Source organism: Propithecus coquereli, unplaced genomic scaffold, assembly GCF_000956105.1.
Source record: "Propithecus coquereli isolate 6110/MARCELLA unplaced genomic scaffold, Pcoq_1.0 Scaffold10, whole genome shotgun sequence".
Classification (NCBI taxonomy): Eukaryota; Metazoa; Chordata; class Mammalia; order Primates; family Indriidae; genus Propithecus; species Propithecus coquereli.
Genome location: NW_012133858.1, coordinates 19,199,318 through 19,267,174, shown reverse-complemented (window position 1 = coordinate 19,267,174; position 67,857 = coordinate 19,199,318). Strand labels below are relative to the sequence as shown.

The 67,857-nt window shown below is 49.0% G+C and overlaps 4 protein-coding genes across 11 annotated transcripts in view; 2 read left to right on the top strand and 2 right to left on the bottom strand.

Moving 5' to 3' along the window:
* Positions 1-8,176, bottom strand: part of CLCN2 (chloride channel, voltage-sensitive 2) — a 15,302-nt gene extending 7,126 nt beyond the window's left edge. Inside the window, exons 1-15 of one of the 2 annotated variants that reach the window (XM_012640916.1) lie at positions 7,795-8,176; positions 5,329-5,485; positions 5,051-5,182; positions 4,552-4,680; positions 4,331-4,464; positions 4,160-4,237; positions 4,003-4,081; positions 3,761-3,886; positions 3,583-3,667; positions 3,404-3,505; positions 1,771-1,855; positions 1,450-1,605; positions 946-1,015; positions 591-701; positions 159-372 (exon numbers count right to left, since the gene is read on the bottom strand). In XM_012640916.1, coding sequence (XP_012496370.1) covers positions 159-372; positions 591-701; positions 946-1,015; positions 1,450-1,605; positions 1,771-1,855; positions 3,404-3,505; positions 3,583-3,667; positions 3,761-3,886; positions 4,003-4,081; positions 4,160-4,237; positions 4,331-4,464; positions 4,552-4,680; positions 5,051-5,182; positions 5,329-5,485; positions 7,795-7,869 — 1,733 coding nt within the window. In that variant the 5' untranslated portion in view covers positions 7,870-8,176. The remainder of the gene's footprint in view (positions 1-158; positions 373-590; positions 702-945; positions 1,016-1,449; positions 1,606-1,770; positions 1,856-3,403; positions 3,506-3,582; positions 3,668-3,760; positions 3,887-4,002; positions 4,082-4,159; positions 4,238-4,330; positions 4,465-4,551; positions 4,681-5,050; positions 5,183-5,328; positions 5,486-7,794) is intronic. The other variant, XM_012640925.1, reaches the window with a different exon arrangement.
* Positions 8,177-9,657: 1,481 nt separating this feature from the next.
* Positions 9,658-14,789, top strand: POLR2H (polymerase (RNA) II (DNA directed) polypeptide H). 2 transcript variants are annotated; one of them, XM_012641489.1, is made up of 6 exons: positions 9,946-9,959; positions 10,275-10,286; positions 10,902-10,985; positions 11,069-11,162; positions 13,017-13,100; positions 14,369-14,789. In XM_012641489.1, exons 3-6 carry the CDS (start codon positions 10,937-10,939, stop codon positions 14,484-14,486), a joined length of 345 nt encoding a protein of 114 aa, XP_012496943.1. In that variant the 5' UTR covers positions 9,946-9,959; positions 10,275-10,286; positions 10,902-10,936; the 3' UTR covers positions 14,487-14,789. The 2 variants fall into 2 exon arrangements, with proteins under 2 accessions (XP_012496935.1, XP_012496943.1); XM_012641481.1 differs by lacking the exon at positions 10,275-10,286 and having other exon boundaries at positions 9,658-9,959.
* Positions 14,790-17,888: 3,099 nt separating this feature from the next.
* Positions 17,889-25,224, bottom strand: THPO (thrombopoietin). 5 transcript variants are annotated; one of them, XM_012641459.1, is made up of 8 exons: positions 25,040-25,224; positions 23,518-23,819; positions 22,020-22,182; positions 21,658-21,785; positions 20,958-21,044; positions 19,341-19,508; positions 19,044-19,124; positions 17,889-18,927 (listed from the first exon to the last, which is right to left on the bottom strand). In XM_012641459.1, the coding sequence occupies exons 3-8, from the start codon at positions 22,030-22,032 to the stop codon at positions 18,544-18,546; spliced, it is 861 nt and encodes a 286-aa protein (XP_012496913.1). In that variant the 5' UTR covers positions 22,033-22,182; positions 23,518-23,819; positions 25,040-25,224; the 3' UTR covers positions 17,889-18,543. The 5 variants fall into 5 exon arrangements, with proteins under 5 accessions (XP_012496913.1, XP_012496896.1, XP_012496905.1 ...); XM_012641442.1 differs by having other exon boundaries at positions 17,889-19,112; XM_012641451.1 differs by having other exon boundaries at positions 17,889-19,107.
* Positions 25,225-25,527: 303 nt separating this feature from the next.
* CHRD (chordin) lies at positions 25,528-34,755 on the top strand. Of its 2 annotated transcripts, none has more exons than XM_012641422.1 (23): positions 25,528-25,888; positions 26,128-26,231; positions 26,702-26,831; positions 26,940-27,068; positions 27,167-27,266; positions 27,389-27,476; positions 27,836-27,977; positions 28,093-28,233; positions 28,315-28,397; positions 28,475-28,622; positions 28,794-28,900; positions 28,998-29,117; positions 29,726-29,882; positions 30,448-30,668; positions 31,116-31,229; positions 31,568-31,816; positions 31,905-31,998; positions 32,117-32,173; positions 32,443-32,546; positions 33,003-33,105; positions 33,479-33,633; positions 33,803-33,908; positions 34,297-34,755. In XM_012641422.1, exons 1-23 carry the CDS (start codon positions 25,741-25,743, stop codon positions 34,347-34,349), a joined length of 2,853 nt encoding a protein of 950 aa, XP_012496876.1. In that variant the 5' UTR covers positions 25,528-25,740; the 3' UTR covers positions 34,350-34,755. The 2 variants fall into 2 exon arrangements, with proteins under 2 accessions (XP_012496876.1, XP_012496867.1); XM_012641413.1 differs by having other exon boundaries at positions 34,294-34,755.
* The last annotated feature ends 33,102 nt before the right edge of the window (positions 34,756-67,857 follow it).

Sequence of the window (67,857 nt, the reverse complement as noted above, 5' to 3'; positions counted from 1 at the left end):
AGAGTCCAGGAGTGCTCCCTGCCTTTCTTTTCAAACAGTTGGGGCCAGCTACAGTGCCTCCAGGGTGTGGACAAGAGTGGCTCTGACCAGAAGGGAGCAAGATCTTAAGATGCCTTCTGCCCCTCACCCACACCCCCCTGGCACCCGGCCCTCCGTACTGGTGGCGGCCCCAGCCCAGCTCAGGCAGATAGGGCAGTTTCTTGATTCTGATGATGCTGTCATAGAGTGAGGGCTGCAGGCTTTGGGCGACGGCGTTGGCCAGGATGACGGCGATCATGACAGGCAGGATGTGGGCGATCTGGCCTGTGAGCTCGAACACGATCACGGCCGTGGACACTGTGTGTGTCACTGCTCCTGCCAGTGCAGCCGCCCCTGGGGACAGCTACCCTCAGTCTCCTCAGGGTGCTCAGGCCCCAGAAGAGGGGGGTCTGAGCTGTGGGGGGTCCCTCAGGGCTGCCCAGCAGTCCTGAGGACTCGGTCTCTGCATCTGAGGGAAACCCAGTTTTTGCCAGCAGGGGGCACTAGAGTCTCAGACCCTATGGCCAGAGCCAGGGGTCTTTACAAGGCAGATGCAGACCTGGGGCACTCACCAACCACTGCGTAGCCCCCAGGCACAATCCGGTAGGTGCTGCTGTCCGTGTGAATCCCATCTGGGAACCAGGCGGCCATGCTTTCACCCACCAGACGCCCAAATGCCGCTCCTTCAGGGAGGGGGTGGGAAGAGAAAGAGGTAGTGGAGGGGGAGGGTGGGGGCACTAGGAAGAGAGAGGGTCAGAGGGTGGGGGAGGGGCCAGCGGGTCATTCAATGCAAGGGACAGGCCCTCGGGGGTTGGGTTCAGGCTGGGGCTGGACCAAAACCCTCTCCTGGGCAGAGAGGATGGACCAGGCGGGTGGCCAGAGGGTGGGGAAGATACAGGATGGGAGAGCAGGCAGCTCAGAACTCACCAATGACAAAGACAGGCATGAAGGCCCCGCAGGGCACTGGGATGGTGGTGGCCAGTGCAGACATCCAGAACTGCAGGAAGGAGGTGGTTCAAACAGGCAGAGGCATCACTGGTCCCAGGCAGCCCCCGCTCTGCCCAGAGGAGGCTACCTTGCTCATCAGGCAGGCACAGAATCCCCACAGGTGAAGGGAAGGGGACAGAATTGGGAACCAGATGGCTTGGGTTCAAGTCAAGTTCTGCCATCTAGCAATGTGCCTTTGTACCAATTACTTTACCTCTTTGTGTTTCCATTTCTCATCTTTATTTATTTATTTTTTTCTCTCTTTTTCCATCAGAAAGCACATTTGAAACTCCTCATCTTTAAAACAGGAATAATCATAGTACCTTTCTCGTGGTGGTGTTGTGAGGCTTAGAGAAGTTAGTACTATATGGCAAGTGCTCAGAACAGGGCCCGGCACCTAGTAAGTCCATGTAAACATAGTGATCAATATGCAAGGAGCCCCACCTTCATGAGAATGAAGATAACCAGGGTGAGGAAGACGTTGGCGCGTGGTGGGCTCCAGGCCTGTGAGGTGCTGGGAGGTTCTAGCTCCTCCACCAAGCCCTGGCGAACCCACGTCCGGTTGTCAAACAGGGTGACCAATGTCTCTTTCTGTGAGAGCTAAGGAGAGCAGGGTGCTTCAGGCTAGGCAACAGGCAGAGTGAAGGGAGGGGGTCCACAGGAATCCACGGAGAACAAGGGACCCTGTAGTCATGCTGGGGCTGCTGACTTTTGAAGGAATGCGTCCCAAGGGAAGGCACAAGTTTCTCCTCTGCTTACAGTTACCTGTCCAGCCATGAACTGTCCAAAGCCAGGGGGGAAGGTCAGAGTGGAGATGAGCAGGGTCACCAGAGCCGGGAAGAGCAGGCGTCTAGAGATGTAGGTTTGATAGCATCAGACATGGGTGGTGGTGGGCTGGGTGCCCTCACATACCTCAGGGCTGAGGTCAGAGCAGAGCCTCTTCCATGAAAGCACACAGTCCTGAGAGAAGGTCCCCTTTGCCACGGATGATACGTACGATAGCCCCGAGGGTGGTGCTAGACCAGGGTTATTATAAGAACTGGGGGTCTGACCCAATGGCCTTTCTGTTGGCCCCTGACTCTGTAAGTGGGTAGCAGCAGCAGAGAGTCCATCCCCTCAGCCCTGTCTTGGACATTACTGAGCTGTAACTCCACCCTCTGCCCTCAGAGGCCCCAGCTAAATGGTGTATTGTGTGAGGGTAGAGAGAAGTTTCTGCCTCTCTCTGTTTCTCTGTGGTGACTTAGAGTGAAGGTCAGTGTTGGGGGAAGCTGTGGTCACTCAGGAAGTTGACCAGAGGTGCTGCAGGGAGCAGGTTCAGTTGGCTGCCCTCTCTCTGAAGGACGTCAGTCCTGATGAAAGTCCCACCTCAGGCCTCCCCATTCCCAGTCCTTAGACTTATACTGAGAGAGCTGTACTCTGGAGATAAAAAAAAATCTTTTTTTTTTTTTTTTTTTGGGACAGAGTCTCACTCTGTTGCCCAGGCTAAAGTGCACTAGCATCATCATAGCTCAATGTAGCCTCCAATTCCTAGGCTCAAGCAATCCTCTTGCCTCAGCCTCCCAAGTAGCTGAGACTACAGGCATGTACCACCACCAATTAAAAAATTTTGTGGAGAGACAGAGTCTTGCTATTGCCCAGTCTGGTCTCAAACTCCCGGGCTCAAGTGATCCTCTCACTTCAGCCTCCCAAAGTGTTAGGATTACAGGCATGAGCCACTGTGCCTGGCCTAAAAAAATCTTATTCAAGGCCAGGCGCGGTGGCTCACACCTGTAATCCTAGCACTCTGGGAGGCTGAGGCGGGCGGATCGTTTGAGCTCAGGAGTTCAAGACCAGCCTGAGCAAGAGCGAGACCCCGTCTCTACTAAAAATAGAAAGAAATTAATCGGACAACTAAAAAATAGAAAAAATTAGCCGGGCATGGTGGCGCATGCCTGTAGTCCCAGCTACTCAGGAGGCTGAGGCAGGAGGATCGCTTGAGCCCAGGAGTTTGAGGTTGCTGTGAGCTAGGATTACTTCACGGCACTCTAGCCCAGGCAACGAGACTCTGTCTCAAAAAAAAAAAAAAAATCTCATTCATCCCCCCAGGACACAGGGAAACTGAGGCTCAAACAAACACTCTCCAGGGAGCATTACTATCTGGGCCATGCCAGAGGACCTGAGGAAGCCTCAGTCTTTGATCCCAAATACCCTCTGCCACTGACTAAAACTTCAAAAGTGCCAATTTTGAAGTAATATAAACATCAAAATGTTCAGTCAGCCTGGAAAACACCATTGGCTGCTTTTCCAGCGGAGTGTCTGTTTTTGACTGGGCCGGTACCTCTTCTGTCACTGTCTCCTGGCCCACTGTGGCCCTCATACAACCCAGAGCAGCCTGCAGAGGAGCCTAGAGTCAACTCACTTCCTCATGAGGAAGCGATTGATGGTTTTCTGCTTCCGCATCACCTGGACAATCTTCCGGTTCAGGTAGACAAAGAGGGCTCCCCCAAAGCCGCTAGCAATGCTGGAGAAGGAAGAGGCGGCAGGGTGAAGGGAGTCTTCTTGTGGAAACCTCCCTCCTCTCCCACACCCCCACCTCACCCAATAACAGCAAAGGCTGGCAGTTCCTGCAGGTCAAAGGGGAAGTCGAGCCGGAATCGGGTTTTGAAGAGCGCAGTAATGGTCTCTGAAGGGAAGAGTAGCAGAGAGAGGCAGGTCTAGCCTCATGGGCCCCTGACTGAAGCATCTTAGGCTCCCCTCATACCTTCGGTGACCCCACCTTCATCACGGTTCCAGACTGCCAGGACCCGGAAGATGAAAGCACTGAAAGTGGCAGCGAAGAATCCCCGCCAATAGTTCCGCACAGCGAAGAAGGTGGAGGTGACCTCGATGCTGAAGAGCACGCCTGTGAGGGGGCCGGGGAGAACGCCACCTGAGGCCTAAGGACCCAGATGAGTGGGGCAAAGGAGGAGAGGCCGAGGGCAGGGCTGGGGGCTGGACTGACTGAGGAGCCCTGCCTACCTCCGATAGGTGCCGCAAAGCAGCAGCCCACTCCCACGGCACAGGCAGCAGCCAGCATCTCTGTGTTCCGGGATTCATTCTGGCAAGAGTGGTGGCAAGGGGGTGTCAGCCGTGAGCTCAGCAGCCCATACCTCCCCCTCCCTAGGGTGCCCCTTACCTCATAGATACCCCCAAAGAGGGAGAGGAACTTGCTGAGAAGGGCGGCGCACATGCTTGCAATGTGCACAAAAGGGCCCTGGGGGTGGAGGCAGGTGGTGAGTGGGGAAGGGACCTGTCCTGACCTTGGCCTGGCCTCTTCCTCCTCCTTCATTCCCCAACCTGAAGTTACCTCTTTGCCAAGTGGCATCCCGCTGCCCAGGGCACAGGTGAGTCCGATGACCTTAGCTACAAAGGTCTTGAGGGTGAGGTATTCTTTCAGCACCACTCCCCGCAAGATGGTCTTCATCTCAGGGATGCCAGACCCTGGAGAGGGTACAGTCCCAGGAGAGTCATTTGATGTGTCCATTTCAGGAAGCCCACCCCCTGCCCTCCCCTTTTCTCCTATTGTACCAACAGCCTGAGGGGCCAGGATCTGTGTGAATCCGGCTGAGAAAGTGATGAGGACGACAGGGTAGGTGACCCAGGCCAGGTACTGGAGCAAGATGCTGGTGTTCAAGCCCTGGGACATCCACTGCTGAGCTGTGGGAAGAGGACATGCTGATGGACCCCTGATACACACACCAACTCCCTGCCTGGCCACTGGGACATACTGATGTGACAGCTTGTCCCAGGGAAGACCTGACAGAGCCTGGGCACAGAAGGAAGGGAAGGGGCCCTAGAGGGCATTCATTGGGACAAAGACCACTTTAGGTAAAAGGGTCAGTGGAGAGGGGAGGCAAGAAATTGTGGCCTATGGGAGTGGCAGCAATTATGCCTGATATGGACAGTCGGACTTGCAGGGGAACGTGGTTAGTGGCCAAGTAGCCATGATGACTGGACAAGTGTGGCATGGAGGAAGCAGGTTGGTTCTCCCCAGCCCTCCCCCTGCCAGCTCTGCTCTTGCCCTCACCCTGCAAACAGGCAGCAATGGCATAGTCCATGGCCCAGCTGACCAATGCCATGAGGAGCCCCAGCAGGACCAGGAAGATCCAGTCTTCACCAACCCTGGACACGAGGAACTTGTGGCAGTGTACAGAACAGACTGGGTGCAGGGAAGGGAAGAATGGGGAGGTTGGCACCAAAGTGCTCCTACCCGTTACCAGCCACCCCTCTCTCCCATCGGCAGCTCTAAATGGCCTCTGTGCCCCTCAGCGCAGCACAGGTCCCCTGCCCCAACCCAGTTCTCACTGCGGCATCGGGCACAACGGCTCTGTCCATATTCCAAGAGCTCTGGGGGAGCCCGAGGGGAAGGGGGACCCCTCCAGGGCTCAGGTCCTCCAAGGCGAATCCGAGCAGCTTCCTCTTTGGCAAAGGCCCCAAGGTCCTGAGTATACCGGCCATACATCTGGAACAACAGGGAAGATGGGGACATTAGTGGTTGTGGGCTGAGTGGGGGTACACGGAGGGCTCCTGGGGCCTCGACTCCCCTTCTCCCAGAGGACCACATTGTATACCCCCTCTTGGAGCCACAGTTCCCACTCTTGCTTGGGGTGTGGGAATAATGCACATTGTAGACTGTGGAGGCTGTCCTGGCCAGAATGATGGAACAGCCAAGGTACAGGGACACAGCTCTGGGGGTGGCAGAATAATCGGTCCTCTTCTCACAGGCCTGGGGCGTAGGCACTGAGGAGGAGTGGCAGGGAAGGCCCAGAGAAGGAAAAGATGAAAAAACCTAAGCCACAGTCTGGAAGTGGGAGGAGGGAGGGTCAGAGAATAAAGGATGGTCAAGGGCATGTGGGCAACAATAAGAGCCTCCTGGAGCTGGGGGCAGCTGAGTTGGGCCTAGCAGCAGGCGCTGCCCCAATCCTTATCACGTTCCTGCTGGGCCTCTGGCCTGTGACCAACTCAGCTGCACCCCTCCCACCCACCCTAATCCCCTTGTCCCCATTTTCCACTGCCACCCCCACTAGCCTGCCAGCCCAGCTGGGAGCGGAAAGCCTCTTCTGTTGGGTGAAGAGTGCTTAGTGGCCTAGTGGCCTCAGCCCCACTCTGGAGCTGCCGTGAGCCCAGTGGCGGGCTGGGGGACAGCAGAGGCTGCGGATGGCTGGACTGTGACTGTGGATGCTGGGGTGATGGGAAGGGAAAGTCGCCTGCCCCAGCCATGGCTAGACCTGCCAAGCTGGGCGTGTGTTGGGGGGCGGGGAGGAGTAGATTCCGGCTGCCACCCGCAGAGCTTCGGGACACAAAGGGCTCCTGTTGGGGCTGGGTTGGGGGGGAGGGAGGGAAGGATACAGACAGAGAGAGGGTGAGAGATAGAGAGTGAGGAAAGGGAGAAGCACAGAGAAGAGACGAAACCAGACAGAGGAGAAAGGGGAAAAGAGGTGAGGGGAAGGGATAGAGGAGGGAAAGAAAGACATGAGAGGGAAAGAAGTAGGGAGGAAGAAAAGAAAAGAGAGTAGAGTATAAAGAGGTAGACACAGCATAGGAGGGGGAGGTGAGAGCTGTGAGAGAAAGACAAAGGGATAGAAAGGAGCGGGGAGAGGCTGGAGCAGAGAGTGTCTGGGACAGAGCTTGACCCTGAGAGCTCATTCCAGGGACAGAGGCAGAAGGGAAGGAGATGGAGAGGTGGCTGGTGCAACAGAGGCACCATTTCACAGGCCAGGTGTCAGGCTTCCTCAACCAATGTCCCTATCCCTGGCCTGTGCAGACCGACAGACATCTCCCACCCTATCCCAAGGGCTTGCCCCTTTACCCTTGCTCCACCCCTACCCTGCCACCTCTCCCTGTCATCCTGTTTCACCCAGTCACTTTCTTGTAACTGGGCACCTCCCTGGCTCAGTTACAGCCCAGGCCCTCTCCTCTTGGAGAGGTTCCCTCCCTGCCACCTTCCTGGGCAAATTCCAGCTCAAGCTGGTAAAAAGGAGCCATGAACCCATTCCTTTCCCTAGGGCTTGGGTCCTTCACTTCGGTGACACAGAAGAGTCAAATGACTTCTCAAACACTAAGTAACAGTGTGGGCCATGAATCAGCTCAGAGCCCAGGACCCCTGCTTCTAATGAGGTCAAGGGACACCCCTGGAGTAGGTGAGAGCTGGATGGACAAAGGTCCCAATCCCCACACCCATTCCTGCTTGACCCATTCTCCCTAAAGCTCCTGCCACCCAGGATGGCAGGCCACTTTTTTTCAGAGAATCAACTGAGGAGTTCCTGCCAACAGTGGGTGTTGAGCCCCCAGAGATGGGGGCTGGGGCTGGGTTTGGATCTGATCATCTTTCTACACTCTTGATTCTATGCGTAGCACAGTGCCACGCACATGGCAGGGACACAGGGAATGTCTTGGATGGTGGACATAGGAGTGTGGAGAAAGTTCAATGGTGTCAGTGGTGCTGGGGAGGGGTAGTGGGGTGCTGAGACGGGCCTAGGTGGTGAGGGGGAGGAGCAAAGAAAACGTGTGTTATGGGGAGTGAAGGGAAGGACACCTGGGACAAGCACCTGGTGTCCTTGTCCTCTGCAGGACCCCAGCCTAAGCCAGAAACCAGCATGCAGCTTTCCATCCCTTCCGCCCTGCAGCCTCTCAGACTCCCGAGCCTCAGTTTCCCCAGATTAAAAGGCTGGGGCAGGGTGAGGTTAAGCCCCTGGTCCTCGCACTTCCTAGGTAACCTGGAGCAGCGGTCTCGGAGCACACTCCCTCAGAGCTCCGCTCGGCTTCACTTACCAGCGTCTGCTCGTACTGCAGCGCCCGAGGTTCCATCCCTTCCTCCGCCGCCGCCGTGGCCGCCGCGGCCGCCATCTCCGCGCACTGCCCTCTCGCCTCCCTCTGCGGCTCCGGCTCTGTCCTGGACACAGCTCCCGGCCCGCAGAGTCCGAGCCGGCAGCCGTCCGGTCCCCGCAGCCCCGGCGGCCGAGTGCAGAGTGCGGCGGGCCCCGGGCGGGCGCCGCTGGCGCAGCCTCTGGCTCGCGTCCCCTCCTAGGCGGGCGGGCCGAGGGCGGTGCCCTCTGTGCTGCTCCGCCCGCCGGCCTAGCCGGAGGGGCCGCCCAAGCCGGGCTGGGGTCTGCGCTGGGGCTCCAGAAGAGGCGGCAGGGGGCGCTTGGAAAGCGCGAGCCCGCGTCCCCATCCCGGGGAGGCCCGGGACTGAGAGGGGGGCCCCGGGCCAGGGCGGGGGCGGGTCCGCTGGCACGTGGAGGGGACGGGTCGGGTTCTCCGCTCCCGGCGCCGGGACGGGAGGGGCTAGAGACGCTTGGGCTTAGTCTGGCTTGGGGCTGGGGGCTGCAGAGCCTTCTAAATCGGACTCTTCTGGCCCAACCTGTCCGGAGCAGCCCCCTTTCTGCTCCTCCGAAGGGACGACCGGTTCAGACGGGCCTGGGAAGGCCCCTCCGCCCCGTCTGGGATGAGAAGCAAAACTGGGAGGATTCGGAGGGGGATTCTGGGCCGTCTCCCTCATCCCATCCCTTTCTCCTTCCTTTCCTCACGGCTCCCCCAGAGAGGTGCACCTGGAACAGCCAGGCTTGCGGGGGCGTGCGGAGGTGGCGGTGGGGAGGGGACGCGGAAGGGTGAGGCCTGAATGAAGGGAGCTCTAGGTGCAGGAGGCGGGCGTGGGGGAGCAGAGGTCGCTTCTCCCTGGCTGGGCCCAAGGAGAAACCCGAGTAGCTGCTGACGTCTCGCTGCCTTGGGGGAATGGCATGCCGGTGCTCTGCGTTCTCTATCAGGGTCCAGGGAAGGATAGAACAGAGGGTGGAGTGAGCGCAGAGTGGATGGGCAGTGTTAGAGATAGTGTCAGAGTGAGGGCCGTGCCCAGGAAACGGACAGTGTGAGGGAGGGGCAGTACTAGGATAAAGTGGCATTTGGGAGGTAGAGGCGTTGCTCAGGGGGCGGGGGCAGTGCCCAAGAAGGGGTGCAGTGTGAGAGAGCAGCCAGCACGCAGGAGGAAGGGAGAAGAGCTGGTATCCAAGGGAGAGCACAGTGCCAGGAGCAAGGGGCACGTAGGAGATGAGTGCCCAGAAGGAGAGGGCAGTGGTGGGGGAAAGGGGCAGTAGCTGGAGGGGCAATGCTCAGGGGAGGGGTTAGTGCCAGGCTGAAGGGGCGGTGTGGGGAAAGAGGGCAGTGGTGGGAGGGTGCAGTACCAAGGAAGGGGACAATGCAGGTTTTCCTCTTCCCTATGGTGACATCATGGCAAATTCCCAAACTGGATGGACCCAGCTCGGGTGACGTCCAGAAGGGCAGAGCTGGTCCGGGCCGGCCCTAGGGGCCTAGGTGCCGGCTGGAGGGGCTGGGCACAACTCCCTACCGGGCCAGCGCGTTGGAGGCGGGGCTCTGCTCCACCCGCCCTCGGCGTGGACTGTGCCCTAGGTGGGCACGCGGACTGGCAGGGTAGGGCTAGGGCCGGGCTCGTCTGGGCCAAGGATCAAGGTCTCCGCTTGGGTTAGGCCCCCACGCATTCCAGTGTTCTGGGCCGGACTCTGAAGAGGGCGCAGTAGAGCCCTAACACAGAGCTAGAATCCGCGCCACCGCCGCCGAAGGTTGGACCTATTGTTTCCCCGCCCTAGGCGGAGTCACCTGGGCCTGAGACCCGCCCTCAAAGCCGAAACCTCTCCGAAGCAATCTTTCGGGGCGGAAGTTAAGAAGCCCCGAGGGGGAGGTGGCGGAAGTGGCTGCGTTGCTACTGGCTCATGCGCATGCGCTATTCTTTCTGGTTTCCTCTCTTCAGGCGCTGCCTTTTTTCTTCTCTCCTTTTCTCCACGTGAGGGGGTACGCATACCCGCAGTGGTCGTCGTGCGCTCAGCGCTTCTGCTCTCTTGGCTCCCTCACGATGGCGGGCATCCTGTTTGAGGATATTTTCGATGTGAAAGACATTGACCCGGAGGGCAAGAAATTTGACCGAGGTAAGTAAGGTACGTAGGGACGGTTTGTGGGGGAGAGACTAACCTCCTCGAGGTGGGCCCCATGTCCACGCAACTCACGTGCTCTGCCCCTACTGGCAGGTCCTGATGTAGGGACCTCCCTCAGGAAACAATTTATGGTCGAGAAAACTGAGACTGCGAGCTTTCCCTGGCCTCAAGTTTGCCGTTCCCAATGCCTGGGTGGCCTTTTGTCTATTCGTGGTGCTGACCTGAGAATCTTTATAATCGCCACCTATTCTGTGCTAGGTGCTGTACTGTGCCCCTCACACACACTTTGTCTTGTTTATTCCTCTCAAGAGTTCTCCTGAGGTAGGTGATGCCTTCACCATTTTGCTCGAAGAGGTTAAGTGACCCATCCAAGGCTGCAAAATGAGTAATTGAGTTCAGAGCCTATATTCCTGCATTGCCCTCAGAATCTTTAGCTCTTTGGGAAGTATTCTCTGAGTTAACTGCTTGGTATACACTTCTTTATTTTGTCATTGATCAGTAATTGTTTCTCCTTGGTGTCTCTTTCTTTTCCTGGAGACTGAGATGTTTTTCAGGATAGCCACTGGTTCTTGTGCATCCTGGTAATCCATTCAGCACAGTGCCTAGGACAGAAAGGAATCCTTTGGTTGAATGAATAATTTGCCCAGAGTCGAGTTCTAAATTATCCCGGCATGCCTAGAACCTGGATATTATTTGCTACCAGAAGACCTTTGATTCTCTTCTGGGGATTCTGGTCACTTGCCATAGTTTTTCTCCCGTTTTCCTGCATATCTGGTTCTGATTGAGCCTGTGCTTCTGTGAGAGCCAATGAGAGGCCAGTCGATGTAGACTGGGTTAGATTGAGTTTTCTGTTGCATATAATCCCCAAACTGGGATCTGTAGGATCTGCCCTGAGCCTGGCAATTACCTCTACTACTCTTTTCCTACTTCTCCCAGTGTCTCGACTGCATTGTGAGAGTGAATCCTTCAAGATGGATCTCATCTTAGATGTAAACATCCAGATTTACCCTGTAGACTTGGGTAAGTATTGAACACAGACAATAGCAAGAGGCTTTTTGCTGCTTTAGTTATTCTTCACCCTCAGATATTGTTGTTATTTTCAGGTGATAAGTTCCGGTTGGTCATAGCTAGTACCTTGTATGAAGATGGTACCCTGGATGATGGTGAATACAACCCCACTGATGACAGGCCTTCCAGGTGAGGTAGTGCAGAAGGGAATACTGGAAATATGCCTTGAGGACTAAGTAGATAAGTGATATATTAGGTCATTGAGTATGAAGTATCCGATTTCCTTAAGTGCTAAGTTTGACAGTTGATATTTCTGACATTTTCACTTTGACAATTCTTGTTTTATTTTTATTGTGAAGGTACATCCTCAGTCTCTCAAATGCATGGTTTTTTGCTTATGATTATCTTCCAGATTTTTTTAGAACAATTTTTGTGAAACCATGGATAAGTCAGAAATTCGTGTTATTTTTGAAGATGAGTTCCATCGTGGAACAAATGCTATAAAGACAGCTCAAAATATCAGCAAAGTGTTTGGGAAGGATGTGGCTAATGAATGCATAGTCTGTCGATGGTTCCAGAAGTTTCCTTCTGATGATTTATCTTGAAAATGAGCCACATGGGTGATGTGAGACCAAGGTGGATCATGATGAGCTGAAAGCTGTAGTGAAAGCGAATCCATCTCAACCTACACATGAATTATCAGCAAGGTTTGATGTTACTATTCCAACAATATTGGACCATTTGAAACAAATCAGCAAGGTAAAGGAGCTGGATAGATGGGTACCACATGGATTAAATGAATGTCAGAAGAGAAATCGTCTCAAAACTTGCTTTTCTTTGCTGTCACAACATAAAGGCAAACCATTTCTACACTGTATTGTTATACGTGATGAAAAATGGATTCTTTTTGACAATCAGAAGCATTCAGCACAATGATTGGATAAGGATGAAGTGCTGAAACACAATCCAAAACCTAATCATCAAAAAAAAAAGCTAATGGTGTCTCTTTGTTGGTCCAGCGTTGGTATTATCCATTACAGCTTCATGGAACCTGGTCAGTCGATTACAGGGGATGTCTGCTGCAACCAAGTGGTTGAAATGATGAGGATGCTTGTGATTAAGCAGCCAAGATTGGTCAATAGAGACAGGCCAGTCCTCTTGCAAGACCACGTGTCACAAAAAACAACACTGCTCAAACTATAGAAGCTGGACTTGGAAACTCTGCCATCCACTATATTCACTAGACCTTGCACCAGGCTTTGGACCACTTCTTGCAAGGAAAAATATTCAACAATATTCTCAAAAAGCTGTGGAAAATGCCTTTTGTGATTTCATCGCCACTCACTTTCCAGGCTTTTTCACTGCTGGCACAAACAGCTACCGTCAGGATGGCAAAACTGTGTCTGTAGTTTAGGCACATACTTTGACTACTTGTACTACTTCTTGTTTGAGATAAAATAAGCTAAACTTTTGATTCGAAATTGGACATTTCATATTTAATGACCTAATAGAAAGGTTCTTATTTAATTTCTGGAATAAATGATGATCAGCTCCTGAGACAAGTGTGAGTAGGATGGGGGAAAAAAAATAAATGGTGATCAGCAGAGTCTGAGTAACCTTAAGGAAAAATTTTTGCACTTAAGAATTCAAACAACCAGTTATTTATTGATAGCAGTGATTACACGCTGTGAATTGTAGCTTTTTGAAGGCTGAGGAAATGACTACTGAGTGACCTAGGCTTTGTGGGCCTTGTGTCTTGGGAGGGAGCTTGGTGTGATGGAAAGGCTTTAGAGCTTCACTGAGTTCAATTCTCAGCTCTGTCACTTATTTTTTAAGTAACCTTAATCTCTTTCTGCTGATTTCCTCATCAGTAAAATAGAAATGGTCATGCCTAGCTCACAGGGCTGCTGTGAGGACTAAATGACATGTTTCTAGTGTCTGTTGTTATTATGCTGGCATTTAGTTACCAGTTACCATTTTAAAATAGGGTCTCTTATATTGTTAATTACTATTAAGAATAACTTTGCCACTGTTGTTCCACAGGGCTGACCAATTTGAGTATGTAATGTATGGGAAAGTATACAGGATTGAGGGAGATGAAACTTCTACTGAAGCAGCAACACGCCTGTAAGTTCCACAGTCTTCTGAGAATCCTTTTTCTCCTCCCTGTTCTGAGAATTTGGGTCATGCTCCTGCTTCCTGTGTTGGGACCCTTTCTTCAAGCACCTAAGACCTTGATGGGACCTAGAAAGAAACTTCTGGGGGCCGGGTGCAGTGGCTTATGCTTGTAATCCCAGCACTTTGGGAAGCTGAGGCAGGAGGATCGCTTGAGCCCAGGAGTTTGAAACTAGCCTGAGCAACATAGCAAGACTCTGTCTCTACAAAAAAAATATAAAAAATCAGCCACATATGGTGGTACACACCTGTAGTCCCATCTACTTGGAAGGCTGAGGCAAGAGAATCACTTGAATCCAGGAGTTCATCTAAGAAATCAGCCCAAGATTCTTAAAATGGAATGATATATAGAAATGATCACATCACTGCACTCCATCCAGCCTGGGTGAGAGAGTAAGACCCTGCCTCAAACAAACAAAAACTTCTGTGAATAGTTTCCAGTCTGAAATGTAGGCTGCTCACTCTGCCCTTTGTCAGGACGTTAAGGCCCAGTGGTCCAAATGAGAAACTAGTAATCTTGCTGTGTAAAGTACAAAGTAGGGTTGCTTTCCCAGGAACTAAATGCAGCGTTAAGTGATTAAACCGTGAGGCTTTTTTGTATGTGTTTGTGTGTGTGTGTATGTGTCTTGCCACACTGTAATCCAATCCCTCATTCTTTGGTTTCTCTGCCCAAGTATTTTTTCTTTTCCTTGAAATCTTATTAAAACAGTATGTGTTCTTTGTAAGAAATCTGAAAAGCAGAGAAGTAATGTGAAGAAAGAAGAAAGTCACCTGTAATTCCATACCCAGAGGGAACCTTTTATATAGACCGTTGTGAATATTCTAGTTTTTTTAATGTTTACTTTTTCCTGTGAGACTATGTTGTTTATTACAATGTTTTCTTCTGCTCTTTTTGCTTAACATTATGTAAAACATGTTTCTCCATGTCAGTTTAAAGCTTTCCTAAGCATTTTAATAGCTGTGTAACATTTCAGTAAATGAATATATCTTAATTCATTTGTCTATTCCCCTAATTTGGGGCATGTAGGTGTTTTCCACCTTTGCTAATATAAAGAACACTGCCTTGTGCATATCTGTGCATTCATCTTTGTCTGAAATTTGGTTCCTTATGACAAAACACTAGAAGGGTGCCTCTTTTCTTTCTTAGGCTGGGATGGAGAGCTGCTGAGTAGCAGCTGCTCCAGAGCTCAGACTCACAGGACTGGGGCCTTCTGTTTCAGCTCTGCCTACGTGTCCTATGGGGGCCTGCTCATGAGGCTGCAGGGTGATGCCAACAACCTGCATGGATTTGAGGTGGATTCCAGAGTCTATCTGTTGATGAAGAAACTGGCCTTCTGAACTACGAGGGAAGCCAGCCTTGATGCTTAGTCACTCAGATCATGGACATTGGTCAACCTGTGTAACAGATGCTGTTGTTCACCCGTTAAGGAGAGGCTGGCCACCTTTCTCCTGTGGGTGCATCTTTAGCTGGTCTGGACTCAATGGGAAACTGACTTGCCTGTGAAAGACCCAGCGGGAGAGCTTAAAATGAATCAGAAGTCGTTTTGTGTATATGATTTTTTAAATTAAACTTTACTTTTTTCAGACTGTATCCCCTTTTTTAAAAAAATCCATTTACTTTAAATTCACTTTTTTCCAGTTTGTCTATGATATATTATTTCTGGCCCTCAGGCAGGTGATCACATGTCAACATAGGATCTGTTCCAGCCTTTCGGTATCTGGGTTCAGGGTTATCTCAGTCTCCTGGCTGACCGTTCCCAACATTTATCCTCTAATGCTGTTTTCTATCTGGGAGAGAGAGTGTCATGCTTTTGGCTGCTGAGGGTACCCCAGGCCCGGAAGATACCACCCATTTGGCATAGAATTTTGAATTGGCAAAGAGTCCTGCTCGTGTCCTCCAATACTTTCAGTCTCTTAGGAAGTCAGTTCACGGTGACTTGAATGAGTCACTTGCATAGTCTGGAAATACTCATCATTTTTATGGAAGCTCCGGGTAGAAGCTTTTAGACACAGGCATGGAGCATGACTATGAAGAGAGCAGGAGGAAAGGACTTCGTAGTTATGGAAGCAGGTGGAGGGGCTGGCTCTCTACGTTCCATGGTGGCCTGGGAGGGAGGGTAAGTGGTGATGGTTCTTCCCAGAGACGCTGAACAGGGAGCTGCTGCACAGACCAGTGAAGCGGACAGGGCAGCAATACCAATAAGGTTGGTGGTCCAGTGCCAGAGCCAGGACAATGCAGCAGCCTGACTACAGTCACTAACTTACAAGACAAAGAGTCAAGGAAATGGTGATGAATACAAGGACTCCAGCATGTGAGCTGGCTCTTCAGCCTGGCATTAAAGGCCTCTGAGCAAGTATATGGAACTGTGCTTCCTCCTGGGAAATTCAGGATAACAATCCAGAAAGATTCTCTGAGTGTGTATTAAGTAGTTGTCTCTTTTGATCTCCTGGTTTTGCCATGGGAGCTGGTCCCCCTGCTGGGATGCCTGGGGTATTTCCTTCCTCATCATTTTCAGGTCTTTAACATGAGGTGTTAGAAGTAGTATTTGGGGAAATGGGTTGACAGTGAGTGGCCTCAGCAGGGAAGAGGAAAAGGTGTTTCTTTTACCTTACTATGGGTGGGGTGGGGTGGGAGTGGGGGAATAGGAGAGACTGGAGGTTGGGATGAATTTTTATGAAATCCTAGAACCTTTCCATGGGGTCAGGTTTTCTGGGGGGTTAGAGAAGGATGGATTTAAATTAGAGTGGGAGAACCTAATTACCAGTAACAGTGCAGACTATCATAACAGACTGTCTTGACTGCTCTGGGATGGCAGAAGAGAGAAGTAGTATACAGTTGAATAGGGATAAGAGTGTTCTGGTTGTAAAAGGCTTTGTGTGTGTGTGTGTGTGTGTGTGTGTGTGTGTGTGTGTGTGAGAAGGAAGAAGAGATGGAATCAGCCAGACAGAATGGTTTGGGAATGGGTTAGATTCTTAACAGGGGCAATTAGTTCACACTGGAGAAGCCCATGAGTTTATTTGTATTTGCCCTTAACTGGAGTAAGTTCCAGATGCCTGGAGCTTTTGGCTACATTTGCAGTTTTGCCTTTCATGTCTCTCATCTGATTGTGCCAAGAACCCATAATTTTCTGGTCCCTTTGGCATATCTTGTCCTAGGTGCTGGCTCTTTCATGTGCCATAAAGTTTCATTTGATCATTAAATATAACCTACTTCAGTATTTCAGCAAATTACAATTTCTGCTTACCATTCATTCCCTTGACCACATTCTGGAATTTGTAGCGAATGAACTAATTCTCTCCCGTGCAGAAACTGACACCATCTGAGATCTGAACATTTTTGAGCTTTGTGCATTTGTTGATTCCTTCTCCATAGTAACTGTTCTGTCCATGAAAGAAGAGAGGGGCACCAGGATATGTCTCAATTGGTCACCTCCACCAAGAACTGGTTTTCTACTCAGAACTCTTTAATTGTTGATGTATTTACTCCCTAAGGACTTGGAATTCTTTCCCGGTAAATAACTGAATTATTTACTGGACAGTGCACCACACTGGGGAGAGTATGGGCCCTAGAGTAAGTCACACTAGGGTATTTGTTCTTTTCCTGCCTACAGGCTTTGTAACCATTGGGAACTCACCTGACATCTCAGAGCCTCAGTTTCGTCATCTGTAAAATAGGGATGGTAATACCTACCTTACAGAGTTATGTGAATGTTAAAAAAAGGTAACATAGGGCGGGCAAGGTGGCTCACGTCTGTAATCCTAGCACTCTGGGAAGCCAAGGCGGGAGGATTGCTTGAGCTCAGGAGTTTGAGACCAGCTTGAGCAAGAGCAAGACCAAACTGTCTCTACTAAAAATAGAAAAATTAGCTGGGCGTGGTGGCATGTCCCTGTACTCCCAGCTACTCGGGAGGCTGAGGCAAGGATCACTTGAGCCCAGGAGTTTGAGGTTGCAGTGAGCTACGATGATGCCTCTGCACTCTACCTAGGGTGACAGAGTGAGACTCTGTCTCAGAAAAAAAAAAAGGTAATGTACATAAGCTTCCTGACACATTTTGCTTTCATTCTGCTATTTTGGAATGCCTTTGGTTATCCCGGGGTATTTGTGGCAATGTTTAGAACTCTAGGTTCCTGGCTCCTCTACTTACATGGTAGCCTTTCCTTTGGGGGGGGGGGAGATGAAAAATCTTCCACTCATTTTCTTACAGGAACCTTTGGAGGTAGTAGGTTGACTTTTGCAATGGAATTTTTGTTTTTGTACAACATTAACCTCTTCCTGAGCACCAAGGCAGCACTTATTTGAAAAGCCCCATAAGCCTGATTTATTTTCTAGAGATCTCCTAGCAGAGTTTATGATGGTCACACAGGGCTGCTTTTTAGTTGCACTTTTGGGAATTGGGGAATGAGCCTTCAACTTGGTGCTTGGACTTGTGCTTGTCCTCCTGCTGTGCGAGCTCAAGGAGCCTGACTCTTGCCACTTCCTGCACTTCCCCCTGACCTCCACAGGAGGGAGGCAGGAGTCTACGCCTGGCGAAGCCTCCTGCCGAGATGCTTAAGCTCTGGCTGTTTGCTCAGCTGTCACATCCAGGTCTCTTCTACTGAACTATCCGCACAGTCTTACCTAGAGTGTGAGGCTCCCCAGGGCTTCCTGTTAGCTTTTTTTGCGAGGAGGGGTGGTGTCGGGGGGCGGGGGGGGGGATCTATTGTACCCTGTGAAGAATATCTCTCCCTTGCTTTTTAGTCAGCTTTTGGGTGCTCTCATTTATTTATACAGGCTCAGTTTTGTATATTGCATAGGGACAACCTTTCTGGGAGACAACTTATTCATTTCTCAAGAGTAGGTATCTCTTAAGAATAGGGGATAAGACGGAGTCCCACTGAGAATGGTAGTAAAGGACATGGGGCATTGGAAGGCCTTAAAGTTGAAGCAAAGGAAACTACCCTTTCTTTTCTGACATAAGGTTAGTCTCAACCTCTGTTCAAAGGCCGGGCCAATCCAGGTCTTTGCAGAATTATTATATGAAAAAGCACATATAGAATTAGTTGCAAATTTGTACAGAAAATAGACCAAAGATAACTAGCTGCTTTGATGAATATTATTGATAGCTTAAAAAAATAGCTTCTAAAGTTTTGCAATGTATGATGAAAAATGATCCCTTTTTCTGTCCTTTCTGTGTATCACCCTTTATCAGGGCTTTGGGTTTCAGGTGAAATCAGGTAATCCGGTATAGTTGCATTGTCTCCCAGGGACTGTCTCCAGGGAAGGGAGCGGTACATGAGACACAGTGCTGATGTTGGCAGTGCCTGAGTACCTTACCCTTCCTGAGACAGATTCTGGGAGTGAGGGTGGGCTGCGACTAGAAGAGGGCTGGTAGTGTCGGGTGTGGTAGCAGAAGGGTCAGGAAGCAGGGTGTGGAGCTGGACTGCAGGCGTAGGTGAGGCAGGTGAAGGAGAGAAGAGTGTGTATTGTCCAGTGGGCAGATGGGTCAAGGAAGGAGAATATCCAGGCTGGAGGCTGGGTGGCAGGGAGCCTGTGTCCGATGTTCCTGGGGAAATGTCCGGGGCTCCTAGGGTCCTGGGTGAGGGTCCAGGAAAGAGTCCATGACTTCCATTCAAGGGTTGGTATGTCCTGTTCAGGTATCCAGGGATTTGGTCCAGGGACCTGGAGGTTTGGTTCAGCGGACCAGGAATCTTGGCTTTGAATCCTTCCTGCCTGTTCAGAAGTCCAAAACCAGTAGTTCTGGCTGAGACAGTGGAGTTTGTCTCCAGCAATCCAGAAATCCTGTTTGGGAGCTTGTTCAGTGTGAGGAATAGAGAGGTACTGCTTGGGACAGCTGTGGCGGGGAGGGCCTGCCTGACACAGAGGGTGCGTCCTCCCACGAGCAGCAGGAAACGTACTTTTCCTCGGAGCAGTTGTTGGAAGTTCAGGAAGATGGCGTTGGGATCCTTGTGAGCTGTGGTCCTGCCCTGTGGAGGAAGCTGAGGGCAGAGGATGGGCCTGAGGCCAGAGACCGGGGCCAGCTATCAGGCCTCCCTTGTCTATGTAGGAAAGACACCAACACCCAGGCATTATTACTGGGAAGGAGCACTCCTTAGTAGTACCAACTCTTCTACCTTCGGGATCCCTACATGACCCCTTCTTCCCTGAGATCTTTTAGGGGGACTGAGTCAGAGAAGGACAGTTTGAGGACTTACCTGGGTCCCAAGGAGGCCCTGCAGGGCTCCAAGGAGGAGGCGGATCTGTCCAGAAAGCTGTCCCAGGAGGGATGAGAGGCAGGTGGGTCCCAGTTGTCCCCGTGCTGCCATCACTCCCTCCAGCAGAAGGGTCACTGCTCCCAGAATGTCCTGTGCCTTGGTCTGCTCCTGGGAAAGAGATGGAAGAGAGAAGCGGACTGCTTCAAAGGGCATGCTAGTAGCGGGTGGGGAGCCCATAGGAGCAGCCAGCAGAATGAATCATAGGAGCTGAGAATTGGACAGGACCAAGGTCCCACCCAGCACAGGAATTCCTTCACAGTCTCCCGACAATTGGTCATCAGCTTCTGCTTCAATAACTCCAGTGTCCACTAACCCAGCCTGGTCTTACACTCAGTTTCAGTAGAAAAGTTCCTTTTTCCCCTTACATTGCTGAAATCTGCCCTATTATAGCTTTTATCTTTTGGTTCTAGTGCTGCAAATCTACTTTTTCTGCTACGAAATCTTACGATCATATCATTTTTAAACTAAATACAGATCTAAGAACTCTCTATCATAAAGATGAAGAGAAGGGACTTAATAAGTCACAGAGGTTGGACTACAAGGGATCCATAGGAACTGCCCTTCTTCCCTGACCTAATCCTGAGGGAAGAAAGGGGATTCTAGGGATCTTGAGGGTGGAAGATTCCATCTACCGAGTGTACCCTCCCAGCAGTTTTCCTGAGTTCCAGGCTAAAGCACTTCTTCCTGTACAAGACCACTTTTCTCTAAGTTAATCAGACAGGTTTTTATTTATTTATTTATTTTTCACCATTTGTCATACTGTTCAGGCTGCTGCTTCCTTCTGGACACATGTTAGTTTAATATCTCTCTTAGTAAATTAGCATGTGTCTAGGGGGATGTCCAGTACTCAGGCCAGTACTTTTAAGTGTAGTCCACTCAGAATAGAGTTTTGCAGGAATACTTCTACAACATGGATGCTAAACATCTAAAGCGGCCTAGAATTGCTAGCTTTTAATATAGCTGCTTCAGTAATGTTACATGCTAAGTTTGGAGTAATTTAATGCTCTCAGATCTTTTTCATAGGAAGTGCTAGGGCTAGAAGTTTAAATTATGGCAGCAGGGCATTGTGTCCTAAAAGCTGGAATAGGACTTTATTCAATTAATTTACACATGTAGAAGTTTATATATATCTCTGTTAAATTTTACCTTTTTTTTTGACCTAGCTTTTCAGCCATTTGAATCTTGATTCTGTCTTTTGTGTTTTAGTGGTACTTCCGAGCTTTGTGTCATCTGTGGATGACAGATCAGTCTTACTTCTTCATGCCAATTTAAGAAGGTTGAAGGAGAATAAGTCAAAGGCATGGCCATAATAAGAGACTTCTCTCTAGTTTTTTGTGGTGTTCAGCTTCAAATCTATTTAACATATTGGTCCTGCAAGCCATTGTCATCTTGTCCACAGGATATTATCATAGGGGAATGTAGATTGGGTTAGGGTGGTCAAACTGAAGGTAAGATATTTTTAGGGGGCTCAAGAATTTTGAAGAGTCCATGGGAAGCAAACAGGAAATTGATGAAGACAGGACTTAGAGGAGCCAAGATTGAAGATGGCTTTCTTACCGTTTGGGTTTTCCATTCTCTCAAGCTAAAGTCCACAGCAGGCAGCAGGACGGGTATGGACAAAAGGTTAACGTCTGGGCACTGGCTCTGTTGAAAAATATTGATGGGGGGAGAAGAGAGCTGAAATCAAGAGGGTATGGTGGCCCAATGACCAGGATAGTCTTCCATGAGAAATGTGTCCAGACTAGAGCTTTTTTTTTCTTTTTTCTTTTGAGACAGAGTCTCACTGTGTTGCCTGGGCTAGAGTGCCGTGGTGTCATCCTAGCTCACAGCAACCTTAAACTCCTGGGCTCAAGCGATCCTCCTGCCTCAGCCTCCGGAGTAGCTGGGACTACAGGCATGCGCCACCATGCCCGGCTAATTTTTTCTATATATATTTTTAGTTGTCCGATTAATTTCTTTCTATTTTTAGTAGAGACGGGGTCTTGCTCTTGCTCAGGCTGGTTTCGAACTCCTGAGCTCAAACAATCTGCCCGCCTCGGCCTCCCAGAGAGCTAGGATTACAGGCGTGAGCCACCACGCCCGGCCCAGACTAAAGCTTTTAAATGAGGGCTCTATTGCAAATCATAATGCTTGTGAGGGACTGGTGATCATAATATTGGACAAATGGTCATTAGGTCAGGGAGTGAGAGAAAGTGCTGGGAGTGGGGGTATCTTACCAGTTAAATGGATAGAGGGGATAGCGCTTGGGAATTCTCACCAGTCTGCTGTGAAGGACGTGGGAGTCACGAAGCAGTTTATTGAGGAGTCGGGGGTCACAGGCAGGAGGAGCTGGGCTGGATAGAGGTAGTCTTGCAGTTAAGAGAAGCATGACCACGAGGAGCAATTCTTAGATGAGAAGAGGTGAGGTGGAAAGGGGTGGATAAGGAAGAAATCATTACTGGGTAGTGGTCCAGGAATTCCCATATAGGACCCAGACCTGAAATCCAGGGAACTGCTGCTTAGACACCTTATTTTTGGGAGATTAGGTTCCCCAGCTTCCCGCTCCTGCAGTATGTCTCCCTTATCCTTCCCCCTCTACCATGTTTTGATCTGGCCCTAGACCCTCAAGTGTGTTCTTACCAGTCAGCTTCATTCTGGCCGGGTTGTCTGGCTCCCGTGGCTCCCTGTATGGGGCCTCTCCGCTGAATCCTTCCTGAGGCCATGGAGGCGGCTTGGGCTCTTGCACTTCTGGGCAGAGTAGGGTGTGGCAAAGGTGGGCTGAGAAAGAGGGTTGGAATCTATCCTGAAAGTGACAGGAATAGTGACCATTTAATCAAGTGTCAAAGAAAAGACTGCTTGGCAGGAGGAACAGATGCTGGGAGGGCTTGAGATGCTGACAAGCCTAGAACTGCTAAAGCTCTGATTGCTCCTACATTTTCTTGTGATTGCAGCAAGTGGTATCTTCTTTTTGTCAGGGCTGTTCAGTGAATCTGATATGGGTTTGGTGTCCTTTGTCCCCTGCTGAGAGCAGCAGGACATGATATGTATACACAGATATCTTAATTGGCCTCAAACTCTGAGCAACCTTGGTTGTTAGGTGGGAGAAAATCTGGGACAGGGGTAGAGAATGAAAGTACTGTGGCTTAAGCCTGGAGAAGAGAGTGGGAAATGGGATATGGCCAGGATGAGGAACCAGCAAACGTGCACAAAGTGTTGGGGGTAACTTCAGCACTGGGCAATGGGGTTGAGGAGGGGCACTGGTCAGAGCTATAACTGGGACTTCTAGAGGTCAGAGATCAGAAGGTGGTAGGGGAGAAAGGAACCTCTTGTTCTTTCCCTGTTTGCCTCCACACATAAAGCCTTCTGGAGTTTTTCTTTGCATTCCAAGTTCTGAAATACCCCATTATCCCAGGCAAAGAGATAGGCTAACAGTCCTGGGACTTCCTTCCTGAGGCAAGTTGCTCAGGAATGGGCACCTGCTGAGCAAGGTGATGTCCACCTTACACGGCTTACCTCATCTTAGCCACCTGCCAACATATCTGTCTCATAGCCCGCACCTGCTCCCTGCCCCCTCTGCAGACCTCTTCCGGGTCCTTCACAGGACCCCCCACATGGCTTCCTCCTCCTTTCACAAGTTGTGCAAAGAGGCCTGCACCTGATTCAATATTGGGATTTCCTGTAGGTCTGTCAACATGCATGAGCCCTCCTCCCATTACCCTCTCCTTGTGCCCTGGTTTGCCTGCCCTAGCTTCCCCACCCTAGGATTCAGAACCTTAAGCTAACAAGGAATGACCAGCTCAGACTGGGGACTGGGGCTCTGTCCATCTTGGTGCTGTGTTCCCCATACCCTAATGCACCTCCTCTCTTGCTTTCTCCCTGGGCGCATGTCCCCTTTCCCTAGGACCAGCCAGGACTGTGCTGTATTCCACCAAATAAGTGATCAGTCCCTCAGAAACCAGTACCCCACCCCCTACCCCTGCTCTGCCCTGCTCCTCCCATTCTGGGAAGGCTACACTCTTCTCGACAAAGGTCAGTGCCTGTAGGTCCACTTTGCCTGCCCCTCCCCCAGCTGAGAGTCCAATCCCTCTTTCCTGTCCTTCCTACCTTCACTTAACCTCAAACCCTGCTTGCCACTCACCAGGTGAAGGGCTCAAGGACCCAGGTGCACAGCAGGCAGCACTCTGGGGAGCAGATGGGTAGGAGGACATGTGGCGTTGGGGCACAGCCCTTCCACGGCAGTGGGGTCACACGCCTGCCCAGGCCACTTCTGCCCAATCAGAGCAGGGAGCCACCAGACACTGGTGAAGGCCCCCGGAAGTGACGCCTTCTCTTCCCTGGAGCCCCTGCCTGGACCATGGTCCACTCCTCCACCCACACACACCGCAGGGAAGATTTGGACAGGGGGTTCCGTCTTTTCCTAGGAGATGGGAAACCTAGGACCTGGCAGGGGAGAAGAGATGGGAGAGGAGCAGAGGTTTTTTTCCCGGAGGAATCTGGCAGGACATTTTTGTCCCTGGAGAAGAGGCATAGAGTTCTTGTTTTAGATTGGTGGGGTTTTCAGTTTGTGGCTATCCAGACTTCTTTTCCTTGGATACTACACCTGCTGCCAAAATCCAATAGGACTCTTGCTTTCCTGCTTTTCTCTCCTATAAACCCCTAAGGAATCCTGTCTCATCATTCTCCCTTTCTAAGTGGGAATCTGAGTATTGCCTGTATTAGAGAATGATCCTGTCAGGGGTCAGTGTTATCGGGAAAGAGTTTGGATGGTTTGAGAGGACTGTAAGGTGTAGGGGTGTGTGCGTGTGTGTGTGCATATGTGTGTGTGTACACAAGCATGCATGCTAGGTTAAGCCTGGGCCCAGGTGCTCTTCTGCTGGGGCCCAGTGGCTTGGACAGCTATGCCCACTTATCTCTGTGCCTGGGCCCTCCTTTGCTTGCTCTATCTTCCTCTCTCTTCCATCTCCTACCATTCCACATGTGACAAGAGGAATAACCAGGCCCATGTGTCCCTGTCTTAGGAAAGACAGCTGCTGGACCTCCTCCACAAATACCTCCCTGCTGGCCCCCCTTCCTTTGGCCCTGGCTCTAGTTCCTTTGCTTTCCCCTCAATCTCAGTCTCCCCACAGTCTCTGTCCTCAGGGGCCTCCTGGCCTGACCTTGTTCCCATCCCCTTCCCCCCAGTTCTTCCTCAGGCTCTGTCCTAGGTCTCCTCCCAAGGATGGGGATGTCTGCTAAGGAGTATGGCTTAGATCCCAGAATTCTCCAGTTCAGCCAGACGAGATGCCTCCCAAGATTAGGAAGGGGGGTGCTGGGATAGCTGGGAGGATGGTGGTGTGTGGGGGTGGGAGGGGACAGGGAAGTATTCATGACCAGGAAATCAAGTCAAAGGAGGTGGGGGGCAGGTTGGAGGGGCAGAGGGTCCCTTGGGTGAAGGAAGAGGGTGAGAAAGCAAGAGGGCGATGGTTGAATGGGCCTGAGGACAGGTTACAAAGGAGAGGGAGACACTGTCACTGGACAGAAAGGGGAACAGTTCCTGGCTAGGTCCTTGTCCTGGGTAACACAAGAATAAGAGGAGACCTCAGAGAGGAGATAGGGACACAGGCTAGGCAGTGAGAGAGGGTGTTGTGGGCCCAAAGTCAGGGGAAGATCAGTTGATGGGCCTTTCCTGCATGTTGTCATCTTTAAAGACAAGTCTTCATCCTTGCAGGAACCGGGTCCTCACCCACTGACTGGTTCAGGCCTCAGGCCCAGCCTCTGCCCCTCCCTGGCCTGAGGCTCCGGTCCTAGGCGACCTCACCTCCTGGTCCAGCCGTCCTGTGGCCGCTGGCAACGGGGGGCTCCAGGCCCGCCTCTCCTCCCCCTCTTCGCGCCCCCAAGTCCCTCCCCTCCCCCTCCCCCCTCCGCTCCCCCTTCCCCTCCAGCCCCTCCCTCCTCCCCTGCCCGGTCCCAGCCCCTCCCTCCCCTCCCCCACTCGCGATCCGGGCCGCTGCCGCTGGGCCGGACCCCCCCGGGCTCAGCCCGGCCCCTCGTCCAGCCGCCGCCACCGCCCCGTTTGCTGAGGAGGAGGTCCCCGGCCAGGGCGTCGGGCGCCGGGCATAAAACGGGCCGGAGCCGGCGCCCCGGGCACTAGAGCCGCGTACGGCCCGGGTCAGCGCCCGCCCGCCTGCGCTCCTCGCGGCCGCTCCTCCCGCCCCGCCCGGCCCGGCGCCGACTCTGCGGCCGCCCGACGAGCCCCTCGCGGCACTGCCCCGGCCCTGGCCCCGGGCCCCCTACAGCCGTACCGCCCCCGGCCCGGCCCTCCTCCCTCTCCTCCTCCCTCCTCCCTCCTCCCTCCCGCCTCCCCAGCTGTCCCGTTCGCGTCATGCCGAGCCTCCCGGCCCCGCCGGCCCCGCTGCTGCTCTTCGGGCTGCTGCTGCTCGGCTCCCGGCCGGCCCGCGGCGCCGGCCCCGAGCCCCCCGCGCTGCCCATCCGTTCTGAGAAGGAGCCGCTGCCCGTTCGGGGAGCGGCAGGTAGGTGGGCGCCGGGGCGGGGGTGGGAGGCACCGGCGGGGAATCCGGCTTGGGGCAAGTCCGCGCCGGCCCGGAGGGGGCGCCGGGCACAGGTGGCTCCGCGTAGCGGGCAGCCTGGAGGGGTGGGCGGGGGCCGCGAGGTGCCTGGTGCCCGGGGACCCAGAGCCCTGCAGGCAGCGCCCGGGGCGGGTGCACGGCATAAGCGGGGCAGCCGTCGCCAGCCAAGCCCGTCCCCGCAGGCTGCTCCTTCGGCGGGAAGGTCTATGCCTTGGACGAGACGTGGCACCCAGACCTGGGAGAGCCCTTCGGGGTGATGCGCTGCGTGCTATGCGCCTGCGAGGCGGTGAGTGGACCCCGCGGCCCGGCCCCTCGCGGGTGGGGGAGCGCTGGGGTCCTGGTCCTCGGAGCTGCTGAGGAGAAAGAGGCTAGCCGCAGATATTTGGGATATTTTTCTGGTGGAGGAAGGGGAAGATCGTCCCCTTCGAGTCTCAGATGTTGACTATTACTGATCGCCCACTTTGTGTGAGGCTCCATGCCAACCCCGTTTAGTTTGTCTCTCATTTAACTCCCATTACAACCCTGCTAGAAAGATACTATTATTATCCCCATTTTCCAGATAGGGACTTTAAGGCCCAGAGAGGTTAAGTACCTTGCGTGGGGCAACGCAGCTTGTAAGTGGCAGAGTTGTCTCACTCCGCGGGACCCTGGTCTTTGGTCCCTGGACTCTCCCCGCTGGACTCTCCCCGCTCGCCCTGGGGTCGCACCAGTTGGCATCTAGCACTCACTTGGTTTTCCGGTCTTCTCCGTGAGCAGCCTCAGTGGAGTCGCCGTGCCAGGGGCCCTGGCAGGGTCAGCTGCAAGAACATCAAACCTGAGTGCCCAACCCTGGCCTGCGGGCAGCCCCGCCAGCTGCCCGGACACTGCTGCCAGACCTGTCCCCAGGGTAAGACCCGCTCTGCCGTGAAGGCAGGCGGCAGGGCCGCGATACTGTGTCCTGGGCCACTTGGATGGGATGGCCAGCTGAAGCCTGTGTCCCCTATCCCTGGCGCAGAGCGCAGCAGTGCGGAGCGGCAGCCAACTGGCCTGTCCTTCGAGTATCCGCGGGACCCGGAGCACCGCAGTTATAGCGACCGAGGGGAGCCAGGCGCTGAGGAGCGGGCTCGTGGTGATGGCCACATGGGTAGGCGGGGGAGGAGGGGTACTGGAGGTGGGGTCGTGGTTGAGGCCGTGCTGCCAGCAACGGTTGACAGTGCTCAGGCCATCTTCCTCCCCTCGCAGACTTCGTGGCGCTGCTGACAGGGCCGAGGTCGCAGGCGGTGGCACGGGCCCGAGTCTCTCTGCTGCGCTCTAGCCTACGCTTCTCCATCTCCTACCGGCAGTGAGAAAGGGGACAGAGAAGGAGGCGGGAGGGGGTCAGCTAGGGGCAGGGAGGAAAATTGGGAGAGGGGTTGCTGCTGGCTCAGGCTCAGATACCCGCTTCACCCGACCCCTCATTCCCAGGCTGGACCGCCCCACCAGGGTCCGCTTCTCAGACTCCAATGGCAGTGTCCTGTTTGAACACCCGGCGGCGCCCTCGCGAGATGGCCTGGTGAGATGATGCCATTTATGAGTGCTTATCCAGTCTGGACACTGTGCTGAGAGCATGCTCTGAATTGCCTTCTTTGATCCTCACAGCAGCCCACTGGGAGGAAGGCACTGACATTATGATGCCCATTTTACAGATGAGGGAACTGAGGCTCAGTAGCAGAATGTGATTTGTTCAAGGTCACACAGCTAGAAAGTGGTAGAGTCAGGATTTGAACCCACGCATCTGGCTCCAGGGTCCCTCCTTAAGCTTTCTAGGGGGATCTGGAGGCTCCTTTCCATATTCCTTTTTCACCAGGCCTTTGCCTCTTAGTTGGCCTCTCTGCATACTGAGTGTAGGGCCTTCTTGTCTCTCTGTTCCAGGTCTGTGGGGTGTGGCGGGCAGTGCCTCGGTTGTCTCTGAGGTTCCTTAGGGCAGAACAGCTGCTTGTGGCCCTCGTGACACCCACTCACCCTTCAGGGGAGGTTTGGGGGCCTCTCATCCGGCACCGGGCCCTGGCTGCAGGTAACGGGAGCAAACAGCCCCTGGATGTGAGGTTCTGAGTCTTCTCTGTCCCCAGGTGTGGGGTGGGTTGAGAAGGCAATTTTCTGATAGGTTCTCATGGTTCTTCCTCCCCTAGAGACCTTCAGTGCCATCCTGACTCTGGAAGGCCCCCCACAGCAGGGTGTAGGGGGCATCACCCTACTTACTCTCAGTGACACAGAGGACTCCTTGCATTTTTTGCTGCTTTTCCGGGGGCTGTTGGAACCCAAGAGTGGGGGTAAGTGGGATGGGGGAAAAGCATGTGAGAAGGGTAGGAAGAGCACCTATCTCAGAAATGTCCCCATGTGTGGCCTTGCAGGACTAGCCCAGGTTCCCTTGAGGCTCCAGATTCTGCACCAGGGGCAGCTACTGCGAGAACTCCGGGCCAATGCTTCAGCCCAGGTGAGTGAGGGTCTGGCTCTTGCTGCTGCCTGCTCTGGCCTCTTATTGTTGCCCACCACACCTTGCTCTGTCCCCAGGAGCCAGGCTTTGCTGAGGTGCTGCCCAACCTGACAGTCCAGGAGATGGACTGGCTGGTGCTGGGGGAGCTGCAGATGGCCCTGGAGAGGACAGGTGGGCCAGGGCTGCGCATCAGTGGACACATTGCTGCCCGGCAGAGCTGTGATGGTGAGGTGGGGGCTGGCGGCCCTAGGGGCCCGGGTACGCACAACCATGACACACAGACCACTGCAAGGGAAGGGGCCAGGGTGGGTGTGGGAAAGATCCTGGGGGCTAGGGATTTGAGTGGCAGTGGGGCAAGCCTGCCTTGTCTTGTCCACCTGTCTTGTCCCTCTGTAGTACTGCAAAGCATCCTTTGCGGGGCTGATGCCCTGATCCCAGTCCAGACTGGTGCTGCTGGCTCAGCCAGCCTCACATTGCTAGGAAATGGCTCCCTGATCTACCAGGTAAAAGTCGGGGGCTGCAGGAGGTGGGGAGGGCAGGAGGGCAGGCCACAGGCCTTCACTGCCTCTCCACTTTGCCTCCCCCAACCCTGCCCGTCAGGTGCAAGTGGTAGGTACAAGCAGTGAGGTGGTGGCCGTGACACTGGAGACGAAGCCTCAGCGGAGGAATCAGCGCACTGTCCTGTGTCACATGGCTGAACTCCAGCTGGGAGGACACATGGTGAGGACTCCAGGCAGAGCTGGGCCACAGGGCCCATGTGTCAGGGCTGCTAATGCATGGGCTGTGGGAAGCCAGGTTGGCTTGATACTGAGTGGGGATGTTCAATATCATTCGTTCACTCGTGGGCTCTCTCATTGATTCATTTGAACATTTTATCGAGCCCCAGGCTAGGGACTGGAGTACAAAGAAAATCAGATGTGGCTCGTGTCCTCAGCAAGCTCACTGTCAAATGGGAGGAGTTAGACAGGGAGAATAGTGCAATAGACCATTTAGTAATAAATGTGATAGCGATGGTTGCTACTTATTGGGCCTTTGAATGTGCCAGGTACTGCATTGGTTGCCTTACTTACATAGTGTTTGACCTTCACAGTACCCATTTTATAGATGAGGAAGTGAAGGCTGAGAAAGGTTAAGTAACTCTTCAAGGTTGTTACATAGCTGGGAAGCGGCAGACGAGGGATTTGAAACTGGGCCTGCAAGGCTCTCATCCAGCGTTCCTGGTGTGTGCGAGTGTGTATGGGTGTAGTGGGGGCACGAAACATGCAAAGGCTTCATCAGCCTGGGCTTGTGTGAAAGCTGAGGAGGGCTTATCTTTCCCTGCCCCCCAGGCCATGGGTCTCTGCCCTGGGCTGGGTGCTCGGGGGGCTCATATGCTGCTGCAGAATGAGCTCTTTCTGAACGTGGGCACCAAGGACTTCCCAGACGGAGAGCTGCGGGGACATGTGACTGCCCTGCCCTACAGTGGGCATAGTGCCTGCCATGACAGTGAGTACCCCAGGGGTCTGGCTGCCCTGTGGTGTCCTCTAACCCTGTGGTTCCTAACACCTGGGCCTCAGACCAGTACGGGTCTGTGACTGATAGGAACCGGGCTGCACAGCAGGACGGGAGTGGTGGGTGGGCAAAACTTCATCTGTATTTACAGCCACTCCCCACTGCTTGCCATCCCCCCGCGCCTCACCCCGGGTCTGTGCAAAAATTGTCTTCCATGAAACTGGTCCCTGGTGCCAAAAAGGTTAGGGATCGCTGCACTAACCTGTGACTTGAGCATGTAGGGGATGGTGCCAGAGGGCCAGGGCCTGGTGTGACTTTCTTTGTACCTGAGCTCTGGGTTGGCATTTGGAGAAGGTGGGGATGTATAGGGTGGCCCCGTTGGCAGTTTCTCCCTGTTGCCATGTGCAGGGTCTAAAACTTCCTGCTCCCTGGGCCCTGGACCTATGGGCAGTGTCTTCCTGCTCATGGAGTCTGTGTCAAGGGAGATGGGAAATGCTGAGATTGGGGGGCTGCTCTAGGCCACCTTCTCATCTGTCACTTCTCCTCTGTCTGGACCCAGAACTGCCTGTGCCCCTGGCAGGAGCCCTGGTGCTGCCCCCTGTGCAAAGCCAGGCAGCAGGTCATGCCTGGCTCTCCCTGGATACCCACTGTCACCTGCACTATGAAGTGCTGCTGGCTGGGCTTGGTGGCTCAGAACAGGGTACCGTTACTGCCCACCTCCTTGGGCCTCCTGGGATGCCAGGGCCCCGGCGGCTGCTGAAGGGATTCTATGGCCCAGAGGTGAGAATGTGATGGTAGGAGGCAGCTTTTTAGCTTGAAGGGTGGTGTGGGCCCGAGGTCGGGGGAGAGAGAGCAGGCAGCCAGTATTGCAGAGTTGGCATGGGCTCAGGGGGCAGACGGACCTGGGGGTGAATCTGATTTGGCTTTTTATTATTCATTCTCCTTTCTATGTCCTTCTCTGGTGGGATCCCTTGGATAATATGTAATATCCTGGACCTCTAGAGGGATAGTTGGGATGGACCAAAGCCCCCTGAAGTGGGGTGGCTTGCCGTGGACTTGGAGTCAGAGAGACTTGGCTTGTAAGCTCCACACCATTACCAATGGGCTTTGCTGCTCTGGAGACCTTATTTAACCTCCCTGGGTCTCAGTTTCTTCATCTGCAAATTGGGAGTAGTAGGCTCAGCCCAAACATGCGTTGTTCCCATCCATTTTCCTGTCTACTCGCAGGCCCAGGGTGTGGTGAAGGACCTGGAGCCTGAGCTGCTGAGGCACCTGGCGCAGGGCACTGCCTCCCTGCTGATCGCCACTAAGGGCAGACCCAGAGGGGAGCTTCGCGGGCAGGTAGGTGGGCAGTGTGGGCTGCGGGGCTGGTGCAGAGCTGGGCTGGTCCTGTGTGCCCTTGCCCTAGTCACTTGCTGTCTCTGAGCCCTGGGAGTGGTGATATCAGCCTGCCTGGCTGGTGGGGAGGACGAAGCCAGATATGGCACTTTAGGAGGCTGGCAGCCCACCGCTGGGTCCCTGGCAGCTGAAATGATTGTGGCGGCTGACAGCATCCCCCTGGGCCACTGCAGCAGCACCTTGTGTCTGCCCCGGAGGTGTCTCCTGTTGACTGGCCGGCTGGGGCTGGTGGAGACGCGAGGGGGAGCCCCGGTGCTGCCTCAGACGGCCTCTCCTCCCAGGTGCACGTCGCCAACAAATGCGAGGTGGGCGGCCTGCGCCTGGCGGCTGGGACTGAAGAGGCGCGGGTGCCCGGGGGTCCGGATGCAGCGGCCGCAGGATTGCCCGCGCTGCCCTCGGTGCCTGCCAAACCTGGAGGTCCCGGGCGGCCCCGAGATCCCAACACGTGCTTCTTCGAGGGGCAGCAACGCCCCCACGGGGCTCGCTGGGCTCCCAACTACGACCCGCTCTGCTCGCTGTGCACCTGTCAGGTAGGAGGCCCAGGAAGGGTACACTGGGTCCCGAGGTGTGGGGCAAGGGGCCCGGGCACCCCGTCAGCACCCCCTACCCTCTCTGCAGAGACGAACGGTGATTTGTGACCCCGTGGTGTGCCCGCCGCCCAACTGCCCGCACCCGGTGCAGGCTCCCGACCAGTGCTGCCCCGTGTGTCCAGGTGAGTTCGCTGCAGGGGAGGACAGGGGAGTGGAGAGGCCTGGCTCTGGGGAGGATGGGTCCTCTGGGGAGGGGAGGAGAGGTCATCCTCTGCCTTCACCATTTCTTTGGCTCTGCAGAGAAACAAGATGTCAGAGACCTGCCAGGGCTGCCCAGGAGCCGAGACCTGGGAGAGGGTGAGCTGGAAGGGGGCGTGAAGGGGTGGGAGGATCCAGAGGAGCCACTGCATGGGACCAGGAGGGGCACAGGAGGGGCACAGTAGATATGGGGGTGGGCTGACAGGCACAATTCCAATTGACACCTAATAGGCCTCATTAGTGTGACTGGCTCACAAGCAGGCCCTTGGGTTAGGCTAGTGTGGGGTTGGCCTGAGGCTTAAGCCTTGGTCGTGGGCCCAGGTGATAAGCTCAGTAGTAATAGCCACTGGGTACTGTCGCCCTACCAGGCTGCTATTTTGATGGTGACCGGAGCTGGCGAGCAGCGGGCACCCGGTGGCACCCTGTTGTGCCTCCCTTTGGCTTAATTAAGTGTGCTGTCTGCACCTGCAAGGTATGGCCACCCAATCTTCTCTGGTGCCATAACCCAGCCAGATCTGCAGAGATGGGGAGGGGGATGCCAGGAGAGGAAGACCCGTCCTTGATGAGCAGGATTCAAGGATCAAAACAATATGAGAAGAGCCCCCGGGCTTTGAGAGTCAGCTTCCTGTAGGGAAAGGGAAAGGGCTGACCTGGGTGAATTCTGGCTCTGCCCCTGACAAGCTCTCCAGGACCCCGGGTGCTCTCTGCAGCTTTCTGAGCCCACTTTCCTCTCCTATAAGCAGATACGATAGCACCTGCCCTGCAGGGTTACAATGAAGATTTGAGTTCAGGTATATAAAGCAAGCCCAGGCCTCTGGGTAAAAGGCCATAGATATATTACATTTGAGGTGTGGAAAAGGAATCGATGGAAGCAGGAGGCTTATGTGCCCCTTCTTCCTGACTCCCTTCACTCAATGGATCCCTACAGGGGGGCACTGGAGAGGTGCACTGTGAGAAGGTGCAGTGTCCCCGGCTGGCCTGCGCCCAGCCTGTCCGCGCCAACCCCACTGACTGCTGCAAACAGTGTCCAGGTGAGGGCGTGCAGGCACTGAGGCCTCACCTTTGGGCTTGGGGCAGGCCTTGTCCTGGGTGAGGGGATGCATGGTGAGGGTGAGGATGAGGGGAAGGGTTTCCTCAGCCAATTCAGCATTTCCTGCGCACTGCTCTGTGCCTGGTCTGGAGCCAGGACTCTAAATGCAATGGAAAGAATGTGATGTAATAGTGGGGTATGGTGGGTTCTGGCTCCTGCTCCATCCACCCATCCACCTATGCATCCATCTATCCATCTATCCATCTAAATTTATCACCTACTAAGTGCCAGAAACTGCTAAATGCTGGGGATTCAAAGAGAAATAAAACCTGATTGGTCCTCCTGACTGACCTCTTCCTCCTTCACTCCCACAGTGGGGTCAGGGGCCCACTCCCAGCTGGGGGACCCCATGCAGGCCGATGGGCCCCGGGGCTGCCGTTTTGCAGGGCAGTGGTTCCCAGAGAGCCAGAGCTGGCACCCATCAGTGCCCCCCTTTGGGGAGATGAGTTGTATCACCTGCAGATGTGGGGTAAGTGGGGAGAGGGGCTTGTGTGAGGTGGGCATTGGGAGCCTGGCCTGGAGTATGGCGACCTTCCCAGGGAAGGCAGACTCCCAGGGCAGGCTTCTCTGAAGAGGATGAAGGCTACTGTGCCCAGGGCCTCTGGGGGACCCTCTGTATCTGCTCTGTCCTGCGCCAGGCAGGGGTGCCTCACTGTGAGCGGGATGACTGTTCACTGCCACTATCCTGCGGTCCGGGGAAGGACAGTCGATGCTGCTCCCACTGCACACCCCGGCGGCAGCGGCGTGAGTCAGGGAGGGGGCAGCAGCTATGGCTGAGGGCTGGGCTGACGGCTGAGGCTGACGGTGGGATGCCCAGGGAGGGAAGAGAGTGCCGTCTGGGGGCCAGGAACGTGCGGCCTGCCTTGCAGGTGCCATGCTGATCCGCCCTCACAGCAACCTGGTGGAGTTTGTTATTTATTACCTTTTTTTCACAAGTGAGATTTCAGAAGCTCAGAGGAATTAAGCAACTAGACCAAAGCCCCACCCAGCCGGTGTGCACTGACCTGCTTAGAAAATTGTGACCTTTCTGGGGCCAGGGCAGAGATGCTCTGCTCCACCATCCATGCCTTTCTCTATGCCTCTCCAGTCCCTCTCTCCTCCTCCAATACTCCCTCCCATCTGTCTCCAGCAGCTCCAGAGACCAGGACTGTTCCAGAGCTGGAGAAAGAAGCCGAAGGCTCCTAAGGAGCAGCCGGAGGGCCACATGACCAAGAGGATGGGGCCCGAGCTGGGGGAAGGGGTGGCACCGAGGACCCTGCATTCTCCCGTGGGAAGCCCAGTGCCTTCGCTCCTCTGTCCTGCCTCTTCTCTCTCCCCCACTACCTCCGGGAACCACAACTCCATGAGGGGAGAGGCAGCCGTGCCAGGCCAAGGCCATATCCGCTCCAACTTCTCCCTGTCACCCTCGGCCTCTGTCCTGGAAGCCCAACCCCTTTCCTTCTGTACATAATGTCACTGGCTTGTTGGGATTTTTAATTTATCCTCACTCAGCACCAAGGGTCCCCCCACTGCATTCCTGCTGCCCCTGAGCTGAGCAGAGTCATTATTGGAGATTTTTGTATTTATTAAAACATTTTTTTCAGTCTTTGGGCTTGAGATTAGCTCTTTGTGGGCAGGAACCTGAGTGGGTCCTAGAGGAGAAGGGTCGGACCATAGGAGGTGAGAGAGGAGCCATGGCCCCACAGGCCTCCCCTGACACTTGCGGAGCTATAAGAGACCCGGGAAGGAGCAGGGTGGCACAGCAGTTGGCCGGCATGCCTAGATTCGTAGAGGGGCTTGGGACTGTCCTTGAGATGCACTAGAGCCTCGAGAACTCAGGCAACCTGAAACAGGATTTAGATTCAAGTTTAGTTATCCATGTTGCTGTTATTTTTGCTGACTCTTATGTTTGAAGTTGTTCCAAAGAGAGAAACAAAAGTGTCACCAGCCTCGAACTTGTTTTTAGCCAAAAAGTGAGGCAAACACTTTCCTGTTATTCTTCTGTCTCAGAGACTAATTGTGTTATGGGCCAGTTCTGGGGCAAATCTGGATCAAAGTGGGTTGGAATCAGCTCTGGTCTGGCTCTTGGCTGAGCTTATCTTTTTTTTTTTTTTTTTAAATCCCTGAGACATCACCAAGAAGTCTGAGCTTATCTTGAGACCAAGTGATGTACAGAATAGGACAAGACCCTGCTACCCCTTTGTCCCCTTCCTCCATCCCCGTTCCTGTCATCAGAAACAGGGCATTCCCACAGGCTCTAGGGAATAAGGGCATCAGAATAGAAATCTAGCAAATGCATTTACCTGCAGCTCTAGCTTCCATATAAACGATGTGGGGTGAAATGAATCTGGAATTTTATGATCTGGTAGTGCAGGGAAAAGGAAAATCATAGCCTTCTTATTTAGTGTTAGGCATGCCGTATGTGCTTAAGAAGTTATTAGCCCACTGAAGCATCGAGTTCCGGTTCTGCTGTTAACTAGCTGAGTTATTTAGCTTCCATGAACCCCTGTTTCCTTTCTGTAAAACAGATATCTCCCTCACAAGATTCAATCAGAACTCATGCATTACACAGCTCAGTGCCGGGCACACAGTAGTTGGAAAGAGCACTCTAGCTGAGGTGGGATTTCTGGGGCTGCTTTGGGGTGAAGCCAGGGGAAACATGGGGAGGAGAAGGGCAGTGGGAATGATATTCTGCTGAATGCTTGGGGCGGGGTGTGGAGGGGCCAGGCTGAGATGAAGGGATGATAAGGATGGGGATAACTGGACTTGGCCCAGAGCCCTGGCTGTCATAGGAGGATGGTGAGGGCCAGATATGGATGAAAAAGCAGAATTCAGCATGAGGTTAGACTCAGGGAATGAAGCACAGCACCATGTGTGGTATGATGGAGGATTTGGTCAGAAATGGATGTGCCGACATGACAGTATTGTCCTCCTCGGTGAGTAATGAGGGAGTCTGGAGGGAAGAAGGGTTGGGAAATTTTGATCCTTAGATTTAACAAGAGCTTGTTACTGATGCTCACAACACTAGGGGAAGGGTAGATGCAGACAGCAGGGAGTCAGGTGAGTCACCCACAGGCTGGCTCAGTGGGCTCCATGAGGCAGGGCCCAATCCCATGGATCCTGAACTGCAGGCACCCAGCTGGGATTCAGAACAGGACTTGGTGGATGTCACCTGAGAGAATGAATGAACAGCTAATAGATCTAGGCAGAGTGACATCTTCTTTAGACAAAAATCCTTGAAACACCTTTCCCATCCTAGCTTGCATTCCAACCAAGCCTGGCCAGTCCCCAGGTTCTGCCTGAGCCTGGAGAGGTGGTATGGTGACCCAGAAAGTCTAGCCCTGTGCAGTGTGCGAGGGACTTCACGTCAGACTTCCCAGAGCCCTGGTATTCAGAGACCTCAAGAGGGCACCCCATCCATTTCTCTTCAGGTGATGGCACAACCAGCAGAGAGCCCTTTCCCTTTCTAAAAAAAGAAAACAAAAACAACCCAACAACAACAACAACACCCAAGTAGAGGCCCATTTCCCCTGGTAGAGCATTTCAGTGTCTCAAAACAGTTATTGGTAGGATTTCAAATTTGGTCCCTAACCCTTGGGTCAGTGAGGCCTGCTCGTTGCAGAGGGTTTGACTAGACCTCTGAGCTTCTCTAGCAGAGAGAGACAGGAAGTAGGGCATAGAGGCTCTGGCTGGCTGGAGAAAGGGAGCGGTTCGATATATCTGTTTTTGGAAGAGATGCAGTCCTCTACTTTGCCATGTTCTACTTGTGGAACGACCTTTTGTGTATTCCCCGGTGACACCCTTTACCCACGTTTCATATGCCAAATCCAGCTCGTGCTATGTCAGGCAACGAACAGCCTCCAGTTCCAAGCATGGGGCAGTGGTGCTGCAGGAGCCATCAGTTCACTTTTGGCCAAGTCGCCAGAGCAATGTCTGTGCAGCGACTTAAGAACAGTCGTTTTCAAACCCCAGCCTTGGATGTGTGACAGTGCCACGGAGCAGAGGGTGAGATGGGGGTGGGGTGAGTGGAGCGGCCCAGGGTCCCTGCTCTCCTCTCGGGCAGCTGCTCAACAGCTAGGAAAGCCTGCATTCCAAAGAAGACTTGGTTGCTTTCAAACAAGTTTTAGAACAACTGTTCTATTGCATTTCACCCCTTAGTCTTTTGTAAAAATAATGGGAAATAGAAAAAACAAAAGCGTGACGCTTTTGACACAATGAAAGTGACAGAAAGGAGAGGTCTCGTAATAAAATTGAGACAAAGAAAGATTTCACTGGGCATGCTGGAAGAGACACAGTTTAGCTTGTTGGATTTTAGGTAGTCAGAGATGATGTGTGAGGGAAAAAATGTGTATGTAGGGAGTGCATATATAATGTTATGGAGTGCTGGAAACACGTTGCTAAAGATGACAGAGAGGGAGGACTTATTGGGGATTGTGGAATGATTGTTGTGTTCTGAGAATGAAGCCACCCCTTATAACGTTTTTTGGCTTTGATGCATATTTTCATGTACACAGGGGCCGCCAGAATTGTATCTGCTCATCATAAAAGTCATTGTGAACAATTAGGGTAATATACAAATGGGTGAGAAAGAAAGAAAAATTCACTTGTTACTCTAACCCCTGAAAACTGCTCTTAAAAATGTCACTGAGCATTTTTCTAAGTTTTAGTTAGCTAAACGTTTAGTTGCCTGGCCTCACCCTGGGCCCTGCCCCTGCTCTGGGTCCTGAGCCTGTAGCGCCTTGGACCCCATCTGTGAAGTGGCTGTGATATCCCAGTTTAGGGTACGTGTGTGCTGCCTCTGGACCAGAGCACACGTACGTCTACACAACTAGGGAAAGCAGTAGAGTGCATTTAAGGGAAATTTGACCTTTTGTGTCGAAAATGGCCAGGGAGGCACAAAAACAGAAAGTTTGAGAAAAAAGTCTCCAATAGCTCAGAGAATCTGGCAAACTGGCATTCAGTGATTTAATTTTCATCAAATTGACTACAACCCACCAGCCGGGTCCCAGCTCCTCAGCTGATGGGTGTTGGGCAGGCCTGGAGGTTGTCCTGTTCTCGTATGGGTAGCAGAGATTGACCAGGGCCCCTGTGTCCCTTGGGAGGACTCCTTTACAGTTCTTTCTCGTCCACCTGCCTTGGCCAGGCTGAGCCACAGCCTCCTTGTGAGATGCCAGGGTTTGTCCTCCTTTTTTTGGAGTCCCCCATGTTCCACTGAGGTCCCTGGTCTACTGCAGGGACAGAGACCCCTCACCCTCTCATCTGTGCAGTGGGATGAGCGGGGACACAAGTGGAGGTAGCAGGTGCCATTCGAAGGGGAACTGCCTGACGGCATTGAGTCTGTCTCCACGCGGAGCAGAAAGGCTGCTGTCTGGGTATTAAAAGGCAACTCCGCCAAGTACATGTGCTTCCAGCCCAGCAGCTGGTGGACCTCATGAGCCTGACATGATTGGTGAAGAAGCACATGAGCTTGGAGCAGGTGGCCATGGCTGTGACTTTCCACACTCACGGCGAGAAGACCCTGGAGACTGCACGCACATCCTGCTGTTGCTGCCGGTCTTCCTTGTGGTCCTGGAGCTTTCAACACTGAAGCCTGGGTCCCTGACCAGCCCCCACTCTGGGGGAATGTGGGGAAGTGGGAGGGAAGCTGGGGGCATTCTCCTCTGCACGAATGTAAAAAAAAGTAAAGAACTTGTCCGTCAAAACTGAAACCTTCTGTAGTCTTTTCTGCCTTCTACATGGACAGCGGTGGAGACCTAGTCATTATACTAGTCTGGAGGGAGGGTTGGGGTCAGTGGTGGTAAGCAGTGAGACAAGAGGCTGCAGAGAAAGGAGGCCAGGGGAAATGTCCCCTGCAAAAGTAGCTAAGGCCTTTTATTGTATACTATTTCTCTTACAAGTAATTGATTGAATCCATTTTAAATAGCTAATAAATGCATGCAAAAGGTACAAAATGATAACTAGGAAAGAGTTTCTTCCTCCCATCCCCATCCCCCAGGCATCCAGGTCTACTCCCCAGAGAGACCCACTGTTACTAATTTCTTGCATATGTGAAAAGCTTTTTGAGAACAGGGATGTCTAAGATCCCAGTTTCAGTCATTGCATTGTTGCGATATAGGCTAGTGCTTTTCAAACGTTCATGTGCATGTGGGTAATCGGGGGTCCCATTTAAGGGCAGATGCTTATTCAGGTCTGGGGCAAGGCCTGAGACTCTGCATTGCTGACAAGCTTCCAGGTGATGCTGATGCTGCTGGCCCAGGAACACATGATGAGTAGCAGGATGCTGACTGTCCATCACCTCACATTTTTAGCACAATCTTCCATACCACCAAGGCAGCATGTAGGTTTATTCATGCAACTAACATTTATTGAGCATCTTCTTTGAGCCAGGCACTGTCCTAGGTGCTGAGGATTCAGCAGTGAATTAAACTGACAAAAAGCCCTGCCTGTGTGGAGTTTATAGTCCAGTGGAGGAAGATAACTAACAAATATAAATAAGTCAATTATATAGTGTTCCAGAAGAAGATGGTGTTATGGGAAAAACAGAGCAGGAGAAGAGAAACTGGGAGTTCCAGGGGAAGAGGATCTGGGTGCAATTTTAAAGAGAATGGTCAGAGAATGCCCCAGGGAGGTGACATTTAGAATAAAACCATGGGGATATGTAGCCATTTTCTTTTAAACTATGAATGCAGCTAAGTTCCTTGTCAGGAGACACCAAGGGAAGAGACCTGCCATAATTGTAAGATTCATGTGAAATCAATATGTTGGTAGATATCGGAACTCAGTGTAAGAGAGGACTCTGAGAAAATGAACCCCTTGGGATACTGGGGAGAGAAATGGAGCTCTGCAAGAATAGAGGGTAAAGTCTTGATTCAATTGTATTTAGATTTCAAAGGACATGGTATTTCATCTAACATTTAAATTATATACTGTATAAAGATGAAATATGACCAGAGTGAGTGTTAAATAAATAGCTACTCCCTGGTACAATTAGGTCACATACATCAATGTGTCAGTTCTGTGAGCGTGAGTTTACTTACAAGAGAAACCTACCCAAGCTTTCCGAGTCTGGAGAAGGAGCAAGAAGGGAGGAGGATCTATTCAGGACTAGGAAGAGACCCTATTGCAAAATCTCTACTAAGGAAGAATTGCAATTTAAGCACATATTTTGTGGTTGGAAATGTTAGAGGCCAAAATGCCACATGAAGCATAAAGAAGTTTCCAGGTTGGCAGATGAGGCAGGCTGCAGTTTGAAAATCTCACTGAATGCCACCCAAAGCAGCACCATGCCAGGAATCACAAATAAGCTCCTGGAAACTCTGAGGAAAGGGGTTAATGTGAAAGAAGGGGAACAAAGGAAAGATGGTGAGGGAAAGTACCTGGTAGACCATCCCGGAAGGGCAGGCTCCAGACGTCGGAGGACAAAAGATGCCTCATTCTCCCCCAGCAGCTGCAGCAGCTGGAACCAGTCCAGCCCCTTTGAGTGGAGCAGGGGGCCTGCTTGGGGAGAGGCCCAGCACCCCTCTTTCTGACACCCCCTTCCAGGTCCCAGGAAGTCTAAATCAGATTTATTTACAGGACCCCACTCTCCATGGCAAAAGATCACTGCACCTGCTGGCTGATGTCTGAAATACCTTTAGTGGAGACTTTTCCTTCTGAAAGTGGAAGATGGGAGTTTTTCAGTGCTAATAGCTGGCGAAGATATTAGGTCACCTGCTAAAGTAGAATCTGTCAGTCAACAAATGTAATTGATTATTGTCAGGTCCGGTTCCTTTTGACAAGAGGGAGGGGTAGAGAGGGATGGATAACTGAAGGGTGAGGACGTAGGGCCATGGGACGTCACAGCCAGCCTTCCAGGCAGACACATTTACAGGGGCCGGGCTATTTACCTTCAACAGCTCCACAGAGGAATAGTCGCTGTGTGGGGAGACATTTCTGTCCTGCACATCTGTGCACTCGCCCAGCTTAGCGGGAACTCTGCCACTCAGACATATGATTCACATCAACTGTGTTTTTCATGAGTTTTAGAGACTTTTTTTTTTTTTAAAGCAAAGCTGACATCATTATGAAGGAACTTTTTTCTCATAGGTTCCATCCGAGGTACCACTGGAAACGTCATCAGGGAAGACCTTCGGAAGTTGCTTCTTTTCCTCCTTTCTTCCAGACATAGATGAATGAGGGGAATTCCTAACAGGGATTTAAAAAAATAGTGTTTTACTTTTGTCTGATTTTAAATGTAATGATTCTTCATTGGAAAAGTTTTGGAAAACAGAACAGTATAAAATGAAGATATTTGAAGCTAATTACTTAATAAAATTAAAACTCCAACTCAGAACGATCATCATTTACCTTTGATTTTTCCCCCCTTTCTTTTTTTTCCTGAAGATTAATATACCATGGTTTATTTCAAAATTTCAGATGGTATTTTAGTGAGCCATGTTTTTTAATTATAAAAATGTTTACTTGAAGTAAATAAATTGGTAAAAAAAAATCAAACAACAAAACAAAATAAATTGGGAAAATTCTTTGTGGAGAATACAAAGTTTTCTGAGGTTTTTCTTCTTTCTCTGTGTATTTTGTTGAGTTCACCCTGTGTTTGTAGTTTTATATCCCTCTTTTCCTTACTTTGCCCTATTCCCACACATATGGTAAGTTTTTGCCATAGATTGTTGGAGCTGGAAGAAGGATAATGCCAGGTGCTTGCTAGTTTTGCACATCTGGATGAAGCTAGATCCGGTGGCCAGAGTGACACTGAAACCCCAGTCTGAGGCCATCTTGGAGGGCTAGACTCGGCCCTTGGTCCAGTCGGTTGACAACAGAGCAGGTACTTGGCGCCCACACCTGGGATGAAGAATAAATGAGTTCAGATACCCAACATGAACCGCAGTGGGGAGTAGCAGCGAGCAATCAGGGAACTCCAGCTCCCCATTCATTTTCTAAGAGGTGGCAGCAGCTGGAGGGAGTCTGAGATGTGACTCCCAGGGAGGAGGGGTGGCCCCCGAGGTCAGTCAAGAGCTGCTCCAAAGCTGGATGCTCTCTCTCCACATAGCTGTGGTTATCTTCATAGTTTGCAATGTGTGTATTCATTTGGTTGCCAAGAAGACTCAGCTGAGTAGGTTTGGGCTCAGTAGACTGACATTTTGGAAGGAGAAGGAAGGCAGTTGGGGGTGGGGGAGCACCATGAGGGGTGGGAACAGCCTGCTTTGCTAGTGATCCTTTGGTTGCTTGACCTCCACTGCCTCAGTGTGCTTACTCATGAAAACTTCTCAGAAATATGGCGGATCTTGAGCTGGCAGCAGCTTCGTTGAGTGGTGTGAACTCAAGGACTGAAACTTGCTAGCCGTGTGACCTAGGGCAAGTCATTTGCCATATCTAAGCATCAAACTTCCTGCAAAATGGTGATGATAATGGTTACCTGTATGATTGCTATCGGGAGTACAGAAGACATATGTACCATGCTTGGCATATGGGTGGCATACGGTTGGCACTTGGTTGGCACTTGATACCATTGCAATACTTGGATCTGATAATGGGTGTGAGAATCATTAAGGAGGCATGACATGCTCACATGCCGACGAAAGGGTGAGGTAATTCTGGGGTGGAGGGGACTGAGTGTTCAGGCTTCCATTATGTGATGGGACAAAATTATTACTGTGGGCGTGACCACACCATTTCTACCTTTGGCAGCGTGTCAAAGAAAATCCTCTGAGCCCACCTACTCCCCGCCCTCCTTTTCCACCCTAGAGGAAGCATTCTTAGGTTAATCTGCCTAAGTGTGAGAGAGGTGGGTGCAGGGGTGAGGGCTCTAGGGCTAGAGGCGGCCGGTGAGTGGAGGAGCAGTGTGCAGGAGCACATGTGGGGCGGGAGGGGAGTGGATATGAGAGAAAAGAGATCCTAACATGCTGCTGTGGGCTGTGTTTATGGGTCTCCTTTAATATTTTTCAAGAGATGAATAAAAAAAGGAATTTCTTTTTGTGGTAAAATTTATATAACAAAATTAACCTTTTAAACCACATTTAGGGTGTATAATTCAGTGGTATTAAGTACATCAACAATGTTGTGCAACCATTGCCACTACCCGTGTCCAAAACTTTTTCATTATTTCAAACAGAACCTCTGTACCCATTAAAACATAAATCACACCCCCAGCCCCTGGTAACCACTATAACCTCCACTCTACTTTCTGTCTCCATGAATTGGGTTATTCTATATTCTAGGCACCTTATGTAAGTAGAATCATACAATATTTGTCTTTTGTGTTGGGCTTATTTCATTGATCATAACCTTTGCAAGGTTCATCCATGTAGTAGTGTGTATCAGAATTTCATTCCTTTTTAAGGCTAAATGATATTCCAGTATATGTAGAATTATCCCTTGGTATCTGCTGGAGATCGGTTCCAGGACCCCCATACCAAAATCCGAGGATGCTCTAGTCCTTTATATAAAATGGTGTAGTATTTGCATATAACCTACACGACCCTCTCATATACTTTAAATCATCTCAAAATTACTTATAATATCAATACAATGTAAATAGTATGTATTGTTATATTATATTGTTTTTTATTGTTATATTGTTATTTAAATGTTTTTCCTCAAATTTTTTTTTTTTTTTTGAGACAGAGTCTCACTCTGTTGTCCAGGCTAGAGTGCTGTGGTGTCAGCCTATCTTTCAGCAACCTCAAACTCCTGGGCTCAAGCTATCCTCCTGTCTCAGCCTCCCAAGTAGCTGGGACTACAGGCATGTACCACCATGCCCGGCTAAATTTTTCTATATATTTTTCCAGATAATTTCTTTCTATTTTTTCAGTAGAGACGGAGTCTCGTTCTTGCTCAGGCTGGTCTTGAACTCCTGAGCTCAAATGATCCGCCCACCTCGGCCTCCCCTAATGCTAAGATTACAGGCGTGAGCCACCACACCTGGCTGCCTCAAATATTTTTGATCCATGGTTGGCTGAATCCCCAGATGCAGAACCCACAGATACGGGGGGCTGAACGTATAAGCCACATTTTGTTTATCCATTCATCAGGTGATGGACATTTGGGTTGTTTCCACCTTTTGGCTACGATGAATAATGCTGCTATGAACATTGGTGTAGAAGTATTTGTTAGAGTCCCTGCTTTCAATTTTTTGGCTATATATCTATTAATAGAAGTGGAATGGCTGGATCATACTCTAATTCTGTGTTTAACTTTGGAATGCCTCTTTAAGTGCCGTGGGCTATCAGACTGCATTGTTTGTTCTTATTACGTTTCTCAAATCCTTTCATTCTGCTATAGTTCCTCCCTCTCCTTGTTTCATGCCATTGATTTGTTGGAGAAACTGGATTATTTGTCTCCAGAGAATGATCCACAGTTTAGATTTACTTGTTGCCTACTCATAGTGCTATTTAGTTTGTCCTCCATCCCCCATATTTCCTGTAAACTGAAAGTTAAATACAGAGTCTTGATTGGATTCTCATTCAAGTTTTTGACAGGAATAGTCCATAGGGGTCCATATTTTCCACTGGATCATATCGGGAGCCACCAAATGTTCTTAAACATAAACATAAATTTACTCTGAGAACAAACCATCCAGGTGTGTGGGCTTAAGCCTCTTTATTCTGTCACATGCATTCTTAATTTCATTCCTAATGCCCTGGGGTGGGTACGATCATTTCTGCTTTGTGGAAGAGGAAACTGAGGCTTAGCGAGATTAGGTAAGGTGTGCGAAGACACACGGGTAGCGAATGGCCGAGCAGGGATTCACATGCGGGTCTGGCTCATGCAACATGGATTCAAGGGGTCTCTCCGGCTTTATGGGAGGGAGGCAGCTGGTACAAGGGTCTACAGACTCAGCACCCAGGACCCAGGTCCCCTGAGGAAGACCCATGGGGCCTCATCTAGTTCATGGGTTCTCTAGCAAGTCACAGCTGTTTCACCGTAAGTCTTTGAGAAGTCTGCGAAGTACAGATATGTAGAGGAGCAGTTGTGGCTGGGAGCTTTTATGAAATACCTAAGCCTCATTTCTAAACCAGACCCTATGAGGATGGGGTGCGGGCAGCAACAGTTAAAAAGCTTCCCCTGGGGATTCTGAGGCAGGTGAGGACAAAGGCAGGCCTTAGAGGCACAGACAGGAGGTGTGATGGGCCCTTCCTCAGTGCAGAGCTCCCCCGCGGAGCAGCCAGCCAGGGAGGGGACTTTGGTATACCTTGCTTAAGAGCCCAGTCATAAGGCATTATCTGTGCCTGTGAGAAGAAAGATTGTTCTGTGGTGGTATCAGAGGTCTCTGGAGTCCCCTACAGAGCTCTCCCAACCGCCCCCATCCGCCTCGTGGTTCTGGGTAAGGTTACTTGTTTGTCCCCAAAGCGTGCTGGGGCAATTGCCATCAACCGCCAAAAGGTAAGGCCAAGGCCTCTCCTCCTGTTGTGTTGCTCTAGGTGTGCTGGGGTCAAGGATGAGAATGAGATAGTGATGGGGGGGGTCTCATTTAAATTAGAGCAGTCCCCTGGACTAACTGTGGTCCCTCTTCTTAGTTGCTGCCTTCACCATCTCTCTGCTCCATCATCCATGGGTCTCTGTCCCTGCTGTTTGCTGCTCCTCTCTGACCCCTAGTCTCTGGCCACCTCCTGTGCCTCTACCAAGCATTTGTCACCCTGACCCTTGGTGCTGGCTGCCCACATGGAGATGATGGCCTACCCTTATCCTTGGTCCTTGGGTCACGGGGCAATTCTCACTATTGCCAGTCCCTAGCGCTCCTCATCACCTATCCCCAGATTTCTGGGGCTCACAGACCTCCTATTTCAGTTTAGCTTTATCAGGAGGAAGTGGGTGTGTGTGTCCCATAACAGAGCTGCTTGAGTTCCTTGTGGTGGTTTTACCCTGCATTCCCCTGGGATGAGGCCTCCTCCTCCCTCATTGTCATCATCACGACCATTCGGTGAGTCTCCATCATGAACTGAGCACTGTGATGACAGCTTGACATACATGTGGTCCTTAAAACACCCGTAGGAGGTTGTTGCCTTTTCATCCCATCCCTATTTTGCAGATGAGGAAAACAAGGTACACAGAAGAAAAGTAAATTTCCAAAGTACCATGGCCAAGTAGGTTCCTTGTGAGGACCCCCCACCCCGCCTCTTTATCCTTTGATCTTTTCATTCCAGAAAGGAGGTGAGTTTGGAGCGCTCAGGAGCAGCCGTGCAGGGCACCTTGCCCTCCCTGCTGCTCTGGCCTCCACGTGGGGCTGAGTCTGGCTCACACCCTCACTCGTGGGGGTTTCTTTCTTGGGGTCCCAGGTGTCCCTCCTGTGGTGGGCCTCTCTCCACCCCCCCACCAGCCACGTGTTATCCTGTCTGTCCACGTGCGAACCCCAAATGTGACTGGGGTTCAAGTTACTTTCCATGGGCTACAAAACACATCTCTTAATGTCTCCAAACATTTTATGACAACTTACTTGGCACAAGGGTGCCTGCAGGGCGGTGTCCGTCAACTCCACAGGCCACCGTGTGTGTATAAGGTAAGAAGCCAAAATGTGAATAGTCATGATCCTTGAGTGTCAGGATTCTTGCTGAAAAACTTATGTTGTTTTTCTTTACAGTTTTTGCTATATCAAATCTTTAGTACTTGCACAAAACAAGTACAGTAAAAATTAGCCAGGTGTAGTGGCGCACACCTGTAGTCCCAGCTTCTCAGGAGGCTGAGGCAGGAGGACCGCCTGCGCCCAGGAGTTTGAAGTTGCAGTGAGCTGTGATGATGCCACTGCACTCTAGCCTGGGTGACAGAGTGAGACTCTGTCTCAAAAAGAAAAAGAAAAAAAAGAAAAAGAAAAAGAAAAAAAACCACCAGTAAAATAAATAAATGTAATCTGGGAAAAAATTTAAAAGCATACAAAGAAGAAAACTGAAATCACATATAATGCTTAAAATTTTTTTTTCCTTTACTTTGTTCTTTTTAAAAAAATTTTTACTTTTTTTCATTTTATATTCTTTCTTTAAAATCACCTATGATCTTAATACTCAGAAATAACTACTGTTGATTTTAATAAAACTACCCAGACTATTTCCTATGCTGTTGTAGATACATATAATTGGGGTTGTCTTGTTCTTTTGGTCACACACAACAGAAATTGTCCCTGGCAAGATTAACCAAAAAAGAAAATGTATTTGGAGGTCGTAGGGGACTCGTAGGACACCGGATGCTTGGCCTACAGTTGGAGCCAGGAGTCAGGAAGCTGCCTGGAGCCGGGCCTTGCGGTCTGCTCTGAACAGGGCTGAGGTCAAGGGACTTGTTGGCTGCCTGTCATGCTTCCCCCACCCTGCTCCTTCATCTAGTGCCTTGGGGGACTCCTCTCCCAGTCCATGTGACACTGGGGACTGTCACTCTCAGAGCTTCCTCCCAATCCCCAGATACAGGCAGGGGAGGAAGTGTCTGCCAGCACTCTTTGGCTACCTGTGACTAAGGGGTGGTGTATGGTCCAAGCAGCCTCAGAGTCTTCCTTGGGACAGATGCATGGACATGAGGTGAGGAGTTCTCACTTTCCTGGGTCCTTAAGCTGGAGGAGATGGAGTCTGGCATGTCTAAAGGCCTTTATACTCGGGATGGGGAAATAACTCGATCCAAGTGGAAGCAAGGGGTGGAGACAGGAACAAAACAACACTGCTTTTTTACTTAGCAGTTCATGAGCCCAAATCATTTCTTTTTGCTCAAGCTAATTTTACCTGGGTTTCTGCTGCTTGTTTCTCCACAAGACCTGACCAATACCACTTATCTTGGCTCTTCTGCTCCAGTTCATTCTTTTGAGACTTTTCTAAGTGCAGGATGGTGTGTCCATAGTCTGGCAGCCTATGGATACCCAGTCTGAGCCACGCTCAGAGACTCACTGGTTGCGTTTGAGCCCCAAATCTCTGGAGAGGAAATTGGGCCAGAGAATGGAGTTACACAGGAGAGTGATGACTGCCAGGGACCCACCTCTGTGGGGGTGTGGGGCTGTAGGTGTGGGAGGGATTCACAGAAAGAGGACCATTGTGAGCCAGGCAGGCTCCCTAGAGGTATTTCCTAGGGATCAAAGTGTACTTATGCAATGGAGACATTTTTGTGGAGGCAGCAGTGATATAGGTGCCACTGATATCTTAGCTTCTCTTGCCTTGAAGATGCCAGGACCTGTCTTTCAGCATGGGCCCCCTGCCTCCTGTCTCTTACTCTGGGCCTTTCTGCTCCTTTCCTGGGCTCCCCCTCCCCACCCTTCACTCTACTCAAGGCCCTGCCCAGTACAGACTTTGCATTCTGGGTTTTTATCATCTAGTAAGAGAGATCTGACATATGCATAAAATCCCAATGGCACTGAGCAGAGTGTGAGGAGATGTGGGGCCAGTGCAGATCAGGGAGGGAGACACATACTCCTAGCTGGAATTCTCAGGGCAGTCCTCACAGAAGAAGTGGCTTTTGAGCTGAGCCTTGGAAGATCCCTTAGTTTTAGACATTGCAAGTGGAGGGAAGGACCCAGGGCCCTGGGGTGGGAAATTGCAAGAGAGAGTATGCATTCACAGGGGCTGGAGAAGGAATTCAGAGTGGGAGGCTAAGGCTTGGCAGGCAGGCCTGGGGCAGCCCAGGGAGGGCCCTGAATACTTTTAGTCCTCTCTCACTGGGAAAACTTCATTGCTAAGCAATCAGGAGCCCTGAGATGGCTGGGGTTGGGGTTGGAGCTCAGTAATGGTGTGGGGCATGTGTCTTCACACCTGCAGCCCACAGCCTTGAACCTCTGCAGGGAATTTTGAATTTATGTTGCCAGCAACTAGAAGGCAGACTCTTTTTTGTTTTCTTTCTTGGGCATAAATTGCAGCTGGTGATGAAATTTGTTCAATCTCTCTCACTACTAAATCACGTTGGACCACACAAATGCTTGGCCGAGGTAATCCTACTGGACCTAAACCAAAGGGACAGGCTTTTCCGTAGATGGATTAGGGAGAGGTACATCCATAGGGTGAGCTGTCAGGGTCCGCCCAAAGACAGGGAGACTGACATTTATTTTTTCCCCTCCTTTCGTAATAACAGGAAGGAATTGTCATGAACAAGTGGAGTTCCTTGTGGTAGACCTTGTTCAAAAAGAGGATGTGTTGCTCTACTCACTTGATTATCATATCAAAGAAAAATGTCATCATGGGTGGCTCTAACAGAGCATTAGGGTCCACGGTGATTTTACTAAGAATCTCCGATAAAAGGCAATGAAGGCTCATCATTGCGTGTTTTCTGTGTACTTGTCCCCTTCTCCCAAACCAATCACATTGGCTTTCTATTTTAACCCCACAGAACTACCCATACTTGACAGCAGGAGCTCACTTTTTCTTAATATGAGGCTTTCACAGTCTGTTCCCTCTGCCTGGGAAACCTACTCTGCCTTTCCTACTCCAGCTGCGTTGGCTTAGCTGCTGTTTTCTAACATCCCATTCCCTCCCTGGAGCCTTTGCCCCCAGGCTCCATCTGTCTGGAATGTCGTCCTCTGCATCTCCACCTGGCTTGCGCCTCATTTCCTTCAGTCTCCACTCAAATCCTGCCTCTGACTATCACTGTCGCTGCCCTCCACCCAAAGACCGCCAGAGACCCCCGCACCGGAGCGCGCCGGGTTTATTGCTTGTGGCAGTGGAGGGGAACACACGCCACGGGGCACTGTGGGCGTCTCAGTGAGGCGGCGTCCGAAAGGACTTATTGGGCTTATTTTTGTCTAGATCTATCACAGCCACAGAGTGGCCTTGTCTGACGTCGACGTTCTGTGAAACTGTTTATGTTGGGCAGGAGCGCACCGTGGCCGGCAGCGACCGCCTTTCTCTCTCCGGTCGCTGCGTCCTCAGTGCAGAGAACAGCACCCGGAGGAGAGGGCGGCAGGTGTGGAATGAAAACGTACTGAATGAATCCATGAAGTTTGTCCTCCTGGAAATTCCGACTCCACGTTCAAACGCCCAGCCAGAGCCCCTCCTCCGGGCAGCCGTCTCCGGCTCTCCAGGGGGACCCTGATTTGCGCGGCTGCGGCATCCACGCGGACTCTCATTAGCGCAGTTACAGTCACGCCGCGAGGGGCGTCTCCCCACTGTGCTGTGAGGACCTTGAGGGTAGAGACACGTCCTTTCCCTTAAAATCCCCAGTGCCAAACACAGAGCAGGTGCCGAATAACGTCAGTGAGACCGACGGGCCAGCTGTGAGCCCCGCCCGGTTGTGCTTGAATTGCGCCTCTGCCCGGACTCGGCTCGGCGGTCTCTGCCGGGACCCGGCCTGCGGCCCGCTGGGTGGGAAATAAGCAGGAGAAGCCCGGGCACCAGCAGCCAGAGGGCGCTTGTGAGTTGCGACGCTCAGGGACAACTTTGGGCCTGAGCACTTTGGCCCCAGGGTAGGGCCTCTGTATAAAACTTCATCTGGGCCTGGCTGGTCCTCAAAAAATCCCCCATCCCTGCTGCCCACGGCCTGGGGGAGGCTGATGGAAGCCCGCAGGGCCCAGGCGTGGGACAGGAAGGGCAGTAAGAGCCCAATCACCTCAGAGACAGGGCGGAGGAGACGCGTGATGGAGGAGTTTTCCTTTTATCTGGTTCTACTCTCACAGCGACCCACTAAGGTATGTATAATTATTATCCTTCTTTTACAGAGGAAGAAACAGAGGTTAAGTAACTTACCCAGAGACACACAACTAGTGAGTGACACTGGCGGGATTCAGACTCAGGTTTATCTAATCCCCAAACCCAGGTTGCACGGACTTCCTCCCATAGCCCTCTGCGTGGCCTCGAGGGGGTTCTGGACATTTCAGTTAAGGAACCCACTCCAAGAACTCTCTGGACCAAGTGGCCCCTAAAGTTAATGCTCTGATGCTCAGAAGGACCAAGTGGGAAGTAACAGGCCTGGGCAGGGTAGGCTCTGTTCTGGCACAGCAGGGGAGACGGTAGAGAGAATTCACCCTGGGCCCTGTGTAAGTGGGACCTTCAGGCTGCCTGTGCCATTTCCACAGGTCCCAAGCTGTAGGATTGGGTGTGTGTGAGACCTTAACTCCTTGCGGCCGTGTCCTTGGCTGAGGGCACCGCCGATTCCGCTTGTGGCCACCAGAGGGAGGCGCTCCCCTGGGAATTGTTTGCAGCGGCGCCTCACCCCTGCAGACCCCTTCCACGGCACGTGCGGTCTCAGCGCCTCTCCCGCTGCTACCCTCAGGCCCAGCTCTGCTCGGAGGAGAGAGGTGTGTTACTGACGAGGCCTCGTCTGCGTCCTCTGGCCTCCCTTTCCAAAGAGTCACTCTCAGGGTGTGTGTGTGTGTGTGTGTGTGTGTGTGTGTGTGAGAGAGAGAGAGAGAGAGAGAGAGAGAGAGAGAGAGAGAGACTTGGGGACACGAAGACTCCATCTCAGATAGTATTCATGGCAAAGCCCATGCATAAAAGCCTACTGAATTTTTATAAAATGATCTCTCCTCTTTTACATTTAATAAAAGGAAACATAGGACTTCTCTACAAAAACGGCAACCACAAATTCAGTCCTTGATTTCCAGTCAAGATGGCATAGTGGGTTCGTGCTGCGGCCTACTCAATCTGTTCCAAACACATACAATAATAAATAAAACAGAAAAAATTAATAAGCAAAGGGACATAGTTGGGCCCCAACCCAAAGGGACATCTTTGTGTACCAGAAGCAGATCAGAAATGCAAAGTGGTGAGTGGGACGGAGGGCCTGCCGGTCTCGGGGTCTACATACAGCAGTAGCTGCAGAGGCACAGCTCCTGGTAACTGGAGCTAAAGTGCTCCATGCAGCACAGGGGACGACAGCCAGGCTTCTTGAAGCAGGGGTGTGGTGAGGCTCCCTCTGCTTGTGAAAAGAAACTGGAAAACAACAACAACAAAAAAACCCCAGCTGTCCACATACAACCTGGGGCTTGAGCTGTGGGAAGATGAAGACAGACCCTTGGCTAGGAGCTAAGCCAAGCCACCATCTGGCTATGTGCCTGTATATGTGATGTCCTTATACCATGACAGAGTGGGAGCCTTGAAATATTATTGTAAGATCTGGTTCTCGACTGGGCCTAGGGTCCCAGCTCAGGATAGTTAGAGACAGAGTGAAAAAAAGATGTAAAGACAAAGTAAAAAGTCCTCCAATTCATTGTGAAGTTGTAAACCAAAATAGATGAAAAATATTTAATGGTAAGAAAAACAGTCAACAAAATCAACATTTAGAATATGATTCACTCCAGACTAATTTTTTAAAAGTCTTACAAATAATTAAAAATATTTAGGATGCTCAAAAAGGCAATGGAGGCTTAATAGCCTCTGGAAATTAATAAGACATAAATAGAGGCAGATCAAAATTACATAAGAACAGATGAATACGAAAAAAATCAATTAGAAATCTTGGAAATGAAAAGTTTGTTCATTAAAAATAAAAAACAGATAGCATAAACTGTAGACTAGACACAAAAAGAGAATTAGCAAGTTAGAAGATATTACTTAGGAATTAACACAAGGACACAATTCACAAGGACAAAGATTTAAAAATATAAGAGCAGTTATGAGACATGAAGGAGAGCTTGTATGAAGGACAATGTATGTTCAGTAGGAGTCTCAGATGAAGAGAATGAAGGGAATGGCAGTGAAGCAATGTATGAGGAAATAGTAGCTGAGAAATTTCCTTAGGGAAATTGTAGAATCAGAGGCAAAGAGAAAAAAAATCCCTTACAATAGACCTGAGAAAAAGACAAATTACTTAAAACATAACTTCTGGGCCTCAGCAAAGACTGAGGCCAGAGACAAAGGAGTAGTGTCTTCAAAGTGCCAACTAGACTTTTATACCCAGCTAACTTATAGTTATAATTTAAGACAAAAACGGGGCATTTCCATATATATAAAGTACAGACCCTCATTGAAATAATTATTATGGGATATACTTCAGGAATAAAAATGAACCCGGAAAAAAGGGAAAGATAGAAGAAACAATGTTAAGCAGCTAAATTGGTAAAACATGTTGATAAATCTAAATAAGCATTGACTATAAACAAAAACTCTTTTTAAAATTCTCATTTTTATTAAGGATATACATATACATATTTTTAAAAGTCAAATAATTCTACAAAGCTTGTGTGGTAGCCAGCTTCCTGTATGGCACCCAGTGATCCTCACCTCCTGGTATGCATGCCCTGGTGTCATACCCTTCCACCGAACAGGGCTCATGCATGTACCCAATAGGATGTTGCAGAAAATAATGGTCTTGACATCTGAGGCTAAGTGATGAAAGACATTTTAGCTTCCACCTGTTTATTGTTGTTTTAATCAGCTTGTTTGGATAATTATTATGCAGCAATAGAGAACTGATACACTCATTTATATACCTAGATACACAAGTCATAAATAAAATACTAGCAAAACGAATCAAGTAGTCTATTATTAAAGTTTATCCCAGAACATAAGAATGTCTAACTTAGGAACATTTATTAATGTGATTCACCATATTAAAATTTAAAGGAGAAAAATATATGATCATCTTAATAGACACAAAAAAGCATTTGATAAAATTTTATATCCGTTCATGGTAAAACTTACTAAATTGGGAATAAAAGGAAGTTTTTTGAACATGATAAAGGTTATCCACCAATAATCACCAGCAAACAAACTTTTTTTTTTTTGAGACAGACTCTTGCTCTCTTGACAGGGCTAGAGTGCCGTGGCATCAGCCTAAGCTCACAGCAACCTCAAACTCCTGGGCTCAAGCCATCCTCCTGCCTCAGCCTCCCAAGCAGCTGGGACTACAGGTGTGTGCACCACACCAGCTAATTTTTTCTCTTTTTAGTTTTCTGGCTAATTTCTTTCTATTTTTGTAGAGATGGGAGCTCACTCTTGCTCAGGCTGCTCTTGAACTCCTTATCTCAAGTGATCCTCCCGCCCCAGCCTCCCAGAGTGCTAGGATTACAGGTGTGAGCCACCACACCTGGCCACAAACAAACTCTTGTGGTACAATGTCAGAAACATTCTTTTAAACTCAGAAATAAGACAAGGATGGCTGTTCTCATTACTTCTTTTCCACGTTGGAGAACCTAGCCTATGCAATAATATAAGAAAAAAAGGTATAAGAATTGGAAAGGAAGAAATCCAAGTGGGGTTCTTTTTTTTTTTTTGCAGAGTATAATTATCTATACAGATAATTCAAAGGAATTTATAGATAAACTATTAGAAGTATTAAATGAATACAATAACACAAGGTCAACACAGAAAAATTGCTAGTCTTCCACACATCAGTAATGACCAGTTAGAAAATGTAATAGAAAAAACAAAGGTCCCATTCATAATGGCAAGATAAAGTATAAGGTACCTACTGATTAATCTAACAGAATAGATAACATTTTTATGGAGAAAATTACAAAGCATTGTGGGAAGAATAAAAAGAAGACCTGAAAATAAATGAAGAGACATATGTTCATGGATTGAAGACCCAATATCCTAAATATGAAAAAATTTTCAAAATAATATATAAATTCAGTTAAATTTTAATCAAAATCCCAATAAAGTTTTAAAAATGGAACATGACAAGCTGATCTTAAAATTCATATGGAAGATCAAGAGCTAGATAATTTTGGAAAGGAACACAAGGCAGTGGGGTAGAAGGAAGACTTAACCTACAAAATAACAAGACTTAGTGGTATTATAAAGGAATGGTAATTAGTGAGTGGGGTGGTGGTGCAGAACAGAGAGCCCAGGAAGAGACCCACGCACATATGGAAAAGATATGCAACAGCTGGGATTTCAAATCAGTGGGGGAAAGAAATTACTTTTAAAAATAACTGATGCTTGGAAAATTGGTAATCCACATGGAAAAACATAAAATTAGGATCCTATTTCCACACCCCAAATAAATAACTAAAAAGCTAATATTTAAATCTTTTATAACATATAGAGAAACATCTTCATGCCTTTTGGGCAGGTAATGATTTCTTGAGCAGGAAACAAAAACAAATCATAAAAGGAATGAGTGACATTTTACCTGCTTTACATGAACAACTTCTGTTGAAAAAAGACATGTTAAATAAAACTGAAGACAAGACTCAGACTAAGGGAAGGTATTTGCCGCTCAGAGAACTGATGAATGATTAGAATGTACAATTTGTAAAGAAATTCTACAAATCAAATAGGAAAGAGATAAATAATCCTATAGAAAAATAGGCAAAGAGTATGAAAAGGCAATTCAGAGAAAAGGAAATCCGAATTAGCAACTTCATTAATAATCACGGAAATAAAAATTTAAACTACACGAGATACCATTTCACACCTACAGACTGGCCACAATTAAAAAGGGGTACCACTAAGTATTTACAAGGATGTAGAGTAGATAAACAGAAACTTTCACAGGCTTTGGTGGAAGTATAAATTGATACAATCACTTCCAAGAGCAACTTGTCAATGTCTAAGAAACCTCAGAGGTGCAAGTTCTTCAATGCTGCAATTGACTTCTAGAGAAACCCTCACATGTACACAAGGAGATATGTATAGACTTGTATAGGAATTCATTACAACATTGCTCATATTAGGGAAAAACTGGAAATCATCTTCATGTCTATCAGCAGGAGAATGAATAAATACTACAGAGTGTTTATGTAGAATACTACAGAGCAGGGAAAATGCTGCACGTATAAACATGCATAAATCTCAAAGATATAAGGCTGAGCAAAAAAATCACTCTGTAAAATGACTTGTAGAGTGTGGTACCTCTTACACAAAATTTGAAAATTTGGGTACTGGATATATAGTTTTATATATGTGTGTGTATTATACAGTTAAACATACAGGAGAAAGACGAATGTCAGAATTCCTGAGAGCTGGGTGTTGGGTGCTTGGATGTCAGATATATTAGTGTCTTTACTTCCTTGTTTGAAATATTATAGTAAAAAAATAACAATCCAGATTTACGTAACTGTTAGTTCAGAGAGAATGACTTCTGAGCTCCTTGTGTGTATATATTTCACGGCACTGGGGTTCTTAGTACCCATTATATCGTGAACTTCCTGACCTTAGGGGCATTATATTTTTTTCCTCTTTATAGTCCAAAGGCCTAGCATGGTGTAGATGTTCAACCTGTGTTTGTTGACTGACTTCCTGACTGCCTGACTGAATGAGGGCATGGAGAAAGAAGAGAATGCAAAAAGGAGAAAGAGAAGGAGGAGGATGGATACTGAGTTTGAGACAATGCTTTGCCTGCCTTCAGCTGACATAGACTTGTATGGAGAGAAGGGGATGGTTTGAGAAAAGGTAGGAAAATTAGCTTAGCTGGACTTCAGGCATGGTCAGAGGGAGAAGTCTTGGATGTTTCCTGAGCCTCTCACTTGGGGGACACACAGATTTAGGGGGATAATAAGTCTAGTCTTATTTCAGACAGAGCTATGAGACTTCCAGGGGTAAACACCAGCTTGTATTAGGATATATGGGTCCGGAGCTTCGAAGAGAAGCTGGGGCTAGAAATGCAGGCTTTGTTGCTATGGGCGCGAGGTGATTAGCAGTGCAGCAGTGCACGAGCTTCTCCAGGGAGAGTGGGCAGGGCGAGGAAAGCAGGAGGCTGGAGTCAGAACCTTGGGGAGCATGATCGTTCAAGGACTGAGCAGAGAGAAAGAAGCCAGGTAAGGGGGAGAGTCCAGAGAAGTAGGAGAAGACCGGGAGGGGCAAGGGAAAGAGAGCTTCAGGAAGGACAGTGAGTTTAGTGGGTCAGATAAGGAAGAGCCAGAAATATAAAAACTGAGAAGTGTCCTTTGAATTTGGCAAAAGGTCATCTGTGGTCTTTACTGGGAGAGTTTCACCGGAGAGGTGAGAGGGGAAACAGGCTACGCTGTTTTGTGCGCGAGTGAGTCTGGAAACCCACTTCTCTCACAGGCCTGGACTTGAAGGGTGGAGAGAGATCGGCCAATAAGATCATGGGGTGGATTTGCGGTATGGGAGATAGCTGATTATTAATGAACCAAGAGAATAATTATTCATAAAATAATTAATGACCAATTAAATAATTAATGAATATTAATTAATAAGGTTTGGGAGAAAATGAAATAATGTATTATACTAATACTGGCAATACAAATTAGTACTACTAATACTGATACTAGCAAACACTTACAGAGCACCTACTATGTACCAAGTGCTCTTCTAAGTACCTAACATAAATTTAACTCATTTAATCCTTACAACAATCCTATGAGGTAGGTACTATAACTGCCTCATTTTACAGTTGAGGAAACTGAGGTGCTGAAAAGCGAAATAATTATCATCATTATCATTTGTTGAACTCTTGTTATTTACTAGGTACTCTACTAAGAATTTACAAATATTACTCCTGACGTGACTCTATGACATATTCCCAGATCAGCTTTACGTGTTAGGCACAGTGAGAACAGAGTGTGCGGCAGTGAGGACATGATGGAGAATTTGCCTCCGTCTCTGATTTTGGAGGGAGGGGCAAGTGCGGGTTCAGAGATGGTTGTGCACTTTGGGGAGGGGAGGGGAGACGGTAGTAGGAATTTGACATAGCTCAGGTCAATGGCTTTGATTTCTTTGGTGAAGTAGGGAAGGAACACATTTATTGTAGAAAACACAGGTAACTATAAAAGAAAATAAGAATATTTTAATATCAAGCCCTTGCCACAGCCACTCTTCATGTTTTGTTGTGTTTCCTTCCCCAATTTTCTCTAAGCGTACATATACAAGCATAACAGGGGGAGGTCAGCCCTTCCTTCTGATAGAGAGGATGAGAGTCAAAATAAACAAACCCAGAGGTTGGTGGTGGGATGGGAGTGACACTCCTGGTGTCACAGTGGGCTCTTGGCAGATGGGAGCCCAGTGAGTGGCCCAGTCGTCTGGGGAAATGGTGCAGGTGTGCCGACTCCCTTTGCATTTGGAGGGTGCGGAAGACCAGGCAACAGAGCCTCGAGAGAGGATGTCGGAGGGATGAGGGTGAGCGGCTCTTACCCCATGAAGTAGAAGGCACTGCACTGTGTCCTGACCCCACTCCTTTGGTTCAGTCTGACGGTAAGCGGGGAACTTTGACCCTTCCAAGAACCCACAGGAATAGGTGGAGTCGCACACTCAGCTGGTACCTTTGTCTTTCAGGCATGTCTTCTGGAAGCACTTGTTTAAGCAAGGACACTGTTTTTGTAAGGCTAGGATCCTGCTGTACAGCGTCTTCACCTAATAACGCACTATAAACATTTTTCTATATGATTAAATGTTACACGTCATGATGTATGGTGGACACGCCATTGTGCTAGACCATGGCTTATTAACCAACCCCACATTGGAAATGCCCACCAGGCTGGACGTCCTTGGAGACCAAACCCAGCCCATCTTGGGAGCTGGCCAGTGGCGTATCCTTTCCCTCTTGTAAGGACCAGCTAAGTCAGTTCCTCCACTTTTCACCTCTTACCTCTCAACACTTTCCTGTGTGGCTCTGGGCCACCTGTTGAGTGCCTTGCTATCAAGCTCAGAGGAGTTATGGTGAAAAGGAGGCCCAAATATACTGAAAAAACACCAAGGCAAAGGCATGGCTGGGACCAAGCCCAGGGTCCCGTCCTCCTGCAGTCACAGTCTTGGCCAAGCTATGCCCTTTCCTCTTGGTGTATGGTTGGGATGCCAAGCCAGGTGAGTTTGCCATCCTGGCACACTCCTTCCAGCTGAAAGTCACATCTAGATGGGGCTGTTGCCAGATCAGTAGAATTATTGGTCTCTCCAACAACCTTAGTCTTCTCAGCCCTCTCTCTGAAACTAGGTCCCAGAATGTGTCCTGTGAGTACGTGAGCCAAGCCAAGCCAAGCCACAGAAGCTGACATAGATTAGCTCTAAAGTAGCATGGAGCCTCTTGTGGTGACCAGGGGCCTGGGCCCAAAATGAGGGAAGCACTTCCCTACATGTCTCCAAATTCTTTCCTTGGGCTTGAGGACTGTGAGCACACACCTCCTGGAAGACGTCAGACAGGCCTGGTCAGAATCCCGGCTCTAGCACTGACTGGGTGGGCAACCTTGGCCTCACTTCTCTGAGCCTTCACAGATGAGTTTGCCTCATCTTTAAAATAGAAGATGTTATCTGTACTTATGAAGATGAAAGTTCAATGCATATGAATGTAACAGGGCCTTGAAACTGAATTTTCCACCAGGCAACAATATGTGCCACATGGGTGAAAATCCAAAGTCAGATGCTGAGTCACTGTATGGAGATGTTCTAAGGAAATGCCAAAAATCTGATCCAAGACTTTGAAACCCCTTAGACACTTTGAGACTCCAACAAAGTATGAAGAGAGGGATGGAAGAATTTTGTGAGGAGGATGTCCTTGAAGAAAGCTGTGCTGTGAGTCCTGTGAGCTCCTGTTTCCTTCACCTCACATTTAGTAAGGGTGAGTGTCTGTCAGTCGCACTCTAAATGTCCAATGTGAGACCCCTACAGCTGGGGGTGTGGTGGTCTGGGCTCTGGTCCCACCTGGGAAATCTAGAGGCTGCGAGGAGGGCTCGCTAGCTGCTCTGGTGGTGCTACTGCCACCTCATGGGGACCAGCCTGCACCCCCAGAGTTTTTCCTGGCTAAGGCAAGGAGAGTTTCTTCTGGACAGATGTGGGCCCCACAGTAGAGGGAGTCTACAAAGACTCCACGTCATAGGTCCTGTGTAGAGAGATTCTAGTAGCAAAAGGTTGGAGCTGAATGCCCAGGGGCTGAGGATGGGGTCTCAGATGACCACCTGAAATGAGACTGGACTTGAGATGCATCCACAGGTTAGAGAGAACTTTGAGATAAAGGGCTGAACCAGGAACCTGTGGAAGGGGCATAAAAGCACTCCATGAGCAAGAGGTGGAATTTACCATCTGCCTGGCAAGCCAGAATTGAAGCCAACAGACAGCTGTTGCTGCTCCTTCCCGACTTGCTCCCTGGGAGCATTAGTAGCCGTAACCATGGTAACTGGCGGGGAGGCAGAGTGGATAAAGAGAGAACAACCCCTCCATACTGTCCCCACTGGAAGCTTTCAGCTGGCCAGGCCCAAGCTGGGGAAGAGAGAAGAGTTTAATGTAAAAATAAGCTCAGAGTTCTGATGAACACCTTGCATTAACATTCCAGTTTCTGAATTAACACTGTGTTTGCAACTAAAAGTAACCACAGACTATTCTAAGCATGAGCAGAAAAATCTTGGGCCTGCGAGGTCTGTCATCCAGGCTGGGGAGGGTATTCCATACTTAGCAATGATGGCACAAGGGAACAGCATACCAGTTCCTTAAGGCTCTGAGCACAGTGATCAGCAGCTGGGACATGCACAACAATAGCTCTTTGTCTCTCTGCCCCACTTACCTGATGGTCTCTGGTTCACAGTCCACTGCTGCCCTGATATACTTTTCTCCAGCTCACAGGTTATGCCTGAAGCATGTTGTCTGTCTGAATATGAAGCCCAAGTTCTCTTAGTAAAAGCCATTCTTGCTGCTGATTACCTTGAGACTAATCTCCCTATCTTGAAAGATGTGTTTTTCCTGTCCAGACAAAGAATTAGGCCAGGAGATGGAGCCAGGTAGGCTAACTTATGCCCTTTAGCAGTCACATGACCCCCATCCACAGACTTAAGCTCCCTGGCCCACTGGTTGCTCAGCCATAAGAGTTGATTATACATCTCACAGAGTTAAGAATATGCAATGAAATCACCTATTAGGTTGAACCCTAGGAAACTGCTGCCAACATTCGACTATTTATTACTCTACAAAAATGGCAGTTTTAGATTGTTCATCCTGATATGTAAATGATACTTTGTGAACTCTAACATTAATTGTGTTAAATGAAACAAAACAATGCAACAGTAACTACAAAATTCTTCCATTCATGTTTCCTAATGACTCTCCAGAATTCTGTTTGCAGGAATGTCCCAAGGACCTTGCTGAGTTGTGAAGTAGCCATGACTGGCAGCTCAAAACCAGTGAACTCTCAAGACCTTCCCAGTTCCTTGCCAGTTTCTCCCAGTGCCCAGAGAGCTCCTCTCTCCTCCCTCTAGGGTTCACTGCAAAACAAGCACAAACAAGTCCTCCCCTCACCCCTCACCCCTCACCTCTAGACACCTGAAACTCAATTATATTCTGAAATTTCATTACAGTGTTTCTAGATGGGTATGTATTATATTCATCCAACTTAACGCTCAGTATATCCTCTCCATTCTAAGGACTCACATTTTTCTTTGGGTTTGAGAAATACTCACCTATTCTTCATCAGGTTGATAAATTTGACTATATAAAAGTTAAAGACCTTTGTAGGAAAAGGGACATTATCAATGCTATTTTAAAAAGGATTGAAAGAGACAATTCACAGAAAAAGAGTCTCAAATGACTAATAGACCATGAAAGGATGATCAGCCTTGCTAGAAACCAGAGACATGCAAATTAAAATTATAATGAGGCATAGTTTCTCACCCACCACACTAGCAAAGTTAAAAAGTCTAAAAATAATAAGTATTGGTGAGGATGAGGGAAAAATGGAACAGACATATACTGCTTATTGGAGTAGAAATTGAAGAGTAATTTGGCAGAATCTGGTAAAATTGAAAATGTGCATATCCTATCATCCTACAATTCTCCTTCTAGATACACACTTGGAGACAACATCACCCATGCCCTCAAAGTGATATATACCATTATTATATACTACACATTGATTTATGATGATAAAAATTTGGAACTACTGCATAAGTCCATGTGTAAACAGAGTACTATATAAAAATGTGGTATAGTCAGTCATACTGTCAATGAAATATTCTGTAGCAGTCTAGAGAAATTAACTGGCTCTGTTGCCATAAATGTGGAGAGCTAAAACTTATACTGTTGTGTGAAAATAGCTAGTTGCAGAACCCTGCATATACAGCATGTTATTATTTAAGAGAAATTTAAAGCCATATACAAAAGCATCATATATATTGTATAACACACATTGTTGTATTGGACTGGAAAGATATACACAAATTTATGATGGTGGTTGCTGCCCTAAGGGAAAGGGAGGAGACTGGGTTCAGTAGGACCATTGGCTTTACCTGTAATGTTTTATTTCTTTTAAAAAATTAGTTGAAGCACATCGAGTAAAACTATAAATTGTCAGTATTCATTGGTGGTAACACAGTACTATATTATTTACTGTTGTATTTTGAAACTTTAAAATTTCTTGGTTTTTTTTGGGGGGGGGTTGGTTAGTTTGTTTTGAGACAAAGTCTCACTGTGGGTAGAGTGCAGTGGCATCATTGTAGCTCACTGCAACCTCAAACTCCTGGGCTCAAGTGATCCTCCTGCCCCAGCCTCCTGAGTAGTTGGGACTACAGGTGTGAGCCACCACGCCTGGCTGATTTTTTTATTTCTATTTTTAGTTGCCAGGCTAATTTTGTCTATTTTTAGTAGAGATGGGGTCTCGCTCTTGCTCAGGCTGGTTTTGAACTCCAGAACTCAAGCGATCTTCCCTCTCGGCCTCCCAGAGTGCTAGGATTACAGGCATGAGCCACCGCACTCCGCCTATTTGTTAATTTTAAAGTTAACTAACCCTTTAATGAGTTTGTTGTGTCTGCTTTTCGTTGGGAAGCATTTGAATATTTGGTTGCAGCATGGAGGTCCGCAGTTTCAGTTGATCCTCTAGATGGGTATTAGTCATTTATGACCTTAAGGGTGTCTTGATTTGGGTTAGGTAGGAGAATGTAGATTCACAGTAATAAGTGGTTGAAAAACAAGAAAGCATTTTTTGGGCATGTTGCCAAAGGCATGGATAGTCTACTGCATTTTTCCATATTTCAATTGGATCTTTCTTAGCATCAAACAATGACTTTAAAATGTCATCTACTGAGAGCTCAATCAAGTCCATCTGTTGTTCTTTAGGTGCCTTGGTGATATCAACTATGTGAGGCAGAAGTGCTAATTTGAATGTGATGTCATGGTTCTCAAAGTCAGTGAACCTTTCATTGTATTCTCCAATTAATAGGTCTATAGCAGCTGCGTATTCTTCAAATGATTTGCATATATCATTCTGCTCATTAATGACCTTTGCTTACTGGGAAAATGTTCATCCGAAATTTCCTTTTGAAGAAGTGTTTTGAAAAAAGATAGCTTTTAAAAAATGCTTGGATTTTTGCCACATACCATATATAGACTTAGTTTTACCTTGCAAAGAAATATGCAAGTCATTTTGATTTGATATGATATCACATAGAAATGCTGCATTCCTGTGGAAATCTTCTTTCAATAAGTCACATTACTGATTCTGTTCTTCATAAAATTTAACTATCTGTTCTTGCAGAAATAAAATTTTGGCTGTCACCTGTCCCTGAGATAACCAACACACTTTAGAATGATATGGCAAATCCACACTGAATACCTCATTGTTTAACTTTAGCATGTTACGAAATTGACAATTTTGCCATGTTGCATTTGCAGGAATATAGTTAACAATATTTATAACTTGTTGAAAAGTGTCACTTTAAAATAGTAGCTTTCACACAGAGATTTTGGTGATACAAGATACAATGAAAAGAAATGAGAGCATCTGGATCTGTTAATAATTTTTTGATCTGTGAAACAAACACTTCATGTTTTCCTGTCACGGAAGGTGCACTGTCTGTACATACACTCACTAAATTTACCAAATCCAGTCCAACTTCATGACATTCATTTTGAAAGTTATTGAAGATATCTATTGCCTGTGTTCTGTCTGCAAGAGTGCCCAAAGCGAGTAACTCTTCATAGCAAAGAAAATCTTCTATTATGACCTGAATGAAGACTAAAACCTGTGCTGAGTCAGTAGTATCAGTTGATTCATCTAAAGTGATTGAATAATGTATATTTTCCTTTTGAAGTATTGCATGAAGTTGTTTTGTTAAGTTGAAGGCTAATTCATGCTGCCGATCAGTTATGGTTCTCCTTGAAAGAGGCAGTTGTTCGTACTTTGAAATGTTATCGGGGTCTAAGCACCCTATGTCTTCAAAAATACATTCTTTCACAATTTCTACATCACTGAATGGCTTCCCTTTTTTTCCTGAGAATATAAACTATTATACTTTATAAGTTGCTCCAGCAGCAATATTTCTAGGTCTTATTGCTGCTTGAAAAAATTGTCTTTGCTTTTGCTTTTCATCTTTTAATTTCTGCAATACAACCTTTCGTGCCCCTCCCTCTAATTTAAAATATTTATCGTCCTTATGAATGCTATAATGCAGATGAGCATTGAATTTCTTTGATGTTGATATTGCAGTATCACAAACCAAGCAAATCATCTTATCTTTAGCAGAAACAAAATAATATTACAATTCCCAATCCTCATTAAAATATCTGTTTTCTTCCTGCAGCATTCTCACGGTCTTCTTTGACCTGTTGAGCAGGTCTGTTAAGCAGACAGAATTAAAACATACTGTTGAGCTGTGCAACTGTTCACAAATTCCACTTCAAATGGAAACACAGTGCATCGTTGTCAAAAGCTGGTAACAGACTGGCGTACTCGACCCCCATAAATTCTTGCCAACCAGCCTTGTGTGGTAGTGGCGCCAGTTGAGTGGGGGGAAGTTAGAACTAAATCATGAGCGTAGTAGCCGTCAATTCAGCCCTTATAGCTTACTAATGTTCTAATTGTGCCTGTCAATTTGGGAGGATTATTTTGTTGAAACTTATGTTAATCTTGGTATTTTAAATACATTCACTTTAAAAATAAAATAAAAATATAAGAGATGAACAAAAGTGTATTAATAAAAATAAAAGGATTTGTTCTGTAAAATTTGGATTCAGTTAAAAGGCTGCATTTAAGGACCTAGAAGGCCACCTGTGGACTTAAGGGTGCAGGTTCCCTACCCCTGCTTTATATTGTTTTACATAATGGCTGCACCATTTTGCATTCCTACCAATAGTATGCAAGACTTCCAATTTCTCCACATACTTGCTAACACTTGTCTTTTATTTTTTTGATAATAGCCATACTGATAGGTGTGAGGGGATATCTCATTGTGGTTTTGATTTGCATTTCCCTGGTAATTAGTGATGTTGAGCGTTTTTCATATACTTTTGGCCATTTGTATGTCTTCTTTAGAGAAATGTCTATTCAAATCATTTGTCCATTTTTAAATCAGGTTATGAGTTTTTGTTTTGTTTTGCTTTGTTTATTTGGTTTTTTACTATTCAGTTGTAGGAGTTCCTTATATATTTTGGAGATTAATCCCTTACCAGATATATGGTTTGCAAATATTTTCTCCCATTCCATAGGTTGACTTTTAGTTCTTTGTTGTTTCCTTTGCTGTGCAGAAGCTTTTTAGTTTGATGTAGTCCCCACTTGTTTATTTTTGTTTTATTTAGGTAATTATTTATTTTGTTCATTGTTGTTTTTAGGTAATGATTATTTCTTTCATGATGTTGGCTTTACTCAAATGCTTGCTAATTGTTGACCATGCTTATTGTTGTAATTGAGAGGCCATATTAGACTCTCTGATATCTGTTTGTGCTGCTTGCTTGGGGAAGAGGTGGTATGGGAGTGAGAGTGGGAAAGGGAGAGGATGGGAAGCAGGGATCAGGGTATGGCAGAGGCTGGTCTTGTGGATGTGGGCACTCCAGTTTCTGGCATGCATGGGCTGCTTTGTCTCTCTGACTCAAGCTCACATCCCCTGTGGACCTGGAGAGAGACACCCAATTGTCTCTGGCTGGGTGGGAATTTGTGTAGATGTGGCGAGGGATTGGCTTATAGAGACAAACATGTGGTAGCTCCTCTTGATGGTTCTCCCTTTGGGTTGCCCTAGATCCCTCCAGCTCCCAGTCCCTTCTTCCTCTGGGCATGGTGCTCTCCCATCCACATTTTGGACTATGTTTTCTTTCTTCAATCCAGTCTCATCATCATTTCATCGGCATTTTGTCTTCAGGAATTCTCCGCAGTTTTTGGTCCACCAAGGGACCTCTTCATGATTTTTAGTTACAGATTTTTAAAAATATCTTTTCTTTCATTTGTTAGGAATATAACTTATTTATAGTTCACCATATGTGCATCTCAAGCTTGGAGAGAGAGCTTAGGGCTAGATACATAAATCTGGGAGTCATTCGAATAATAAATGAAAACTTGGTAGGATAAAAGATACTCAGAGAGTCTGTGCACAGAGAAAGGAAAAGCCAGCCAAGGATGGAATTTAGGAAATTACCCATACTTAAGGGGTTGGGACACAATAAGGAACCAGTGGGAAGGAGTGATTTGAGAGGTAGCAGGAGACTCAGAGAAGGGCAGAGGAGAAGGGTAAAGACTACAGAGAGGCTATAGATCAGCCCTGAGAAAAGGTCATGAGAACAACACCTGAGGCTGCTAGTGGCCTTTGAGACCTTCCTTACAGGAGGGGTGAGGCCAAAGCCAGATGGAGATGAATTAGGGGTGAGTGATGGGAAAGCTGAGGCAGGCAGTGAGCACCATTCTATCACAGTAGTGAGAGGGGGAGGGAAAGATGAGGAGGGGGACTTGAAGGCACAAAAGTAGCCAGGAGGGGGTTTGGGTAGACCCTAAAAAATCCCTCCATTGACTTGAGGCCTTCTGATACTCACATGTAAAGACTTTTTCCTTTTTATAAGAAGCAGATGGATTTAACAGGTTTGATTATTGTTTATATTTGTAATGTACATAGCAAGAGTTATTTTGGAAAGACTTGCAACAGGTGAAAATTTCCTGTTGTAAATCCATCTTTGTTTAGAAACGATTTTTGCTTGCTTTTTAGTTTTCTTTTCATGAATAGGGGACATTTTTCCATTTTGTTATTGAATGATGCAAGAAATATGTAATTAGGTTTCACAATTTTTGCCTTAGGGGAAGTCATAAAAGGTGTAGCAACAGATTTTTCCTTTGGAACAGGTGTTTGGCTGCTGCTGAGTCTGGCCATGCTCCCCAGAAGAGACTCCTCTCTGTTTATTCTGTCACCAGGAAAGCTACCTCTGCTCTGAGATCCACAGCTGCCTGGGCTAGCAAACAAACCAAACTGTTGGCACAGGGCCAACAGCAGTAGAGTTACTAGCTTGGCACAATGAGAGGAAATAACGGGTGTATTAAGCCTGTGACTGGACTCTGATTAGTTGAGTCCTAACACTTCCATCTCATTGCTTTGAAAGAATGACATTATTGTCCAGCCCAGAGAGGACAGTTATGCCTAATTTGGGCAGATCTTGTAATTGAAGGAGAGACAGACAGGACAGGAAAAGGGGAAATTTAAAACAAAGCTCTAAACACAATGCCCCAAGAGTAAAAGGGGGAAAGGTATACTGGGCATTTGGGATTCTTTTTTCTAAACAGCTTTGCTGAAGCATATTTGACAAACAATAAATTTTATATTTAATGTGTACAATTTGATAAGTTTTGACATATGTATACACTTGTGATACCATCTCCACTATGAAGATAACGAATATATCCATCCCTCCAAAAGTGTTCTGTGCCCCTTGGTAACCCCTCTCTCCCCACTGTGCCTAGGCCATCATGGAGCTGCTTCTGTCACTGTAGAGATGCTTATATTTTCTGAAATTTTATGTAAATAAAATCATACAGTATATTCCTTTTCATTGCATAAGTGTATTCCATTGCAAGCATGTGCCACAATTTGTTTAGCCCTTTCATCTGTCCATAGACATTGGGTTATTTCCAGTTTTACAATTTTACAACTAAAGCTGTGATGAACATTTGTGTACAAGTCATTGTGTGGACATTGCATTGATTTCTCTCGGGTAAATGCCTAAGGGTGGAATGGCTGGATCACATGTTTAACTTTTTA

What these genes read in the sequence shown, in the direction of transcription:
- POLR2H (XM_012641481.1), top strand. Translation starts at nt 9,887, where the DNA reads ATGGCGGGCATCCTGTTTGAGGATATTTTCGATGTGAAAGACATTGAC. An exon ending in GGGCAAGAAATTTGACCGAG is followed by an intron (nt 9,960 to 10,901) that starts GTAAGTAAGGTA and finishes TACTTCTCCCAG; the next exon opens with TGTCTCGACTGCATTGTGAG. An exon ending in ACTGAAGCAGCAACACGCCT is followed by an intron (nt 13,101 to 14,368) that starts GTAAGTTCCACA and finishes CTTCTGTTTCAG; the next exon opens with CTCTGCCTACGTGTCCTATG.
- THPO (XM_012641434.1), bottom strand. An exon ending in GAGAATGGAAAACCCAAACG is followed by an intron (nt 19,509 to 20,957) that starts GTAAGAAAGCCA and finishes TCTCTTTCCCAG; the next exon opens with GAGCAGACCAAGGCACAGGA. An exon ending in AGGGCCTCCTTGGGACCCAG is followed by an intron (nt 19,125 to 19,340) that starts GTAAGTCCTCAA and finishes CTCTGCCCTCAG; the next exon opens with CTTCCTCCACAGGGCAGGAC.
- CHRD (XM_012641413.1), top strand. Translation starts at nt 25,741, where the DNA reads ATGCCGAGCCTCCCGGCCCCGCCGGCCCCGCTGCTGCTCTTCGGGCTG. An exon ending in TGCTATGCGCCTGCGAGGCG is followed by an intron (nt 26,232 to 26,701) that starts GTGAGTGGACCC and finishes CTCCGTGAGCAG; the next exon opens with CCTCAGTGGAGTCGCCGTGC. An exon ending in GAGGGGAGCTTCGCGGGCAG is followed by an intron (nt 31,230 to 31,567) that starts GTAGGTGGGCAG and finishes CTCTCCTCCCAG; the next exon opens with GTGCACGTCGCCAACAAATG.